Source organism: Anarhichas minor, unplaced genomic scaffold, assembly GCF_050575085.1.
Source record: "Anarhichas minor isolate MPS153535 unplaced genomic scaffold, ASM5057508v1 ptg000045l, whole genome shotgun sequence".
Classification (NCBI taxonomy): domain Eukaryota; kingdom Metazoa; phylum Chordata; class Actinopteri; order Perciformes; family Anarhichadidae; genus Anarhichas; species Anarhichas minor.
In genome coordinates this window covers 6,914,928-6,983,558 of record NW_027466491.1, presented here as the reverse complement: position 1 = coordinate 6,983,558, position 68,631 = coordinate 6,914,928, and the positions used below count along the sequence as shown (strand labels likewise).

Below are 68,631 nucleotides of genomic sequence, written 5' to 3'. Positions count from 1 at the left end.
GTCCTCTCTCCACACACACACACACACACACACACACACACACACACACACACACACACACACACACACACACACACACACACACACACACACACACACACACACACACACACACACACACACACAAAAAGAGTCCGTGATTTCTGATCCGTGACCTTAGAAAAACGGAGAGAGTCTCCTCTCTCAGGTCTCTATTGTTCCTCCAGCGTAATAATAAGTGAGTCCGCTGGGATGTAAACACTCACACTTCTTCACTCCCCCTGCTAAGTTTATCAAATAACAAACCTCTGCTGTGGCGCTACACGAGCTCTGGAGCCTTTTGATGTCGTCTCCAGCTCAAACCTCATTTGTATTCTACGTCTGTCCCCAGTTTTCACGAAGCTTTCTTTGATTCAATCCCCCCGCCAATATGTTTCCCAATGTATAACATTGTTAGTCATGTTTTCCACACAGCAGGGTGCAACTCCTCATTTGCAGCTCAATACCGCCGTTGTGATCGTCGTAATTAGGCGTCTACCTCGGAGGGAAACCAGCGGGACGAGACGCCTCGTTACTGTGATCCATGAACGGATTTCGGTTCAGTTCGTCCCATTCAGAAGGTATTTCAGCAGATAAACATCAGATTTGAGTCATTACTCAATAACAGCTGTCATGTTTCCCCATCAGTCAACCCACTGCAGCCCTTAACTCTTCTGAGGCCACAGAGAGTAATACATTCTGGATGTCACGTCTGCATTATGCTACAACGCTGCAGTCACCAAACGGCTTCCTCGTTCACTAGGAGGGTATTGATTGAGGAGAGGGCGGGATGTCGGAAATGAAACGTCCTGCTGAGAAGTAGATTTAATGGATCCGAGTTTTGTTTTGGCTCTTTGGAGAGGAAATGTGGTTGCACTTTAGACCTGCAGAGATGACCAGAAAAAGGGGATTTGTGGGCTGTAAAGTGGATATTTTGGAGACGGGGGGGAAGCGCAGAGAGAATATAATATATAAAGATTACTGTGCTGAATAAACAGTTAAGGAAGTAGGCAAGATCCATCTTAAGTGCAATGTTTTACTGTCTTTAGTTTCGTCAAACTACAGACTATACATGTGTTTATGGACCTATTCATATTGTATTCTAAACAAATTCAGTACTCATTCATATCTTACTAAACAGTCTGAAGCAGCTTTCTTAAAGTTAATTCCTCTAACCGTCATCCGAGAAGAGAGTTCATCGCCGTTTTTTTAGGAGTTTAAAATTTGGGCTGTGTGTTGCAACCTTCACCGAAGTGTCTTTTCTATAAATCAAGGAGCACCAGAGCATCGTTCACCCTCAAACAATGAGAGCCAGGTGTCATAACAGAATCTGATATATGATGAAGACCTGAGCCCGCGCGTCAGTCTGCTCGACACTCGGCATCACTGATTAACTCAAACACGTTGAAACGAACATCACTCAAATGCACAGCCTCGTCCGAGGCAGATAGTTTAAAATGGGTCACCGTGTCCTTGTCCCGCTGCCTAACTCAGGAGGAGGAGGATAAATCAACCGGCTGTCTTCTCTGCCCCGGCCCAGTGATCAAGAAGATAAACCCCCGATGGGAAATCTATAAAGCCGGCCCTTCCTCTGGGAAACGTGTGAAAGCGAGCGGGCGGTGGAAGAGAAGTATTGACGACAGTTAGAGCGAGCTGTGGAGGACACAGCTGCAGAGGCTGATGGATCAAACAGATGTTTGATATAGCTGCTACCTGCTGGTCACTCATTTGTGTACAAAAAGAAAAGAGAAAGCTGCCAGGTCATGTTTTACCCCTTTATTGCCCTTCTTGCTTCACAACGGAAAAAACGACCTGCTAATGTACAAAAAGCGTAATAACTGGCAGCTCCTTGTTGTTTTTTTTTACCAAAGTATCACTTATTATTCAAACAGCATTTAAACTGTGTCCTCATATTTCATGTTCCCTGAGGCGGTGACAGACTAAAAGCTTCCATCTTGGAAACACCAATCAAACCAGGGAGTTTTGCAAAGTACTGCCAGCATGGAAATAGCTGAATCCAGCCCACAGACAAGCTGCAGAATGAAAGATCCTGAGATCATCAGTAGCAAGGAAGAGCTTCTCAACAGCACAGCAAACATGTGAATGCAAACATGACGTCTTGTTGTTAATACACCACATTTGTTTCTGCTTAAACACGGCACCATCTCGTAGCCCTTGGGTTGGTATTAATTGTGTGAAGAGTTTTCTCTGTATCTTTGCCCTCAGGTCCTAATTAAGAGGAAAAAGCTACAGGTTCATTTGCATTCTTGAGCCGCTGAGAATCAGAGTAGTTACAGCTGCTATCGGCAGATTCAATTCTGAAAAACTGCATACGCACAACAGAGAGTCCAGACACTCGGAGGCTTTCATTCACGTCTAAGAGTGTCATGATTTATTCACAAGCAAGCAGTTGTGTTTGCATTTATAATTCAGATCGAAGTGACCCACTGCAGAGAGACGATGACAACAACAGGAGCATTTCAATCTGAGCAACTGTGAGCTCAGATTGAAAAGGCCCGAGGGACCAAGAAGCCACAAAGTCATCCGCCGGTCGATTTGGCACACTGTTGGTTCGGGGGTCTCGTTTCTCGCATTCAGCCCGTCACATCCCATCACAGCAAGGCGAGCCTCAACGCTCGATCTGGCGCTTAGCTCTGCTGGGAAACTTTTGCATAGGTTTCCGGTTGTCTGAGGTTTTGAGGAGTCGTCAGTGAGAAGGTGGCAATCGACGACTCCTCATAGGGGGAAAAGGTCAGGGCAGCAGGGACGGGCTACTATCAGAATTTCTGCTCCACCTCCAAGAGCTAATAAGACAACGGCTGATATTCATAACTCTGAAGAACTAGAAGAACACTCAGAGCTCAAATCAGGCCAGTAGTTTTCCTGTTATAATGCTGAAAAACAAACAAACAAACCGAAAACATAACCTCCTTGGCGAAGAAGTTAGTTAGTGTTATTCTGGAGCTTCCCATAAGACTTAAAAGGCAGCAGGAAAAACAGAGAGTATGTTGTTCTCCTGTGGGACGAGCTTATGCTCCTTCAGATTATCACTTTCCCCTGCTGGGGGATTTGTCACTTATTCCTTGTGCAGCGGACAAGCTGTTTAGTGACGCTTCCTCAGGGACACATAATACAACAGCAGACTGGGGACATTTTATTTATCGCAGAGAAGGAAAATAACAACATCGACGGCTGCTGGTCGCATCAGTGATACTCTCTAGTGTCTCTCTCTCTCACACACACACACACACACACACACACACCGTCAAACTCTAAGCTGCCACTAACTCATCTTCCTCGCCATCGTGCCATTCAGCACTCTCATTTCCGTCCTAAATCCCCTGCTGTTAGCTCTCCTGCTGCTCCATAACTAGCACCTGATTAGGTGTGTTATTAAACCCTAAAACTTCAGCACATCCACATCCTGCAGAGACTCCTGGAAAGACCTCGTTATCTCCCCATCAGCTTCACCACCGGCTCCCTCTGTCTGGCAACTGGACACTATCCCATCATCGTCCCACCAATTTAAAAAGGGCAACGCAGCTCTGGAAAATGCCAACAGAACTTTAAAGTGGCACAGTTTCTTCCTCCGGCCTCAGCTAAACATAAGAGAACCAGGCAGGTCTTGTGAAACATGGAACCATACTAAGACTATCGGCTGCCTCCGACAGGCACACTCTTTAGACTTTTGTGTTGCTTCCCGCAAGCAAATTAAGGGTGTAATTAGGAGGTTCAACTCCGAGTTCTTATTAACAGCGATGCTGAGAAATGTCCCTCAGCAATTTCGTAAGAACATGAACATTAAACAAGCTTCCTCACAAATGGTTTAATGAAGAGGTAATAGAGCCTGTGAGGTCTCTGGTGCTCGTCCCCACAAAGCAATTGTCCAGAACAGTGCCAACAATATGACCTCCTCAGCCAAAGCAATAAGGTAGCTATGATCCACAAAATCAATCAAACACAAATCTATGGCCTTGTGGCTTTTACATAACATGTTGTCGTTTGTGCATCCACATTAAACACCCCTATCACTGCTGCTCATTTATTCGCAGTTAAACCTGGTGGAGCATAATTACAGTCCCTGAGTGTTTTGAAAAACGAAGGACTCTGGATGTAATTTCCATCTGTCAGCCTTGACGGTTTCTTCTTCCTCTTTTCCTCATCGTCTCACATAATCTCCGTCTCTCTGCTCATTCCACTTCCTAACTAGCCTGCAATCAAAACCGTCAGTCACACTTAAGGCTCTAAATACCTCGCGATTCCCTAATCAAGAGACACCACTCTCGCTTTACCTCGAGCGGGCTCCAGATGCCCCTGCGGCTTCACCTGTCGATCACGCCACGGCTAATAAAAGACTAATTCTAGGACCAACACAGTCCCACAGTTCGTGAGACTGTCACGAAATGCAATCAATTGGTTTCGTTTGCAGGGGCCATCAATTTAACAGTGAAACACAATTTGACGAGGAACCGACTTTGACGTAACACCTGCATGCAACACATGCTCGCTTCCACTTGTCAACTCGTTGCAACACTTCATTCAAACTCGACAAAAATAAAATTAAACTCACCAAACAAACGTCTTGGTTAGTGTTCCCAATGTGCCAACAGTCGCCCACTCTGGTTTTGTCACAATAAACCCTGAAGTTAGTTGTTAAAATAAGCCCTCGAGCGTTACACGCTGTTTGTGAGTTTTCTTCTTCTTCTTCTTTTTTGTTTGTGTGTTTTCGCCGCTGTCTCTTCTTCGTTTGTTGACCATTTCAGCCCCCTACCGGCCGGAGTGGGGAACTACCAGTCAATTACGGTATAAAACTCCGTCAATAAAATGTATTTTGAGATCCACACTAAAAGTATTGATTATTTTCTCAAACTCAATGTGAAATATATATCAGCAGAGACCTTGAAATCAATGTTATACAAAGCACAATGTTGCTGCAACTTGTAGCACTAACTACGCTGTTACCCATGAAATATTTAGCGCACATTAATGTCAAATTGGTCCACCTGCTGGAGAAGATTTGTGAGCAGCTGACACAGATATGAGGACCTGGAGTCCGGCTGTGCAGCACCTTGGACACAATGTTCCATCTCACCTCTCAGACCAGACCACACACCCCATAAAACACCTCACCTTCTGGGACAGCTCTAAATCGCCTCGCCCACTGCGTGTTTAGGGTTATTCTCTCTGGGTGACAGCTCTATTAAGTAGCTCACTGATCATCCGGCTGCTGGACTTTAAAGGACACATTTCATCCTTTTTAAGCTCTTCTTTTTGTGTCTATGTTTAAAGGGGTATTTTTTTCATATCCCATAACACAGAACAACCATCTGGGTCAGACACCACTCAGAAAATATTGTAACGTACGTAACTTGGGAGTAATATGTGACTTCAGTGTCTTGCTCAAGGACACTTTAACTTTTTGAGAGGAGGTGCATCAAGAGAGATCAAACCTCCAGCTGTATAATTGTTAGATGTTTAAGCGTTACCAACTGAAATGTAAACAAATTCTAGTTATCAGCTTTTGAAATTGAAAGTTACATTTTGGACCACACTGTAAAAACTGTGATTGGCGTTAATTAATACCTCCTAAATAAATAATAGTAACCTTTGCATAATTAAAAAAGACTATGTAAAGTTTGGAATTACATTGAGCTGAATCCAACAAATTTCAATTATTTATTAATTACATTTTACTTAATTTAGTTTGAATAAAATCATATATTCAGTAAATGTAAATCAATTTCACCCAGATATTCAGTATGCAGAATATGTCGAAAGACTAAAGAGCTTAATTTTCAAGCAGCCAAAGAAGCACAATGATGAAGTGGCTTCATTATTTTCTCTGGGTCATTACTTTCCTAAATGTTTCTGTAGTCAAAGGGACGGTGAGGCTATAAGAGTGTAGGCTGATAGAGGTCACAGAGCCGTTACTGTCCCTTTAAAATCCCCAGCAGCTAAAGAAGGTGATCCACTTTCTTAATCCTCGGAATTAGTCTTTGAGATCTGTGAGCTTTGGTCAACTTGGCTGGCTATTCATTTAGCTGATTCACTCTGCATGCGTCAACATCTCTCTTTTTTGTTTATTCTTCTGTATTGTTTAAATGTAATTACCATCCATGCACTGTGACCTCTCTGAGCTTTAAAAAATAAAGAGATTTTTTCTATCGGGCAGACATAGCGAGCACTTAACTGATTGGTGGAGAGAGGAAATAAAAGATGGCAGATCTAAAAACCTTTAGGTGGACACTCTGAATCCCTTTTTTGCTCTTCTGCTATAGCTTCTTTGTGTGTGTGTGTGTGTGTGTGTGTGTGTGTGTGTGTGTGTGTGTGTGTGTGTGTGTGCGTGTGCGTGCGTGTGTGTTCGTTTATCTCTTAGTCTCATGTGTGGTCATGTTACATCACTGTAAAGCCTCTCAGACTCTTCAGGTCCTTCATTATACGTGTGAGAGGATAAAGACCGGTCTGATGTCATTAGCTCTCTGCCTGACCATCTCAACTAAAGGTTGATCACTTAGGAAACAATATTTTACATATGAAAAGTTTGTGGATAATCACAGATTTCATAAGTGCTAAATGTACGTGGTATAGGCACATGTGATTATCAGATGTTTAACATATGAAATGTAAGAAATAACATAAAAAAACAACTATGTAATAAGGTGATAAATATATTCTAGACCTTGAATGTGTTCTTTCTGAATCTCAATACAAGTCAAACGGACAAATAAAGGAATTAATGAATACATATTTTTCATTCTTATGTATCTCTTGTCAGGAATGAATACAGAATATAATGTGTCATTTCATAACGTGTATTTCAGATTAGATAAAATGACTATGAAGGAGTAAACATGTATACTTATTGGATTATTAGATGGACGGAAATAACTCGAGCAGTATTTCAACCTGAAGATTTTCCCCTTTCAGACATTCCCTGGATCAGTTTTCATGATCTATCCGTCTCCTCTGCAGACGTGATAGCGTCTCGGTGTTACTTTCCCTCTTCTCTCCAACAAACAATGTGACGGCGATAAGCAGAACGTCCCGGTTCCACTTGACATCTTTCTGAAGAGGTGTAAAATTGAATACCGCACGATGCGCCAACAGTTAATACTATCAGTCAGTCAGACGCTTTTATTATCAAACTGTGTTATCATAGCAGCGTAACAACGACACACCACTGAACTACTGCACAAGCAGCTGTCCCCTGTTGGAGCGCTTCTTCCTGATATTCTGGAAATCAACGTTTGGATCAATGAACCTCCAGCAACCAAATGGACTTTCTAGTTTTGGCTCCGAATGCGAGACCACTTAGAGACCCGTGAGGAACTTCACTTACTGCCCACAGGAAGCTGCCGGTCAGGCAGCCGGGAATTGGACCCACCTCTGACTCCCCGGATTTACACCCACAGAAAATGTGCAGCTGTTCCTTCCACACTGGTAATGTTTGTGTTTGAGAGATCCAGATGGCCATCACGGCTCTGGAGGCCATCCAGGTTATTGAGCACCAACATGCCTCCTGTTTTCATTATCACTGGCACTTAGTGAGCTTTTAAAAAGGGTTTATAAGTCATAAATGAGTAATTTATTAGTGGCAAATAAATCACATATCTATTACTATATATATATACATATATAAATAACGAGTCATTAATAACCTAAATGTCATTAGGGTGTGGAGAATACAGTTGGCGTTCTCCAGATTGCTTTTTTGTTTTAATAGCTCTCTAATTCACACATTAAGTGTGAAAGAAATGAAATGAAAAATCGACATTAAATGTCTTAGTGGTGCTAACACAAGCTTAAAACAGTTTCAATTCTCCTTGGCATAGATTCCACTTGTCTCTGAGGGGATGAAACAGTTTTTCAAAAGATATTCCCTCATTTGATGAATAAATCTCCCGTAGTTGTTCAATTAGGTTGAGGTTTATTTGACTGCAAACGCCGCAACTTATGACTCACATCATTTTCATGTATGTTGTTTAACATTGTAGATGATACCACAGGTCTGATTTCAGCTTTCAAAAAATAGGTTTCATCCCTGGTGGACTGGTGTGCAGTAACCAACATGGAGGTCCAAAACAAAAGGAAGTACTTCCATAAGAGCCACAGTGGACTGGCTATCTGGTTTTGGTCATGAATGGTTTGGAAATTCAGCTGGCGGTGTTAATGCAGAAAAGTATAGAAGAGAAACAGAAGAGAGAGACGTAAAAGTTGTATCTCTGCTTATGCCGGATGCCAGTGCGCCTGCCAACGACTGTTCAAAGTTATGTAAAAGATTTGTGCAAACTAAAAAACAGAGCATCAAGACAGACTGTGTTTTTTTCCCACATCTGCAAAGAGGCAAAGAAACGGCTACATCATTACAGCGATGATCATTATTCTTATCTATATTTCTAAAACTCATCAAATATTCAGGACAGCCCATCGTTGGAGAAGAGGGCTGCCTCTGAGCTGTGTGTGCTGCCTTTGATAGCAGAGCACAGCATCTTCATACCACCTGAAATGACATCTGACAGGGAGGATTTTTTTACAATCACGTCGGGATTTCAGACGTCTTAGAGAGAAGAAGCACCTCGATATTGGCTATTTAAGCTGTCTAAAAGACCTTTAAATGGCAGATTTCACAGCAGATTTCACAGCCAATGAGAGACGAGATGAGACAGGCAGAGTGATACTGAATGGGGCTTTAGAGATTATCAAAAATGATTATTCTTTCTTGGTAAAAGTCCAGAAGTATTAGCTGCAAAATGTACTTAAAGTATCATTAAAGTATCAAATACTTGTTTTTCACACAAAAAAGGCCCCAGTGGCTAATATCATTAGATTATTAATACTGATATTAAGCCAAATATGTTTGTGTTTTGGACCGTTGGTCAGACAATACAGCAATTTGAATATGTCATCTTTGGGCTTTTGGAATTTGTGACATTTTTATCGTTTTAAGGCAACTTATGGACCAAATGATTTATTGTTTAAGTAAGAAAATAATCAACAGATAGTCAATAATGAAAATGATCATTACTTGCACCCCTCGTCATATGTTTTTAAATCTTTTCTGAAAGGTAACCACCACCAACAGCTGCTGTGGAGTAAAGAGTTCAATATTTCCCTCTGAAGAGTACTTGAGCGCAGTACTTGAGCAAATGCACTCTCCACCACTGCAAACCACATTCACAGAAGCCACCAGAGATGAAAATCTGATTTAGTTCTCTAACCTGAATGTGTTACGGTCACGTCTGCTCCTCTGACTTGGTGAGAAAAAAACCTAGAGAAAGCCAGCATGTGACTCAAGAGGAATAAGAAGCAGCTTTGATCTGTGATTAAAAAAAAAAAAAACTGCAAAAACTCAAACTGCCAGGATGTGCCACTCATTAGGATTCTGATGGAGCTCATCACAGTGCAGTCGCTCCAAGATAATCCAACTCACAGCTGCTAGAGTTATATATTTTATATATATATTAGCAAGAGAGGGGCTTTATTTGCTAAGAAATAGCCTCACATCTGGCCAATGGCCCTACTAACCTCCATATCTAATCAATGGCTTGTGCAGCGAGCAATTAGATTGCGGTCTGTGGTTGCTGTTTATTGCTAAAACTGGTGATGAGCGGACTTTGGGACACATGTTCACCCTAAATCAGAAAGGATATTTAGCCCGCTGTGTGTTTCTGAAGGCAAAAATAGAAGCGCGCTCTCTATGAATGTGATTATTATGGGCTGTGACATTAAATTCCCATTTGAGAACAAGCTGTGTTTTACAAGCAGGCATCTGTGACGATGCACAGTGTGATGATGGGATATTAGCTATACACACAAATTAGATTTATATGAGAATTATGAACCTTAAATTATGCTCAAAAAGTCATTATATGTTTCTCTGGGTGTAAATTGGTGTGATGGCACTCATCAGAGGAATAACATCAAATCTGTTGTTTTTGGCTTGAATTACAGTTGCTTCATTTACACACTTGATCTGTTGTGTCTATTAAAAATGCTTATTTTTCACAGCATATTAAAAAGTCCACCATCTCCCCAGCAAGTGTTGAGTCAAGGTAGTTTGAATGACACAACAATCGCAACAACAGCAGATTTAAAACTTCAGGCGCATGAATATCAAAAGACTTTTAAAATGTTTTGCCTCCACATCTCTGCTTGGGGCTAACAGCCAAATCTCTGATAGAACTGTCTGTGGTGGAGTTGCATTGTGGGTAATGAAGGCGCCAGGTTTTGAAGAGCACGACGAATGAGTGGAAAATAAAAGGCCATATCTCTGCTTCTGCTGCATCATTTTTTGACAATGTCATAGGAGTGTAACCCGAACACTAAATTGGTGGAGAACTCTTTAAAAGTGATGATTAAACGGGCAGAAAAGGGCAAATTGGTGTTAAATGCAAACATCATCAAAAGCCTGCTGAATATGCACAATAAGAAAGAGGAGAAATGTCAAGTTGAAGAGGTCACGTTTTCAACATGTATACAGTAATTGATGCATTGTAGAGTATTATCGTAGTTGTAGTATCGTTAGGTTTTGAGTGTGTTCGCCTATAAGAAGTTTGTATGTGCAGATATATGTGATGATTATGTAACTGAGTTTGTGTTCATGTGTGGTATATTAAATAGGATGATGATATTATATGAAATCTTGGTAGATTATATGCGAAAAAATTGATTTACTTTTTCATCAAAATGTTCTTTGTGTGTGTTTATTATTCTTTATTATTACATTCAATATTTCTAAAATCCTAAAATAAACCTCTGGTTCTGTTGCTCTGTAGATCCAATCTATCAAAAGTAAAGATTTAGGAGGAAAGTTGTTAAAGTTGATAATTACTTGTCCTTCTCCCGTGTGTACTGAAACTCTTGGCTGAGATATAAAGCTCAGTCATTTGAAAATATCATTTTTGGAAGGAAATCAAGATCTTCTCTGTCTGCTTCAGAGAGGATGCTGGAAATTTGACTAAAAATAATTAAATGTATAAAGAAGCAGTTTAGTCAGTCACTTACATGTCCCTGCTCCTTTGAACTTCTTTTCTCATTTACTCTTACATGTGTTTTTCATTTTCATTTAATGTGCACGGTGGGTTTGAAGATGTTAGAGAGACCCTTTCTCATTAAGAGAAAAAACAATTCGCATATTTCCAATTTAAGCTGCAGTTGAAAGGCACGCACAATGTAAACCCTAAAAAAATAACTGAGGACTTACCTGTTAGGTGAGAGTTTATTAAGCTTTTATACTGACAGCCAAGTTGTTTACCACACAAATATGACAAAAATATGGATGTACTTTGGAATATTTTGCATTTAAGGGATTTAATCGTCTCTGAATATTCAAGCTTTGGGATGAAAAACATTCTGAAAATACATTTTTGTTCATTTAAGGAAATCAAACATTTACATCACTGTCTGTGTATTATGGGTAACCTCAAAGTCCACTTCTGACCTGCAGGTATCATTTTTAAAAGATTGTAAAAGATGCTTGTATCTTTTCATTATTTAACTCAACACACTGTTTTTCACCATTTCAATCTGAGGTTTTACGTTCCCCCAAGACTGCACTCCACCTACACTTAAGACAGTTACATAATGCTTTATAGGGCTTTGATAACCACATCAATGCTATAAAATTGACAAAATAATGAAATGGGGCTGTGGACAATCTATTGGAGTCCTCAACCTGAAAAAGCAGGAAAACGTGTAACCCTTAAAGCTGTGTGCATTTTGATCATTTTACAATCTGTTGATGGTAAAACATGTGATTGTGAACAATTTCCAGTAAATTAAACTATACTCATGTGAGCTGCAAGTGATGTTTACAGATCCCGATGACCTGCGTATGACCTGAACAAAAACAGGAGAACATCTGGATTTTTATGAGCAGTCTGTGTGAATGTTGAACTGTTTTTATACCAAACTTTATGAGGAGATGGGGGCAAACTCTCTGATTGTGGACCAGCATTTCTTGTGGATTGAATCTCATTGGAGCGCCCCACACACTCTGACACACTGAAGTGTCTCATGAAACTACACAGCCTGTAGTCAGAGCAGAGTCTCCTACCTGCAGCCAGCTGCATCCAGCCGCAGATCTTATACACGGTGCCGGTGCTGCAGAAGAAGAAGAGCCCGAAGCAGCCGATGCAGGAGATGACCAGCACCATGGACATGCCGATGAAGAAGGAGGCGGCCTTGAACGCACCGGACGGGATGGTGCTGAACTCGGTGAAGCTGCCCTGACAGGTCAAGTCCCGGGACAGCCCGTTCCCGATGCAGTAGTGGAACAGACCGAAGTAGCCCGCCTGCGGGGTGTCCATGCCGTCTCCGATCCAGTACGGCTGGATGAAGCACACCACATTGACGATGGCGAAGAGGATGGTGAAGATGGCCCACAGGACGCCGATGGCGCGGGAGTTGCGCACGTAGTTGGTCTGGTAGATTTTGGCAGCCTCGGAGGCGGGGAGCATGGTGGTGGTCGTGCCGGGGGCCCCGGGGATCATCCTCCGGTCTGTGTGAAGGGGGGTCCGGTCGGTCCTCAGGATCAATGAACCTGTGCTCAGCAAACTAACATCTGCCGCATCTGATCCGTAAAAAGGCAACAAAGCACAGTGTTCTGCAGAACTTGTCGCTGTTTTCGGATTTTATTAGATTTTTTTTCACGACTTTATTCAGTCACAGCTGTTCCCACAGCATCACTGCACTCTCGTATCCATGTTCATTCATCACTCTCGCAATAACGAAACGTGAAGCTCCGGGCGAGAAAAAAAAAAGCGAGCTTTAGAAATCCATCTTCCATTCAGAAGCCCGTAGATTTTTACATTTGTCCTCATATGTATCTAAAAATGTCGCTGCCTGACTCGAGTCCAAAAACAGAGACTGTTATTCCGACGAACGGGTTCAGCTCTGTGATTCACTGAGTGAGATCTCGCTGAAATGGTGCGTCTGTGCTCGACGCCGGCAGACCAACAACCGCAGCTGAGACCCTGTAGTGAATTAGAGGAGGAGGAGGATAGCCTTGGATATCGCAGGGCCAGCCCACATCCCTTAATCCCAGTCTGACGCATTATTCCAGGAGCACGCGCGAAATCTTAAACAGACACAATAGAGAACAACCACAGTGTAGGCGACTGCAGCTAATAGTCCTACATGTAATGCTCCTATAATCACACTACGGCTGCATCACATTTAAACCCCAATTGTATGAGCGAGGTATGGACAAAAGCACAAATTTAAAAAACAACAATACAACAGAATAATACGAATAAGAATACAACAAACATACAATGTCTGTAGCACTAAATGGATTGGCGTTGGCTTCCAATGAGAAGACTATGAATATTATTTCCAGATGTTGCGTATACATTTATGCAGTTTTAAGTTTAGCCTACCCTGCAAAATATAGGTTAAAATATATTTTATCATGTGAGAACTGTATTAATATTCTCTCCAGTTTTATGCACGCTAAATTAAATAAAGCAAAGCATTAACTTGCTTAATTATAACGTTGTAAATGTCCTATTAGAGCTATTCTGAAGCTGTATCATCATATCACACTATCTATCAAGCTGTCATGGAATTATAAAATAATATGACACTTTACTAAGTTAAAGACTTAAAGTATATAAAAGCATCTTCTGTCCCTTTATTTCGCAACTACCGAGTTTTAGAGCCATAAACTCCATTACCCATGATTCTTTGCGTGGTTTGTGATTGGCTAGTAAACGGAAGCCGTCATTTGACGTAATCTGAAGGCGCGCGCGAAACTCCTGTGAGTGTGCTCGACTGTTTATTTGCGTTTTCAACATTTTAACTTTTAGCTTTTCACCGCGTTTTAAGTTTGATCCACATTCGATTATTATGCATATGTATTTCCACAGTGTCCTGTCGTGTTCACAGTGAATAACTTCTTACAATATTCCTTGTTTTTGCGAAGATCGGGATGTCAGCGCTGTTGCAACATCCAGGATATGAGGAGGAGAGGCTGCAGAGGCTCTCGGAGCAGCTGCCCTGCAGAGAGCTCCAGGCGGGCATGCTGCTGTCGCTCATGGGACAGGTACGGAACCGTATTGATCAGAATGAAATGTCACAATTCTATTGGGTACAAATGTATCTGCATCTTGTTCTTTCAGCCACACCAGTACAGCTACCCGTCAGTCTTCATCTACGGTCATCGGTCTTCAGGGAAGAGTCACGTGATGCATGTTCTGCTGAAGGAACTTGAGGTGAGAGAGATATTAAAGTTCAGGGAACTCTGGGGCTGAATGGTGTTTGTTTGTGCGGTTTAGGGGGTCCGAGACACTTGTTAGGGGACAAAGTGTTAATCAGGTTTGAGCTGATGCTGTGTAAACCTTAAACAAACGCTGCAACAACACAAGCCTCCTTCAGACTGCTGAAGGAAATTGGAAATATTACATTTTATTGAAAGTGCCGAAAAATTAATTTCCCTCAACGCATTTTATTGTATTTCAGAAAAATCTCATTTCTCAGTGCACACAAATCTTTGTGTGCGTAGGCGTGTGTTTCCCTTCTTGATTCAAAATGTCTGTGCAGAATCACGAGGTGTTTGATTTAGATTCCTTCCCACCCTTTGCACCCACACTTTGAGCTTTTACCCCTCAGGGAGCCGCTATATAGACAAGAACCAGCCACCGATAATGAGTGCAGCGACGTCTTTCCTGCCGACTGCAGTTAGAATGCTGAATGCGTCGCCTCTTTATATCTTCTCAAACACGCTGTTTGTCCTCATCAAACAGTTTTCACAATGTGGACAACAAAGTAACCAATCAAGGCTGCAAATAACTGTTTCATTGTCGATTAATCTGCAGATTATTTTCTTTAAAATGTAAATAATAGCAGCTCGGAGGTCTTCAAAGTGCTTCTTTTGACCAATCAACAGTCCAAAGCGTTGAGACGTTTTTTCATTTGAGAAGCTGGAATCAGCAAAGATTTTGGCATTTTTGGTTTAAAAAATGACTGAAATGATGAATTGATTACCAAAATAGGTGCCAATTAAGTTGTTTTTCAATAGATTAAGTGGCCTAATTGCCGCTGCTCTTCTGAAACACCAAATTACAGCAGAGAAGAGATGTGGCAATTACAGCATTTCATTGATGACAGGTTGTAATTGCTCAGTTTGCAGCAAAACCAAAGGAGAGAACCAACACAATGTGAAGATATGAAACTGATTGTCCTTCCTCCTTCCTCCTCCTCCTCCTCTCTGCAGCTGCCTCACGCCACAGTCAGCTGTGTCGAATGCGTTTCTGTTGCGCTGCTGTTTGAACAAGTCCTGCTGTCCTTCTTTGGCGGCGACGCTGCCTCGCTGCTCCCCCGCAGTCCCTCCCTGTCCGACTTCGTACGCGTCTACAGACAGCAGTGCTCCCAGTCTCCCGCCAAGCAGACGCGATACATCGTGAGTGTCGTGCACTTTACGCCCAAGCAGGAAAAATCGAATCCGTGACACGTCAAACTATTTATTCTTTGGATGTGTCACTTAAATGTTTGCGCGATAATATGGTTAGTAGTGATGTAGAACGTATGATCCAGATGCGTTAGCTTTGAGAGAACTAGTGTGATGTTTTTGTCTTTTGGCTTCATCATTTTATGATATTTTAAAAGTGAGCTCACATCATATGAAACAGTAATGTGCCGTGATTAAAAACCGCCATTCACAACCTCTAGTTTATTGAATATGGATGTTGCAAAATAAGCTCAAATGTAGACGTATATATTCTTCAGGTGATGGAAAAAGCCGAGCTTCTGAGAGACGCCGATGCCAATCTCCTCCCTGCGCTGCTGCGTCTTCAGGAGCTGGTGAGAACGAGCAGCAAGCGATTTGTGTTTTTTAATTTAAGGTAACATGAGGAATATCAGTCGCACTAAAACGAGTCGAAATGATACGTGTATATACTATATTACCTTTTCAGTTATTGTCTGTACTTTGTAGCTTGTTCATACATTTTCATTCGTGAGAAAGTTTGGTATAAACATCTCTGGCTGCACCTTTTTGGATCTTTGCTATAAAAAGATAAAAGTTTGTGATATTTAGTCGCTGTTACATGTTTCTATATATGTGTTTCTACTACATGTTTATATATATATATATGTTTCTACTACATGTTTTTATATATATATATATGTGTGTTTCTACTAATGTGTCCTTCTCAGGTTGAGGACAACGTTACCGTCATCCTTCTCACTGAAATCGTCTGGGACAAGTTCAGACCAAACACCGGCTGTTTCGAGCCCCTTCTGCTCCATTTCCCAGACTACAGTAAAGGTATAATCGTTCACACACACACACACACACACACACACACACACACATGCTACATCAGCCAGTGTCATGAATACACTGCCACCACACTGCATAATGATGACACACGCTTGGCGGATGCAGTGTGAGATGTGAGATTTGTACCTGCGAGTTTGTTCCAACACTTAAGGCAGCGACTGTGGCGGAATATTGCATTATAGAAACACCACTGAATGAATTCAGCACTTTAGAGGGAGTGAGTGATTGTACTTGATATGTGAGAAGACATATTTCTTTCTATAATAATCTCTGTTTTCGTGCGAGTATGGTGACGGAGGTTTGTTTTGTGTGCGTGTCTCTGTCCGTTCACGTCTTTGAAGGTGAGCTGCAGCAGATTTTGTCCCGGGACAAACATCCTTCCTATTCTGCTGAGTTTTACTCGTCCTACATCAACATCCTGCTGGGAGTCTTTTACTCTGTCTGTCGGGACCTCAGAGAGCTGCGCCACCTGGTCAGACACACACACACACACACACAGATTTTTAATTGTTTTGATTTTCTTTCAGTCTCGCATCATTGATGTCTTCATCTTCTCTTTTCAACTAGGCTGCCCTCAACTTTTCAAAGTTCTGCGAGCCGTTAGCAGAAGGAAAAGGTAAAGCATAAAGAGTTGTAGTCATTCATCTGACAGCTGATCAATATTTAAAGATACCTTATTTTTACCCTTTTGTTTGTGTTCATTTGAGGGATCTTTCTATCACGTTGATGCCACTTAAGCTATTGACCTTTTCCATATTAATTTCTTCAAAGCTGCACCAACCTGGGGGGGGAAGCAGAACAAGCTGTAAACATATTATCACCATAGAAAGTTGCTGTGCACACACACGCATATAGCGAAACATATATGGTTCTTGTGTTTCCGTCGCCACTGTGTTAGGGCTGTACCGAATAGTTCGAAGCTTCGTTCATGATGCTGACACTCAAATTCTAAGTCAACGTTCAAACGCCTCGCATCTCTTTTTGTCTGTCTATTTGTTGTTTTTAAAGCCGGTACTTCTGCACAGTTGCAGAGACACTATTTGTAGAATTGAGATTCCAGTGGTGACTGCGTAGGATTGTCTGGTCCAGACATTTCCAATAACTCCAGACAGCGTTGTCAAGTACAAAAGTCAAAATGTATTGAAAAGAAGATGGAGGTAATTATTTCCACAACATGTTTTTTATCGAGCAAAATATTTTTGCTTCAATCCATATTTGTTGATGCTTCGTCTTTCAAAAACAACAGTTTGCTGTCCTGCTGTCGGCGCACAAAAGGAGACGCGTACGCTTATTAATCGGTGCAATTTAGCAGCAATCTAACGGCACCATAAATTACATTTATGTAACCACAAAAACAATCTATTCTTTTCGGAGGGTGATGATGTAATGAAATAGGACGAATTGCTTTCAAAGCTTCATTGGAAAACCTCAATAGAAGCTTTAGGTGTAGGAAAAGAAAGTTGGTGCAGCACTATGTTGTAGTTGCATGTTTTAGGAGGTGCATGTCGGGTATAATCGAAGCTCAAGGTGAAGAATCGCTCCTCTTGTAGCTCTGTTTTGTTCCCCCTCTGGCTCTTGTGTGACAGAAATATCTAGATCTTTCGCCGCTATGACATCCTCCTCTACACCTTAGACTTTTCCTCGCCTTCCTGATTACATCCCTTTCTCTTTCCAAGCAAACCTGAACTGATCGCATGCAGTATAAATGTGGCTTTTACACCAATGCTGCTCTGTTTTGTGTCTTCAGTGAAAGAGACCGACACACACAAGCTGTGGAGAAGCATGGAGCCTCATTTGAAGAAAGCCATGCAGACTGTTTACCTGCGAGAGGTGTCCAGGTCTGTGAACCACGTCACTGTTGACGCAACGACTCGTCTTAGCGATTCCGCTTGTTTGCCGCCTTCCGGTGAACCGATGCTGTGGTTCATTTTTCGTCATTATGTCGTCTTCTCTGTGTTCAGCCTTCAGTGGGAGCAGATGCAGCGAATGGAGGAGAAGGAGAACGGCGCCATGAGAGGTACCAACACACACTGAGCACTGTTGCACTTAATGACGTCACGCGACTGCAGAGCAGATGTTAAACTGGAAAAGCGTTGATGGGGTGCAGTGACACCCTGGATTCATGCGAAAAAAATGTATTTTCTTAACAGCACATCAATGCATCACGCTGAAAACAATCCAGATCTTAGGTTGCACTGAACATCTGATGTACCGTGTGAAAGTATGTTTAGTTTTCCAGACTCATTGCATTTATTTCCCCTCAGGTTTATCTGCTCACACTCATGTTGAGCTGCCTTATTACTCCAAGTTCCTGTTGATTGCTGCCTACCTGGCATCCTACAACCCGGCCCGCACGGATAAGCGCTTCTTTCTAAAGGTACAATAATTTTATCTCATAAGATATTACACCACATCTGAATCTAAGGATGGAGAATGTTGCATGTTGTACAGATTGTGAAGCCCTTTTAAGCAATTTGGTATTTTGTGATTCATACAAATAAGTGTTTTTGTTTGTGTCCCTCTGTTTCCTCCCAACAGCACCACGGTAAAATAAAAAAAACTAATTTCTTAAAGAAAAATGAAAAGGTAATCATCTTAACTGGTCACATTTAATCTCAGGTCTCAGATTCAGCCTGTTAATATAATACCAACATATTCTCTCAATGTATTTCCTAGACAAGTAACCATCTTCTGGGGCCAAAGCCGTTCCCTCTGGACCGCCTGCTCGCCATTTTCTACAGCGTGGTGGACAGCAGAGTCGCCCCCACTGCCAGCATCTTCTCCCAGGTCAGTTGTTTCGGTTGGCTGCTTCGGTCACATTCAGTCCCTTCGCATTTACATAATGTTGTTCCCTATTTCACTAAACATTCAGATAACGGTGCACAGATACAGTTAACTCGCAAACAAAACGACCTAGAAGAGGCTCTTCAGATTCCTTTGACGGAACTTTTTCGTCAAATAAAGATGTGTCTGTCAGCAGAACACTAAAAGTACCCATAAAAAAAATATAGTAGTTAAATGAACCTCCTTAACTGTCTGTAGACATGCTTCTTGTTAAACTGAGCTCTATAGTGGTGTAATTTAGCCCTTTATTTAGTCCTGCAGTGCTTGTAATCTTTCTCCATGATTGTGACTCCCGAGGTTAGCTGTAGGAAGTCTCATGGGTCTATAAAGAAAGTTATTTAATTTCACGCTTTTTCCCCCGTTTGCATGAACACTGTAATAATCAGAGGATTTTAAATAATTTTTTTCTCATTTCTAGGTGCAAATAACACATTCTTTCATGTTAAATCAAGCCTAATGACCACGGCGTCTCAGATGAGAGTTTTCTACCCATATGGTCATGAGTTTCGGGATCCGCGGCCAAATGCCGGTCTATTTATGGGCCATGAGCATGAAATGGTTTTAGGAAATTAGGCTCGACCCGTATCTCGATCATTTAGTGAGGAGAAGCCGTGCTGAAAGAAGTGGAGCAGAGAGTCATTTCATGTTTCCCCTCCATTCTCCATTTAGATCTCCTCTCTGGTGACCTTACAGCTGTTGACTCAGGTCAGTCACGACGACCAGCTCGATGCCCCAAAGTACAAATGTGCCGTTTCCATGGACTTCATCTGCGCCATCTCCAGGTGTGTGTGTGTGTGTGTGTGTGTGTGTGTGTGTGTGTGTGTGTGTGTGTGTGTGTGTGTGTGTGTGTGTGTGTGTGTGTGTGTGTGTGTGTGTGTGTGTGTGTGTGTGTGTGTGTGTGTGTGTGTGTGTGTTAATACACGAGACTGAGAGCAGAATAATTCAAGTAAATTAAGCTTTTTACTAGTTTTCAGAGGACGTGTTTTGTGTGTTTTATCTTCCAGGACGGTGAATTTTGAAATTGTCAATTACCTTTATGACTTCCTGTGAACCTGCTGAGAATACAGGAGAGAAGACACCCAGTGACGTCAAGACAAAAGAGGGATTTATACATTTATAGACGTGCAAAATGAAGAGCTCAGACTATTGTTGGGAAATAGCTACAGGAATGTTAATCCAATTATGTCGCTGCCCCCTTGTGGCTGATAAATGAGCTTCTTTGTTCTTGTCTCTTATCACTGTCCATGTTAGATATTTGCATTTGTATAAAATAAATGCCATATTGGCAATTTCGCTTTATATTTGTTTTTTGTTGTTAAACGCCTTTGTTAAGTTCGTTTCCCTTTTAACACATAACATGAACGAACATAACAAAAGTAATCTAAATCTGTATTTAGAGCAGCAAAACATTCAGTCACTCAAACGCACAAAACCACAAGCCTTCTCTTTGAACTTTATTTAAAACTTAAAAAAAGGTTAAAAACATTTTATTTTAACGGTAAACATTTGAGAATCTGCGCACTAGTGAAACACTTTTACATGTTCCTGTATTTTACAGCCTTTGACTTAATCAAATTAGCATAAAGATGTTAAGCACACTTCAGAGTCAGACAAGAACGGGTAAAAAGAGATTTAAGTATTTTTGATGCAGAGGGGCTCAGACGCTGAAAAAAAAGAAAAGATTTGGAAAGCATTGAGTGCATATAATATCCACTCAGCTCCATTATCTCCCTCTTTTATCCCTCGTGGACTGATGAGGGATCATCGCTCGCGCCATGGTGGCCTGGGAAGAGCTCAGCATCGATTAACAAGACCAGTTTGCAAAGGTAGGCTGCATTTAAAGTGCACACGTGTCCCTGTATTAGAGATGAGACATAGGACATGTCGGTGTCTGCAGCACACTGGAATTATAGTCGATCTTAATAGAAATCTCAGTCTATAAATGACCTCTTCACCAGAGGCCACGATGCACTGAGGCCTTCGTGTTAATCCAAGAAGGAGGATGAGGTAGTGACTAAACGCTGCGCCTCCTGTTGTGGATCATCGTCACGATGTGGGTGAGGTCCAGACTCTTTATCATCACCTCCATGAAGTCTTCATCACTGCGCGCACCGGCCACAAACTCATCCAAGGAGAGCTCGCCTGTCGGATGGGGAAGATTGTATTTAAATATATGTCGCACATACATGTGCAAAAGTTGAATTTTGTAAGAAAGGTTCAAGGATGGTTATTGCTACTCATCTGTGTTTCCTGACTCAAGACTGCACTGGAGCTGATAAATATCTAAACAATGTCCACCCATGATTGATTACTTCCTGAATCTAACTAGTGCCAGAACACACTCACCGTCTCCATTTATGTCAATCCTGTCAAAAACGTGGTTAGTGAAATCCTCAGCGGATGTTTCCTGACTTTCATTCCCATTGATCGCACGGATGGCCTGCAGGGAACAGAGTGGGAGGGGGAAAAAAAATCAATTTGCCATGTTGAGGCTGCAAGACAAAAGAAATCCAGTGTCACTGCACCTTTATGATGTTGAGGAGCTCGTGTCGGTCGATGCAGCCGTTGCCGTCTACATCATAAAGTTTGAAATACCAGCGCAGCTTGTGCTCCATCTTTCCCCGCATCACCAGGCTGAGAGCCGCCACATACTCCAAGAAGTCGATGTAGCCGTCCTGCAGAAAACAAGCGGCCAGATGAGGCCTGATGTGCACCCCGCAGTTCCTTGTCAAAACGGTGTCAAACATCAACAAACTATCACGCATGACCGTCTGCTTATTATTAATAACAAGCAGTTGAAAGAGACCCCCCCCCCCCCCCCATCCATAAAAAGATATCTGTGTGACATAAAGCGTTCCATGATGGAGGATTATCTCCAGGGTCTGTTTGAACAATCTTGGCATCAAAGCAGTTGTCTCACAGATAATCTCTCAGTTTAAATCGTGCAGAAAGATTGCCACTGCCCTTTGTGAGCTGAAGGGGGAAGGACTAAATATAGCTTCTCAGAGACACTTATTTAAACTGATCTGAAGGCCTTGTTGCTGGGAGGTCACTGCTTTGTGTGGACATGAATGATGCTGATGTTTTTTAAAATTTGGGCAGCATCTTTAAAGTTTTAGGAACTTTGACCTAACTTTAGGTCTAGCCTTAACAAACTGTTCAAAAGTCAAGGGGCAGATCTTGAGTGTTTTTGTCTTCGAGCAAAAACAATTGGTTGATCAACGGATTAGTTGATAAATAATTTGCCACATTGTGATTATAAAGTAATCATTTAAAGTGGACATGTCATGCTCATTTTCAGGTTTATTTTTGTGTTTTAGGTTACTTGTAAAACATGTTTAGATGCTTTATTGCTTTATTAAAATAAAACCTTTATTTTTCTCATAATGTCTGTCTGAATATACCTGTATTCACATTGACTTTCTCTCTTTACGGTTGAATAAGAACCACTACACCAGCTTTAAATAAAGTTCTTCTCTCTGCAGTCAAAGTATAAAAACCGTCCTGAATTCAACTTTGTAGGTTTAAAAAAAAAAAAAATCCCAGCATCTTACCTTGTTCATGTCAAAGGTGCGGAACATTTGCTCTATGTAGGCGTTGGCCTCCGGGTCCAGCCCTCGCAGCCCGAAGAACTGCTTGAACTCGTGCAGGGTGAGCTGACCCGAGGGGCACTCGGTCATGAACTTCTTGTACCAGAGGTGCATCTCCACCGCCTGCAGGTCGTCCACGGTGCTTCCTGTTGAGTTACCCATTTCTTCCTGACACCTGAGTGAAATAGCTGGATGTATTTTTTTTTGCAGCTGGTGCAGAGACCGCTCAGCCCAAGTGGTCTACTGTGAAGCGGAGGTTATCCCTTTTCACAGTCACACAACAACGGGTCTTAGGGTGAGAGTAGCAGCTGGCGGAGGCCTTTTGTAGCCGTCTGTGTTTTAGGGGGATGAGGCGGTGCCCTCCCCTCTGTGTCCACCTTGGGTTTAATCACTGTCTCGTAATCCAGGCGAACATGCAGATCATCAGCATAATCGCCTCTTTTAAAAGGGCAGGTTGACTATTTCATCTCCGTCCACGTTTACCGTGAGAACTGCTGACAAACACAACGCAGCTCTCATCCCTCACGTGGAGACACAGGACATCCATCACAGTCATCTGAACCGATGACTCACCTCTGAGCGGTGCAGCTGTAACGCTATGCACACCACAAAGACACCTCAGCAGAATAATCATTAATAAATAATAACGTTTAGTTGCTGCTCTACTTGTGTTTCATTCTGTAAATAAAAAGAGAGATTGCAAAACTATTTCGTAGAGACTTTTATTTGGACACCACAGTTTAAAACCAAGACGATGAGCCGTGGCTGATTGGTACAGTAACTTAAAAAACATGATTGACTAAGTGAAATTAATATTAAAAACATGCATAAAGCCTTTCAATCTCAGTGTTGATACAAGAAACAAGGGAAATACTAAATACATCTTGTATTAGTGGTATTCAGCAGCCACAAGTTCATGTTTCTAACAGTGCGTTTTTACGACTTGCAACTTGTGTTATAAGTCACATATAAACAACATATTTATATGTTAGTGCTAAATTAGTGCATGTTAGTCTAAATATGCTAAAAATTAAAATATGTGTATTAATACAAAAGTAAAAATAAAAACGTCATTAGTAAATGCAGCTGTGGGACATTTTAAAGCAACATTTCACTTTTCTTTTTTTTTCATTTCTCATTCCAGGAACGGTGAAACTCACATCAGTTGCCTCTTGAATACATTCACAGGACGAGCGTTAGGGTTTCATTCTGGCAATAAAACTTGCAAAGCAGAAGTATATACGTTTCAGGTAATCACAGGGAAAACCCACGTTGAAGCAACATCTCCACAGGTGCAGCCAGAGTGGCTCATTTCATTTATCGATACCACAAAAGGATTGGCCAAAATTGAAATGTGGTGTATGCTTCAGACAGGCACAGATGTAAAAAAACAACCAAAAAAACCATTTGAATAGAATAATCTTCCTCTGCTGTAGTGCAATGTAGTGATATGGAAAAGACACCATATGTATGCTCAACATATTTTACTCTAGTTTGCAGTACCCTGTAACATATTTGCATTAACAGTCATATCAAATATTATTATCAGAGATAAGAGTGATGGATGGCAGCAACAGGGTTTGTTCTCACAAACAGCCTTAAATATAGTTTCCAACATTTTGGAAGAGCATGGAATACACATATTACGTAATCACATGTAATAATAAAGCACAAGTTAGACGATGTAACAAATGGCTTAAAAAAGTAAAAAGCTTGGATTTTTTAACTGTTAAGGCCTCATTTTCCTTCTTTCAGTTTCCAAAAGTTCACCCCTTCCGTTTCAGTTGCAGTCTTTGTTGTCGTCTTCATGTCTAGACAAACACAGTCAGACAAAGTTACAACAAACAAGGAGTCACTGTGGCTTCATGTCAGAGCACGGGCAGATCTCTCTGGCACCACCAGGTGCACCACTTTTCCTCTTCCCCCAGTGCAGGTGTCTGTAGATGGAGTCAAACACTGACACCGTGTAGCGTGCAAACAGGGTGGTCCACCTCACTGCGTCCACCATCCACTGCACGGAGCGCCCTGCAAAGGCCACAAACACCGCGGTGTAGTGAACCAGCAGCATCAGACTCCTCCCTAGCTGCCTGCCTTGGTTGATGATCCGGTTGACTCCTTGGTCATGTCCTGCCATCCTCATTTCTGTCTTCTGAATTCTTCCAGATGTAGAAAAAAAATATTTTTCGTTTTTTTAAATGTATATTTATACGCAGATACTCCCTAGAAAGGAGTAGACGCCTGCGAATTTGCAGACGGTCCCTTAAATACACGAATCCCGGTTGTCCAATCAGAGCAAAGGAAGTTTTGTTTCCGGGAATGTTTTGGTGATGTGGCTATGCTCTGCCTTCCATCCGAGGATATATATCACATAAAAAGCAGACACATTCACCTGGGAAGCAATAGCACAGGTGAGTCAAAGGTCCTTAAAAAACACACCACTTACTGAGCTGTATTAAAGAGCTGTCACTCACGAAGAACAACTCATCGAAGCCGGTTTTAAAGAGTCCTTCTAGGTTAGTGACCAGCGTTAGCTCGCCTAAGTAGCATTAGCTAATTTACTGTATCGTGGAAAGTAAACACCGGATGTTTCCCCGGATTATCCTGCTCACGCTGCCGTTTCTTGATCTTTAAATGTGCCTACATCTTTTTGGAGGCGTCGCTGTCCAGCCGCTCGGAAAGTTTGCCGTCCATTTTTTTCGAGTTAGCTAGCTTATAATCTTTGCTGTTCACAAAAAGGGTGACGCAGCCGCAGTGAGTGTGTCCGAGCAGGTTCGGGTAAAGTCGGCTCTTTCCGGTCCGGTTCGGAGGAAAAATAGGCTAGGGAGTGTCTGCCAATGTGTTGCTTTTTTTGTTGTTGTTGTAAAAAAGTAATAAAATTGAGAAAGATATTTGTCAGTGTAAATCCAGGTTGTATAGTTTATTTATATAAATGGTTCCGAAAAATCTATTTACATAATATTGCATACATTTTTAGGTTAATCTTCAGTTTATTTTCTCAATTATTGAAAATCATTTGGCCTATGATATTCTGATTTAAAAGTTTCCTAGAGCCCAAACATGATTATGTAATTCCCTTAATTTTGTCATCTACTTGTATGTAATTTTTATTCCTATCTTTGTAACATTAATATCAACTTAAAACCACCAGAGTCAAAGTCCTTGTAAACCATAAAACTGATTCTGATATCAAATTGCTTATTTTTTTCCAAACACCTCAAACTTAAATATATCTTTTACCACATAAGACAAAATATAAACAGCAAAGCCTCACAGTTGAGCTGCTAAAACTAAGAAATCTTGACTTGAAAATCAGTTATTTCTACATCCTTTTGAGCAATTGACTAATAGTGTCCGCTCTAGTGTAACGTAACATGCCGTGGCATGGAGACACTGTGTATACAAAGGTAAAATACAGTGAATATGCTTGGGACTATGTGTATAATCACACCTTGAGAGGACGCGTCATTCGGCGTCGGGCAGCACCTCAAGCTGTTCTTGGCAAAGACAGTAAATGTGCACATATCCTACATTATATACTGTGTATTACAAACATACGGCTGCTCTGTGAGTAATGTATTATGCTCATTGATGGAGGACATTGCAGAAAGTCAATAGTTAAACATTTCCACAGTTGTATCTACGGGGAACAGAAGAGGGCAAAGAAATTGAATTGTATGCCAGATATTAATAATGTTACTTTGATATGTTTCCCCCTCACAGAGCCATCTTTATGTTCAGCCGTCTGGCCACAGTCCTCCAGGAGCTCTCTGGAGAGGAGGGCCCAGATGGAGATCCGCAGGTGAGAGAGCAACACATCAATTATGACAAATTTAAGAGAGTATTTGCCAAGGCAGCTTCAAAGGGTATTCCCTCCATTTCTCCTAATGCTACTCAGTAGCTTATTTTATTTGATCACAGAGCTAGAGAGGACATTATATTATATAGCTGTTAAACTGGTTGAACAGGTCAAACTGACCATATCTGTTTCCTCTAACAGGGCGTGCTGGTGCCTCAGCTCCCTGCCGGTGAGGGCCCGGCTCCTGTGGAGTCTGAGGCCCCTGAGGAGGCCATGGAGAGGCTGGCTCACCTGGAGCAACTGGTGGTCCAGCTGAAGGAGTTCATCCGAGACAAAGACTCTCAGCTGTTCAACAAAGATGCACAGCTCAAGGTGAATAACGTGTGTGTGTGTGTGTTTTCTATCAAGACCCCAAAAGTCAGTTATATTCTTGGTGTCAACTAATGCTTTTTGTGCTTCATATCTACAGAACGAGAAGGAGGAAGCTGACGCTCGCTTCACCAAACTCAAAATGCAGGCCAAAGCCAAGATGGTGGCACTCAACAAACAGATAACAGATTTGAGAGGACAAGGAGAAGCAACAGTACGTTCAAATGAGCCCAAATAGCCTCAGCCTCAACGATCTGATACACATTTTTATCTGACTCGAACATCTGTTTTGTCTACAGCAGAGTCCAGACAGCTCTTTTACAGGAGCTGCAGTCGAGGAGGAGCTCCAGGAGCTGAAGAACAAGCTGAGTGAGGAGGAAGCCAAAAGCAGAGAGCTCTGGGAGCAACTCCAGACCACAGAGCAGATCCTTCAAGAGAAGCAGTCTGCCCACGCTGAACAGGTGACATATCTGGGTCTCTCATTACATGTAGTCGCACTCTGTTAACGAACGATGGCTTTCAATGATTTGTTGTGTTTTTTTTGTTTTCAGTTGGGGAAACTGCAGGCTGTGGTCTGTGAGAAGGATGTGCGATTCCAGGAACAGATCCAGAAACACGAGGAAGAGCTGCTGAGGGTCACGACACAGTCTCAGCGTGACGGCGAGCTTCAGCAGGTAAAAGACCCGTCAGATCTTTAAAAAACTGTAACTGTAACACTTTATTCTGAAAATAGTTTGAGCTGAAGCCCATTATGTAATTACAGTTTGATAACTGGCACATAACTCAAATTTGCCTCAGTTCCTCTCCTCTCGAGGGGATAAACACAAAACAGGTTTCAGGTTTTCCACTCGTGAAAGAGCAGATGATGGCCACACTTCACAGATTTGGTCTCTTTGTGTTTGTTTGTCCCAGGCCCTGCATGCAGCGCAGAGGCGTTGTGAAGAACTCGAGGAGGCCTTAAACTCTCGGTCCCAAGTGCTGGAAATGCTGCAGGAGGAAGTGAGCAGTGCTGATCAACAAAAACAGGTACAGAACTGGATGCCATTTGTGCAGATATTTCTAGTGTGTTGGTTTAGAGAATGTTGTGCATGTTGGCACATATTTACATATGCTTCAGTTGTAATGAATAGTGCTCCTGCATGATGAAAAGAAAACTGCTCAAACAGTCACACCCTTATCGTATGCATTGTTTGGCTGAGCCACACACAACACACCCACTCATGTCCTCTTTCTCCTTCTCTCCGTCTAATTTCTGCTCAGATCTTGACTGCCCAGTTCCGTCAGATGGAGCAGGAGCTGGCCGAGGCCGTCAAGCGGAGGGAGGAGGAGAGGCGGCAGTGGGCCAAACAGGCCGGCAGGGCCGATGCAGAAGTCGCAGCCCTCCGAACCAGCCTGGAGGACTTGGAGAGAGAGAGGACGGAGGTGGCGGAGCAAGAGGGCGAGCTGGCCTCCCTGAGAGAGGCAGAGCATGTTGGTCGGGAGGCTCTGGAGAAGGAAAAGACGGAAGTTGCCAGATTGGAGAGAGAACTGGCTCTGATGAATGAGGCTGAGCACGCAGCCGTCCAAGCGAGCCGCGACGCTTCAGAGAGCGACAGGGCGGAAATAGTTCGGCTGGAAAGTGAACTTGCATCCACGAGAGAGGCAGTCGTCCATGCCAGCCAGGACGCCTCAGAGAGGGAGGGGGCAGAAGTCGATAAGCTAGAGCGAGAGCTGGCCTCACTGAAGGAGGAACGTCAAGATGCCCAGAGGAAGGCTGAGATCTTGGCTGAAATTTGGGGACCTCTGCGGTCTCTGGCTCTCGAAGAAGCAGCCGAAGAAGAAGTCCCCCTCCCTACTGACCTTTCCCTGTTCCTGCACACTGTGCAGTCTGTTGAGACTCAACTGACGAGGCTGAAAGATGAACGCAGTGAGAGAGAGGAACATTGTGTCGAGCTCGCCCACACCATGGAAACCCTTCAGGGTATGAAACTGTTTGTTTATGAAGTTCAGGCATGTGAAACCTTTTAGTTTCATCGAGATGTTTAAATATGAATCTCTGATTTTCAGAACAACTTGACAGAAAAACCACAGAACAGGAGGAAACCATTGCCAAGATACAACAGCTGCAGCATCAAATCATAACGGTCAGTGCTCAGAACCCATGAACACCTGGTATTGTTACATGATCTGTATCTGGATGCATATATGTTGTTGACAATGTGAGCCCTCCAAATGTGGTCTTAAAAAACACAGAAGCAAGTTTCTGCTCAACACCAGAATTGAGCAACTTTTCTTACTTGATGTAAATTCAAAAGGGAATCTTAAATAAGCTCCTTGATACTCTGCACGTCTTATCATCTCGGCAAAGATTTAACTTCAAAGTTTATCATTGCCTTCGTAATGACTTTCTGTTTTTCTGTCTCTGTGTTTATACGATCAAAAAAGGTGTTGGAAGCGTAAGATGTGGGACTGGAAGCTTAGTATAAGCTGAGGTATAAGAAGTTAAAGTAGTTCTCAGTAGTCTGTCTACAAAGTCAGACAGACGTGTCTTTTTATTGTACCTCTTCTTTAAAATACAGTTTGAGGAACTTTTATTTTGAGAGTCAGGCTGGTCCTCTACACCTGGTCCAGGGTCACAACATGTGTCTGTCTCAGACGGGACAGATGCAGGGTCATAGACAGACTGTGGCTACTGCGCCTAATCCCCTCTGCACTGATCCACTGTTAGGACTCACTGTCTTATCTCACCTTCACCTCACGCTACAGCCGTGTGTGCTGCTGATATAGATTTAGGATCAATCATAGAAGCCATACAGAGCTTTAAAAACAACTTTTTGTACAGGAAAGTATCTCCAGTAAATGTTTAATCATGAGATCAAAAAGCTTTAATCTTCCTTAATATCTTTTTTTTTTTGTTTCAGGCGTCTGAAAGGGAGGATGAGACTGAACCATCAGCAGAGGATTCATCTGAAGCTAATAAAGGTACAAAAACTGGATTCGTACTCCCAAAATACAATTCATACATAACATGGAACATGATGGTTAAGATCAGTATGCTCACACACACACTAAAAGGGGATTCTGCTCTGCCTGTCAGAGGTGTTTGTTTACCTTTTATGCAGCTCTTATTTACAAGGATACTCTGTATAGGGACAAAATTACATAACTTGACATTACTGAGTGTGAGGCAGTGATGAAAAATATATATGGATATTTACTTAAGTACTGTATTTAAATACAAATTTGAAGTTTTTGTATTTCTATTTTCCTTCGTACTCTACTCTACATTTATTGTACAGCTATAGTTACCAGCTACTGTGTAGATTTAGATTATTAATACTAAATATAATCAACAAATAAATCATGATGCTTCAGCGCTGAAATGATAAGTCAATTGACAGAAAATGAATAATAACTTACTCGTTTTGTTGACTTCCGCAGCACACTTGCTGGACCTGGAGCAGCAGCTTTTAGAAAAAGACAATGAGCTGGTTGCCTTGCGGGAATCCCTCAGACTGGCTGACGAGCACAGCTCCAGTGGGGCTGCATCATGTGAAACCTACGATCAGATTCCAGATCAGGGTCAGGATGCCAGTGCGGGCCCCCGTGACAGTTCTGCGGCCCTTCCTGACTTCATGGAGGATACACAGGAAGAGGAGACCACCTTAGTTGCTGAGGACACCTCGGTCCTCTGCATTTCTGCTGATAATGAGAGCAGCCCAGAGCTTATTGGACACCAGTCTGAGTCCCCAGAAGAATCCAAAGGGACCTCCTCGGATGAGATGGTCGCCAGTAGTGATTCAGAGGTGGCCCACAGCAGCTGGACGCTCCTAGAAGCTCTGAATCAAGATGGAGGCCAGGAGTGGCCGTCCATCATGCAGGACTTTGGCCAGCTGCAGCTGCAGTCATGGGAGGCAACGAGCATGGAGCAGGAAACCTCCACGGTTCAAGTCGAGTCCTCCTCTGTCATCATCCGAGAGTCGGTGCAAGTTCATGTAACTCAGCACGGTTCTTCCACCGCAGATGGTGACGTGGCCTCTGGTCAGGTCTTCGCTCAGGCCTTAGCTGAGGAGCTTCAGAGGAGGTACAGTGAGCTCTTGGCTGAGCTGCAGAGGCTCAGAGAGGCAGCTGCAGAGTCACAGGAGAAAATCGAGAGTCTGGAAGATGAAACACAGTTCCTTACTGCTGCCAAAGAAGAAGCCGAGTCCCAGGGCAATAGTTTTATAGAGGAGCTTAAGTCAGCCAGAGAGGAGTTGGACAAGCTCTCTCAGCAACTCAGCTCCGTGGTGGAGAAACACGGTGTTGAAATGCAGCTTCTGGAAGATCAGATAGACATTTTAAGCACTGAAAGAACAATTAAGGAAGAGAAGATCCAGGCCCTGCAGACTGATCTGGAAATGGCCCGCCAAGCTTTCTCCGAGCAGGAGGGCCAGGCCAGGATGCTGAGTGCTCAGCTGGAGGACAGAGAGCTCCTCTCCTCCGAGCTGGAAAGGAGGCTTCAAGATATGGAAAGCAGCATGCTGGAATACTCTCAAACATCAGATATTAACAATGACACTCTGTCAAAGAAGGACACGGAGATCAGCGAGCTGCAGGACCGTCTCAGCCAAAAAGAGCAAGAGGTGATGGAGCTCAATGACAGCATGTCTGCTAAACTCCTCCAAGCAGAAGAAGAGAAGTTCCAGACAGACGGGGAAGTCGGTAAGCTGAAGGAGCAGATAGTGGACCTTGAGAAAGTCAGGGACGAGAAACAGAAAGTGAGTTCTGAAGACTCAGCCGCTCATGTGGATGATGAACTTGTCAGTGTGCGAAATGAGAAAGGAGTGCTGGAAACCCAGCTGACGACCACAAAGAAGAAGCTGCAGGCTGCACTTGTGCAGCGCAAAGAGCTCATGAGGAAGGTTGCCGATTTTGAGGTAGAAGCAAAGAAAGGAACAGAGCGAGATGAAACTCCTACAGATGTTCCTGAGGTAGAACAATCGAGAGGACATGACATTCAGGAAATGGAGGCTAAAGTCATCGAACTCGAGCAAGCTTTAAGGTCCAAAGAAGAGGCAGTTGAGACCCTTGAGCTGAAAATCAGCCAGCAGGATCAAGTTCTCACCGAGACGCTCACTCTGAATAGAAAGCTAAGTGAAGAAGCTGCAAACTCTCAGCAGGCGGACGGTTCTTCTGAAACGAATGTGTTGCAATCCCAAGTGGCCTCTCTGGAAGCAGAGTGCGAAACCCTTCAGAAGAAAGTTCAAGATGCCCAAGAATCTCGCAAGGAAACCATCCGCAAGGCAAAAGAGAAAGACAGGCACCACCGGGAACAGCTGAAGCAGCAGAAAGAAGAACACGGCGAGCTCGTGGAACGTTTTGAGGTGCAGAGCGGCGAGCGAGAAGAGCTTCTGACCAAAGTGAGAGAATTAGAAGAGAAAGTGAGTGCTGAAAGAGAACCTCGTCAGGAGACCAAGCGACTGGCTGAAAATGTGGCAAAGCAAGCAGCGGGTGATTGGGTCCAGGAGGACTGGGTGGATTTTTCCACGTCTGAGACGGATTCGTCGCGGCCACATTCCAGCGACCCAGTTCAGCATTTTGCGGAGCAGTCTGACGTCCTCTCTGCACAAACGGAGGAATCTGTGAAAGCACTCAGAGACGAGATCCAGACTGTGCGGCTGGCTAACACCGAGCTAGAGAAGCAGCTGCAGGAAACCCACACCGGTTTGTGTCTGAAAGAGGCTGAATTATTGGAATTGGGCAAAGAGCTACTCGCTCTAAGAGAAAAGGAAAGACAGATCGATGCACTCTCGGAGGAAATTCGTGATCTTAGCGAGAAGTATCAGCAGGCTGAGTCTTACGCTGAATCCCTGAAAGCAGAGATGGAGGCTGAAGCAGCAACTGCAGATTCTACTTCCTCCATCACAACTCTTCAGAACGAAGTGCAGGACTTCAAGCAGTTCCTCGACAATAAAAACCATGAAATCATGGAGCTGAGTCAGCAGCTCAGCGAGCAGAACTCTCTCATACGCTCAATGCAGGACACGGTGTCTCAGAAGGATCAGCTAATAGCTTCCTTACAAGAAGAACTGCAGGCCGAGCAAGAAAAGGCCCAAAGGTTAGAGGTTGAGGTTCCACTGAAGCAGGAGGAAGGAAGAGACAGCGAGGCAAAGATCCAGAAGCTGCAGCGAAAGCTTCAGGCTGCTCTGATCTCTCGCAAAGATGCTTTGAAAGAAAACAAAACCCAGAAGGAGCAACTAGTTTCAACTGAGAAGCTTGTTGCTGAGCTGCAGCAGAAAATTGAGTCGGCAGAAGATGAGCTGGAGAAGCTCAGAGCGGAAAGAGTGAAGCTGATTGATGAGGTCGACCGGACATTGGTGGAAAACCAAAGCCTAGGGTCGTCCTGTGAGAGCCTCAAACTGGCCATGGAGGGCATACTGACGGAGAAAGATGGCTGTAAGAGAGAAGTGGAGCTGGCGAAAGAAGAGGCGGCCAGAGCCTGCGGAGAATGGGAGGAAAAGGTTCAAGGCTTGAAGGACGAGTACGAGATCCTGCTCAAGTCGTATGAAAACGTGAGCGACGAGGCAGAGCGAGTGAGACGAGTGCTGGAGGCCGCCAGGCAGGAGAGGCAAGAGCTCGCGACTAGGGTGAGGACGCACGAGGCTGGGAGGCAGGAAGCCGAAAGACAGGCGGAAGAGGCACAGAAAGAGGTGACTTCAGTGAAAGACAAAATGAGAAAGTTTGCCAAAACGAAGCAGCAGAAAATCCTGGAGTTGGAGGAGGAGAATGAGAGACTTAGCGAGATGCAGGACAAGACTGTAATAAAACGAGAGGGCAAGGCTCTCAAAGTTGAGGTCGAAAGACTTCAAGCTGAGCTGGATGCTACTGTGGCAGAAAAAGACTCTTTAGGGCAGCAGATTGAAGAGTTGAGGGAACAACTTGCCCGGACAAGAGAGAAAGAAGACGGCGTAATTCAAGCTCCTTTGCTTAGCTCTGCAGCTGGTGTAGAAGAGGTCGTCACTGCCCAGCAATCAGACATAATCATGACCAAAGCAGAGCCTGTTGAGAGTCAATATGAAGACAGAGATAGACCCTCAACTCCAGAAGAGACACCAGCTGACCAAATAGCTGCAGTGCATGCACCAGAAACACATTCTCAACCTACTGAGGAAAAGGAAAAGGCAGAAATGACGGAAAGTTTTAAAGTTTCATTAGAGAATAAAATGAGGGAGATGGAGGCAGCTGTCAGTGCAGAACGGGAACTGTGGCAGGAACAGGAGGCTGGACTCAAAGCCGAGCTGGCTTCTCTCAAGCGAGATCTTCAGGAGAGTAACGAGAAGGAGAGCCTTGTGGCGTCGCTAGAGAAGTGCCTTCAAGAGGGCAAAGAGAGAGAAAAGAGTCTGGTTGAAGAGGGATCAAAGAGGGAGGCCCAGTTCAAGGAGCTGCTCCGAAGCCTCGAAGCTGAGAAAGACAACCTGGAGGAGCGTCTGATGAACCAGCTGGCTCAGCTCAACGGGAGCATCGCTGGCTACCAGCAAGAGGCAGCAGACAACCGCGAGCACCTCGCTGAGCTGCAGCGGGAGGTGGAGAGGCTGGAGAGGGAGCGAGCCGAGCTGGAAGCCGAGGCTCAGAGTGAGAGTGACCGGGCTGCCAGGCTGGAGGAGGACATGAGGCAAGCCCAGAGAGAAAGGGCTGAAGCCGAAGCAGAGTCGGGTAAGCAGAGGGAGCTGGAGCAACAGCTGCGGTCTGCCCAGAGGGTCCGAGAAGGCAGCCAGAGCCGAGCGCGTCAGCTGGAGGAACTGTTGAGGGAGAAGCAGCTGGAGGTCCGTCAGCTGCAGAGGGACTGCATCAAGTACCAGGAGAGGATCAGCGAACTGGGTCGAGAAGCTAAGTCGCTGCAGCTAGGCCACGATGAGCTCCACAGCAAGCTAGAGCAATCCCAACTGGAGACTTCCAAAACCACGGAAGACCTGAAAAGGTGTGAAGCAGAGTTGGCCAGCTGCAAATCCCAGCTGGACGAGGCCCAGACGCAGGCACGCGAGGCTTTAGCTGCGAAAACCACCCTTGAACAGAATGCACAAAAGAGAGAGGCCTCGTTGAAAGCGGAGGCAGAGCAAACCCTCGACTCTGTGAGATTCAGGCTCGGAGCCGAACTGAAGGAGATGGAGCTGAGACTGGAAGAGGTGGACAGAGAAAGGGACCGGGAAGAGGAAGCCACTCTGGAGGCCAGAGAGGTGGCAGAAGGAGCCGAGAGACGCGCCCAGGAGATGCAAGCCCGTCTGGACGAGTCTCTGGCCAGGTTAGCCGCCTTCTCGCGCTGCATGTCCTCACTGCAGGACGACCGGGACAGAGTTTTGGACGAGACCCGACAATGGGAGACTCGCTTTAATGATGTGCTGCAGAGCAAGGAGGCTGAAGTTCGGGAGGCTGAAACAAGGGCCAAGGAACTGGCAGAACAGCTTCAGAGAGAATCGGCACTGAAAGATGAACTTCAGCTGTCAGTGGACAGGTAAAGATCGTCTCTCTGCATTTGTCTTATTTCCCCGAATCCTTTGATTATGTTCAGCTTTTTAGCTCAAAACTCACAAGAATTTTTTTTTTTCTTTCAGACTTGAGAAAGCAGACAAAGACTGGAAGCTGAAACTGGAAGAGGAGGTTAAGAAAGTCGCTGAGAGCCAAGCTGCCCTAGAGGAGGCGAGCAGCAAGCTTCAACAAACTACAACTGAGCTGCAGTCTGCACAACATGAAGCCCACGCCCTGAAAAATGAGGTGGAGAGTCTAAAGCTGAGGGCCAGAGCTCTGGATGAGGCTGTGGGTCGGCTGCAGGGGGAAGTCGACCAGGCCAGGACTGAGCTGAGGGAGAGGGAGGCAGAAGAGAGGCGGCTGTGTCTGAACGTGGAGCAGCTAGAGACAGACCTGAGGTCCTCTAAGGCCTTGACAGAGAGCCTGCAGACTGAGTTAAACGAGAAGGAACGGAGAGAGATGGAAATGCTGGTGGAGAAGGAGCAGGCTGTTGCTCAGGTATTAACATGTTTTTATCTACAGTGCATTTTGTATATTGTTCATGGATGACACATCTCCCACCATTCATGTGTGTTTTGCTTCCCAGGCTGCAGAGGAAGCGAGGAAGGAGGCCGACAGCCGGGCACAAGAAGCCGAGGGGGAGCTGGAGCAGAGAAGAGGGGAACTGCGAGATCTGGAAGAAAAACTGCGAAAAGCAGAGGAAGAGAGCAACAACAGAAAAGCCAGACTGGACTCTTTCATGAAAGCCATGGGCTCCCTGCAGGATGACCGAGACAGAGTCCTCAACATGTACAAACAGCTGGAGGAGAAGCACCTGCAGGTAACGCAGACAAAACGAAAGCTTATAAGATATGTCGAGCTTTATTTAGTAGCCGATGTAATGTCTTGTATTGTGTCACAGGTGATGTTGGAGAAAGACGGCCTGATCCAAGAGGCGGCGGGGGAGAACAACAGCCTGAAAGAGGAGCTGCGCTCTCTGCTTGTCCAGAGAGACGACCTGTATGCTGAAAAGGCCCAGCTATCGGCTCAGCTTCACGGCTACCGCGAGGAACTTAACCAAGTCCTGAGCATGAAGGACTCCCAACACAAACAGCTTCTGGCAGCTCAGCGAGAGCGCATTGCCTCCCTGGAAAAAGAACACAAGGAATTGGAAAGTCAGGTAAAGAGCGTGAGCAGAGCCAGAGAGATGGAGGTAGAAGCAGTCAGAGTGGAGAGGGAGACCCTCAGTCAGGCTGTTGACTTTAAGACAGCATCACAGGTGATAGATGCTCCCGGCGCAGAAGTTGAGAAGCTGAGGGAGCAGCTGCAAGCGGCGAGAGATCAAGCGGTGACACTGGAGGAGACCCAACAGAAGGAGAGACAAGCGCAGGAGAGCAGGAGCAAAGAGCTGGCGGAGCTGCGATGGGAGGGAGGCGTGATGCGGACGGAGTCGGAGACCGCCCAGGAGAGGGTGGCCGAGCTGGCCAGGGACTTGCTGGCTGTCGAACAGAGTCTGCTGGTGGAGAGGGAGGCGACGACGCAGCTGAGAGCAGAGAACCAGTCATTCTCAAAAGCCATGGCCTCCCTCCAGGACAGCAGGGACCAGGCGGTAAACAAGGTCCAGGAGCTGAGCCTGAGGCTGGAAGAGATGAGTAAGGCAGGCGGCCACGTGGCACAGAGCAGCCCTGGAGGCTCCGCTGGAGAAGTGTGGGGGCTGAAGAACGCACTACAAGCCCTGCAGAACGACAGGGAGAGACTGGTGAGTTACATGTCGGACCACAACTCTCCTGGCAAAGAATGTAAATGATGTAAAACAGTTTGATAATGTGGATTTTCCGCTGATGTATCTTTTATTTTGTGCAGCTGGAGCAGCTTCAGGCACAGTCGTCTGAGCTCAAGATGCTGAAGTCAGAGCTGGCTCGCCTGGGAGCAGGAGAGCTGATAAAAGTCAGCCAGGAGCTGTTTGAGGAGAAGAGGAGGAACGAAGACATGCTGGCTGACATAATGCAGCTGGGGAATATGGTGCAAATGGGCAAGCAGGAGATAGAAACTCTCAGGTGAGCCACAGAGCCGGCGCTCTGTCGCTGTTTTTTATCAAGCAAAGTGGCACAAAAGGCCTTTCGTCGTGCGTGAATATGTCTGCCTTGTGCTTTGTTAGACTGGAGCGTATGGACTGGATGGCTCAAGCAGAGCAGCTGAAGCAGCAGACCCTCGCCACTCTCTCGGAGAGGGACCAACAACTGCGGCAACTCAGCGCCATGCTGGAGGAAGCCCGCGCTCATAAACCCAAACTTCAGCAGGAACACTATCAGAGAGAGGTATACATTTTGTTGTACTTGGACTTTTTGGCACAAATGCCCCCCAGGTTGTGTGTTTGTTCCTCGTCTTTTAGTTCCACATCTCACACCACATTGTGTGTCAGTAATCTCTATTGGCCCTCCAGAAATGTGGCGTGATATAAACTATAAAATCAGTAAAACGTAGGACAGTGATGTTGCATATAATGTGAATTTTCTACAACGTCATTATCTTCCCCACAGGGCACAGAGGAAGTGGACAGTGCTCCGGGAGCCCCACAGGAGCGAAGCAGCCTTGTAGACAGCCACGCCTACGTCGCTGAGGTCAAAGAGCTCCAGAGAAGGTAGAGTACAGGTCAAACCTTACAGGAAGTGCTGTTGTAAAAGTGTTTGGATAAAACATGTCGATGATAATCAATGTTTGATTCTTTTACATCAGGCTGGGCGAAGAGATGCAGCAGAGGGTGGCTGCGGAGGAGCAGCTAATGGCCACACAGGATCGATTCAAACGGTATGAAATATGATACACGTTAACAGAGAAGGCATATTAAAGCTTTAAGAAATATTTGTATATTTTCACCGGATTAAAATGACTGAAAGGTGTTTCCTCTAGTGACTGAATCACCTGGATCTAAAGAGCTTTTTAGCATCTTTCAGCTCATTGTTTTGGTTTTTCGGCCCGTTTTTCTTTACTCTCATCTCATCAAAGCCGTTTCCTATTTTTATCGATTAGTTGTTTGACTTTATGTCACTTTGTCAATTGTTCCAAAACCAAGCTAAAATCAAATCATGCTTTGTCTTAACAAAACCCAATGAAGACAGAGAAACATTGCTCATAAGTTTGCTCTCGATTAAATGTTGAGACTAACGATCACATTCTGTAATAACTGTTGCCTAACGGGGCTTTAATATGCTTTCTGTCGTTTCTCTGCATTTACATCATTCATCTTTTTGCTCTGACAGATTTGTTCAATCCACAAAATATGACCGCTAACATCAGTGTTTTTTTTAATATGACAAATCACAGCCAGGCTAAATGGCCCTCCGCACAAGAAGAGGATCACTCAGAGACCGCTCTGTTGATCGAGCCGGAAGGAGTTGTCACCCGAGTAAGGCTCCGCTAATGTCCTGTACCACCTCATTTGTCATCTTAATAGCTCTAGTAATAAAAGACTTAATGCGCCGAATGTTTCCCGTAACCTTGTCCTCCCTCTCCTGCAGACTCGGAGAGGTGGTCCGGGTTTGACGCGGATGCTCCGAGTGGCTTTCTGCTCCCGTCAGCGCACCCCTCTGCTGTTCAGCCTCTATCTGATCACCATGCACGTCCTGCTGCTGCTGTGTCTGGGCGGATACCTCTGAAAGCAGCTCCCCTTTTAAAAAGAAAAACTTGACAGATAAGAGATGGAGAGACACAGACCTAACCCAAGCCATCAATATGCTTTATATTGTTACACGGAATACATTATAGAAGGGTGTGAAGGATGTTCTTCACACAAACGTTGCACTTTACAGGACTTCTGCATTTAGCCAAACTATGTAGATGTATGTAGGAAGCTGTTGCTCTTTTATGACTTTGAGGGAAACCCCAGAGAGGACATGAACAGACTTCTTCCTAAAACTCTACGGTATATATGGTGGAAAGGTCGATTCTTATTAATCATGTATGCTGGCAGATTGTGTTTTTCACGTGCCTTTAGATTTGGGATAGAAAAACGTTACGTTAAAACAAAAAACTGACGTGTTGGGGACTAGTTTAACGTTAAGCTATAATGTCTGTTAATAATGACGCCACATGTCGGCAGTTAGCTTAGCATCAAGACAAACGGCTAGCCTCCAAAGGCCACCATTACATACTTTATATTGTGTGTGTTTAGTTCATACAGAAACCAAAGTAACTATTTTCCAGAGGTTAATTTCCGGAGGTGTTTATACAATAGTGTAGTGACCGAGGTATATTTAGCATCTGAGCGTAGAACGTTGAATTGTGGTTTAAACACTTAACAAACGAGAGATAATGTGTCAATTAGTGAGCTTTAGAGGTTCTTTTAGAGGCTAGCTGTTTCCACTATATGCTAAGCTAACCATCTGCTCATATCTGCCTAACGGACAGATATGAGAGTGATATCATTCTTGTCATCTAATATGCGTATACTTCCCAAAATGTCCATTATACTGTTATTTTAAGATGGCTTGAGGTTCAGGGCGTGCTGTTATAGTCCAGTCTCTTCCTCTTCTACTCATTTCATGCCCAAAAACGGAGCACAGTGCAAGTTAAGTTACACATTCCTATGGTGGGTTTCCTTTTCTTCTTCTATAAATCACATTTAAACAAAAGGGAGCATATTGATATCTGTACATATGTAAGTGTATTATGTCTGTCGGCTGGATGTGGGTTTTCCCCCCTCTTGCATATCCCATAAGATTCCCGGTCCTCTTGCATAGACTTAGTTTTTACGGCGGATTGAAGTTGCCATTCTGGTGCAATGTTACCACCGTGTGGCTTCATTCCATAGGAGAAAGACTGCAGTTTGCTAATGATAGCCGTCCCATTATAGACTACTCTGATGTAGCGTAATTTATTGCCATACCAGTTAAAATGATCCTCGTGTATATTGACATCATCCACTCGATTCTTGTTTATTTAATCGCTCACTGTCGGTGAAATGATCCCTCTGTACTCCTCTTCCTAAACATTCATGATCTTATTCACATCTTACACTGAAACTTACTTTTAACTGTAAATAATTGTTTAAAAGGGCTGTGTAGAAAACTAACATATAATAAAGGTGTTGGTGGTGTAGATCAGGGACAGGCATTCATTATTTACTCATTTGTGTGTCTGTAGAAAAATCTGACGTTGGGACTTTTTTTTTTTGACTTCTTTACTGTTTATTTTGGGCTCAGTTCGTTTTAATTCTAATTCTGCAAATAAAAACACGATTTGTTTGGTTTGTGAAGTAATGAGGAAATGTTTTTCATTAATCAATGATTTAGCCGTTTCAGAAAACATTTATAATTGTGGGAGTGACTTCATGTGACAATTTTTGTAATTCACACAATAACGCGCTGCGTCTTAAAAGCTCTTAATGCTTCACTATATTGGAAGAAGCATGATGTAAACACACTGTCTTTGCTTGCACATTCACTTTTTGCAGAAGTGCGTATAGCACAGAATAAAGATTAAACAAATAAACTGTTTGTCTGTACTGAGGTCAGCAAGTGAAATGAAACGTGGAAGTTAAAATAGTACAGATATAGTTTAATATATGAACAACTGAGCCAGAGGAAATATTAATATTGGGTATATTAATCTTTTTATCATGGAGGATGCAAACTTTCCTGAATGTGCCTGAATCTAATCGAGGTTTTCGAGTTATTGTTTTAGACACTTTTTCATCCAAAATTCTTTGATGGCTTAGAATATTGACATCTGAAGCCAAATTTAAAATGCTTTGCTTACAAATCATCAAAAACGTAACAAAGAAAAAACATAGTGCTTAACTCTGAGTAGTAAATCTTTCCCAGGTTTCTCCTATCGCTGTGGTTCATTGTGTATAAGCTGTGTGAGTCTGCCCCCAAGTGTTGTAACTACACTACAGCCGGCTAAATCACAGTTGTAGCGGACCCTGCATTCAAGTTCTGCTCATAAAATAGTTTTAAATGGAAACAATTATAACTATAAGTGATAGCGATGATTGCCAGTGTCCGTGTGTTTAAGTGTTTGTGGTCTGAAGTAGTTGTAGTAGCTCTTAAATCCTAAAACTCCCCATTTACTCTTATCAGCACTTTGTCTGGTCCTTCATCCTCGGAGTTCCGAGCGCATTTGAATGCAGCATTTCTTTCTCTTCTTTATTTTTCTTTCTTTAAACATAATAAAATACAATCATACTACATATACACATGTTATACTGCAATAACAAAGCCGTGTGAGTGTTTTTAATTAAAGTACGATAAAAATAGAATTTGTATTATTATTTACATCAACGCGCGTTCACGTACGCGAGATCCGCGTTCACGTGTCGCCCATCAAACTGTCTCAACTTGAGTGAAGAACTTCGAGATCACTTTGTCGGTGTAATATCCGCCTAAACACGGATACATTAACCTGACAACTCGAAGGTAATGTTGTTTTTCTTTCTTCAAACAAAGTCAGACAAGCCTAAATGTATTTACACTTATTTTATTCACCTTTAACGTTTATTAAGGAAGTAGATTTAGTCGGACGTATACTTAGTTTCTGTAAACTTCAAAAGTGGACTAACATTAGGTTGCATATATATCTTATTTGTTACCTGTATGCCATAACATTATGTCCAATATTACTTCTTCTGCAATTACGTAACAACTTCCAATTATAACAGTAAAATATGATACAAAAAAACAAAACATCAATTAGATGTGTGTAGAGAATCTTTAGTGTGTTAAAGTATTTAAGACTCTACAGGAAGTATTTCTCTTTAAAAGTATGTTGTCGTAATACTGTTTCATAAGGATTTTAGTGTATTTGTACGACATGAAGTACTGCTGTGTGTTTCATTATGGGGAAATGAAGCTTCGTGTTGAAAATAACTTCCTTTTTGAGACTTCAGCAAATGGAAGTCAGAGCTTGTTGTTGCACATTAGTTTGTGCAGTGATAAATAGAGATTTTTCTGTCAGTGCATATATAACAGTTGTGAATACATGATCATTAATAAGAGTTATATACTGTCTTCATTGTGGCTCATTGTGTTTTACTTCCCCAGATGTGGAAGTCAGCCGTGGGCCACGATGTGACCATGAAGGTGGCTGCAGAGGGGGACGACTGGGAGACGGACCCTGACTTTGAGGTACTGTATACTTCCTGGAGATGTGTATCACGGTGAGGGAAAAGATGTCTGCGTCAGTCAAAGCATCTCTAAATGTGTGTTTCAGAATGACATATCGGAGCAGGAGCAGAGGTGGGGAGCAAAGACCATCGAGGGTTCAGGGCGAGCAGAGCACATCAGGTAAGAGATGCATTATTTCTGTTTCTGAAAACAAACGATTCTTTAGATGATGCAGAGAAATGCAGACTGGGTGCCGTGTAGCAACAGGAAGAGGAAGTGAGAGCAGAGAGCACAAGCTGTCAGACAGCAAGTCTCTCCTAATATGGGTAATATGATGACACTTTGACATCGTTCCAGGCAGTGGTGCTGAATGTAAGAATAGGACTTAGAGATTGATCACAGATTTAGGTAAAACTTCCTGGAAAGTCAACAAACACTTATAAATGTGTGAGTAAAGTCATGACTGTGACACTTTGAAATGCTTCTCTGTCTGAGAGAAAGCGTGATGTAAACACACTGTTTACTTACGAGTCTATAAGTTGCTACCTGCTAGGTTGTGAAGAATCCCTTCAGCTGGTGTTTATCCTCCTCCAGCAGGACACTTCATTTGTAACTAATTTATAGTTATTAAGTTCTTCAGGAAGACACTTTGGACCACTAACCATCTGGGACAACCTGAAGGGGAACAACTTATTAACTTTTACAACTCTTGGCTTGGTGCATTATTTGGTAGCGTAAAACCTTCAATCATCTATTAATATATTTCCAACATTTACAATTGCACGACTAACAAATAGAAAGGATAAACACCACTGGAGGGATTCCTCACAGCACGTCTATAAATCATAAGTAAATTATTTATTTTTCGCCTTTAAAAAACGTCCTATTTTCTTTGTGCAAATGGCACATATTACTATCATTGTGTGTACTGTTGTGCATCTCTGTGTCAGTGTGTTTGACCCTTGCGTGACCTGCCAGTATTGCAGAGCTCAGAAACAAAGTCACGATGGAGCACGAGCAGGGCAAGCAGCAGGATCAGACTCCCAAAGCGTCATACGGATATGGAGGGAAGTTTGGAGTCGAAAAAGACCGAATGGACAAGGTACAAGATACTCAAAACATGGTTAAAAGCTCCTCTTATTTACTGCCCTCGCTCACATAAACCGTCTGCTGTGGGCTGGATCTCTTCATGAATGTAACTCTTCTCTCCAGGTAGCGTTGGGGAACGACTATGTGGCGCAAGTCGAGCAGCACTCCTCCCAGAAAGACGCAGCACGAGGGTTCGGAGGGAAATTTGGTGTTCAGAAAGACCGCGTAGACAAGGTGAGAAGACGAGTAGAGCCCCCCCTCTTCTCAAAGAGAGTTATTATTTCACCTTCACTAAATGATGTACGTGCAGAGTTTGACACTAGAAGACGTTTCTCTGTGCTCACCTTAAATCGCAGTTAAAAAACGGGTAACTACCAGCATGATTTTGTGACATTACAACTAGTTTTAGAGCCCATGATAGTCCAGAATGAAACTAAGTGGAAAATGAGACACAAATAATTATTCAAAGCAAAGTCTTTTAAAAAAAAACTTTTGCAAGCGATCCTTAAAGCAATGTATGAACCTTAAATACCATCTCTGTGCTGTCTGTGCAGTCAGCCATGGGCTATGAATACAAAGGAGAGGTGCAGCAACATGCATCTCAGAAAGGTAAGCCGTCTGTCCACCTTCTCAATTACTGTACAACACTTTCCTTTTTAGAAGGTGCTACGCAACATAATTTCTCTTCCCATCCGCGTGTGTTTAGATTACTCAAAGGGATTTGGAGGAAAGTACGGTGTGGAGAAAGAAAAAGTGGACAAGGCTGCGTTGGGATACGACTATAAAGGCCAGACAGAGAAGCACCAGTCACAAAAAGGTGAGCTTAAGTTGTAGCAATTGTCTGTTTTCACACTGTTTGCTTGACATTCGCTTTATTTAGCGTCTTATTTTCACCAGACTACGCCAAGGGATTTGGAGGAAAGTACGGGGTGGAGACGGAGAAGGTGGACAAATCAGCTTTGGGTTACGACTATAAAGGAGAAACAGAGAAGCACCAGTCACAAAAAGGTACGTTTAAGTTGTAGCATTGACAGTTTTGACACGTTTTGGCCTGACATTGGATTAATCTTTGTTCGTTTCACGTTCAGATTATTCAAAGGGATTTGGAGGGAAATTTGGTGTTGAGAAGGAGAAAGTGGATAAAGCTGCTTTGGGCTATGATTATAAGAGCAAGACGGAGAAACACCAGTCACAGACAGGTGAGGAGACACACGTGTATATCTTAAAATATACTGACAGTATTATATAGTTATCGTACATCAGACTGATCAGATTGATCTCTGTTTAGATTATTCTGCAGGTTTTGGAGGTCGGTATGGAGTCCAGGCAGACCGCATGGACAAGGTCAGAATTACAGCTGCAATTATTCATTATTTTTTATTCATCTGGAGGTTTTGTAGGTAAACTCCGTAGGCCTTTTTAAAATTTGAATGGGTTTCATATCAAATCAGATATGGAGCCTTTTGGCATGAATGTTGATGATAATTGCCTATCTTGACCTTTTGAAACAAGCACATGCTCCTCTCTGTTGCTCTCTTTCAGAGTGCAGCTGGCTTCTCTGACATGGACTCCCCTACCTCTGCGTATGAAAAGACAAAACCAGTAGAGGCCTGTAAGTTCTGTTTTTGTTTCGCTCACCACAATCAACTGCGCCATCTGTCTTGTAAAGCCACCGGTGCTGACGTGTTCCCATGTTCAAATGATCGGAAGCGGGGGCCGAGGTCATCGCTAATGCACCGTATTCATAACCATCTCTCTGTGTCGTGCAGCAAGTGCAGGTGCAGGAAAGATGAAGGCACGTTTCGAGAACATGGCCAAAGCTTCAGGTGAAGAGAACAAGAAGAAAGTGGAAGAAGAGAGAGCGAGGAGACAAGCCAGAGAGAGCAGAGAGCGAGAGGTGGCCAAACGCAGACAAGAGGTAACACATGCTGAAAACACGTAAAGAGGTCATAATATTAAGTGACGGTCAATATGCATGTTAATGATCCTGTGTTTCCTGTAGGAGGAGAGCAGGAGAGAGGAGGAAATGTGCCCACCACCTGTTCCAGATGAGGCTGCAGATGAGGCTGCAGATGAGGCCCCAGATGAGGATGCAGATGAGGCCCCAGATGTGGACTATGACATGCCGCCACCTGAAATCCACCACCACATGCCAGAGATACAAGAAATACCTGAACCAGAACCAGAACCAGAACCAGAGGTAAGACACACATTCATTTGTCCATTTAAACGTCAATAAGGCTGGCAATATTCTATATTTTTGTTTTTGTCAACAAATTCGATGACAGTCAACCAATATCTGAAAACATAGAAATAGAAATAAGAACAAAACAAACAGAGGTTACAAGAGAGAGAAATAAGACAGAGTAGATAATCTCTCCCCATCACACTGTCAGTTCCCTGTTTATCTTCATCATCGTCATCCAGCCAGATTTTAATATCTGGGTCAGTTTTCTTCCAGTATTAGTGAGACTTTCTCTTAAAATTAGTTTATTTGTTATGGACTATTTTCAGCTGCGTAGTGAGTATTTATAGTGTGTATTAATGTTATTTGTTTTGTATAAAAATAGAAAATACTGGAAAGATGGCTACCATCTTTCTTAAGAAAACAAGGTGCATTTAGGGAAACAGGTTATTCTTTTACTGTGCAGTAGACAGAATCAGTTTTCACCCAGATGGTTAGAAGAGCCTTTGAAGGTTCTGGAAAAAACAGCCACTCGAACGTAATGGATGAACATGAAACTGGGGCTACGTCTTATGCTGAAGATGTTCTGTGATGTTTCCAGGAGGAACCAATTTACGACGAGCCCCCGGATCTGCCTCCGCGTTCCGACGATTTCCTCGACCTGGGTGCTCCTCCGCTGCACAGCGGGTCAGCAGCTGAAGAGGAGGATGAAGGAGAGTACGAGGAAGTTGCTGACCCGCCTCTTCCTCCGCCGACAGGTCTGCGTCAGCTGTCAGTTACACGTCGAACCTTTTGCATACGAAACACTCGCTCATTTCAATGTTGTATTTTACAGCTGACGACAACGACTATGAAGACCTGTGCAATGGCACCCAGGCAATAGCAATTTATGACTATGAAGGAGGTAAGACACCTTTAGAGTTCTTCATTTTTTGACATTTAATAATCATCCCTCAACATTTGTGATGACAAATCCCCCCCCCCCCCCCCCTTTCCCCACCCAGAGGCTGAAGATGAGATCTCCTTCAACCCGGATGACGTCATCACCAACATAGAGATGATTGACGAGGGCTGGTGGAAGGGACAGTGTCACGGATGCTTTGGCCTTTTCCCGTCTGCTTATGTTCAGCTGATGGAGTGAGCGACGGGCTCAGGGAGGTTGTGCACAAGCTTCACTTAGGCCATCGTGTTTCTCAGGTTGTCCAGCAGAGGAAATTAATTTTAGCACTGTATTTATAGAATAAATCACAGAAAATAGCTTCTGATCAGCCGACTTCTAGTTTTATTGTGTAATATCTCACGTAGGGTCTGTGGCAATGAGCATCTGACGGTATGACCGTATTAGTGACAAGGAGTTACATTTTTTATCTGCAATGAACTGATTGGATTGAATAAAATGTTCTAATGGAAAGCTTCTTCATCTTATCAAGCCCCTTTAATTGATAAACTTCTCATTAGTGACAATTTACAGTAACTTCAGGGCTATTCACACATTAATTCATAATTTTGAATACATCTTCTATATGATTATACTCGCAGAGAAATGGGAAAAATATTCCAATTAATCCAAAGAATCTTAGTTACAACAAAGTGAGGGGAGAAAATAATGCAATGATGCAACAAACCATTTGCAGTCTCAACCTCTACGCCTCAAGGCTGCACCAGTAATATTGATTTTAAACTTGTCACTCAGTCTTTATACAATAGTAAACAAAACCAGCCATAGATCTGTAGATGATTCTTTATCAGAGTATTAAAAAAAACAACTTACATTGTAATAGAGAATATGACAATCACCTGCATTGCTATGATGAATTAAGACGAGCTAAAGGATATTTTGCACAAGTCTTAGTGTCTTAAAACTTGTCCGAACACGAAAATAAACCTGCTGTTCCATAAGAACAAACATTTTCCTGCAGTGAATTATTTTATAATATCAGACTCAATGCACAACCATGAATCTGAGCAGAATGAGATTCAACAGCAGAAATTCCACAGTTGTCATGTACAAAAGAATACATGAAATTATTTGCTTTTCCTGCGTCAAAAGTCTTTAAGGCGAAGCAAAGGTCTTTGGTTTTCCTCTGGTTCACCAGGCGATACCCTTCTTCTTCTTGCCCTGGGTACCTTTCTTTGCCATCCGTTTGCCCTTCAGTTTCTTGGCCTGCCGTTGATTCATCCACCCAGGGTACTGACCATTTTCATCCAACAGAGTTTTCTTGTTGCGCTTGCTGTCCATGTCCATCTTCCCATCTGTGACACGAAAGACGATAAACAAACAGGTTTCCCAAAAGCAAACGCACCAACAGAAGAAAGAAAGTGAAGTCTGTCTAATGCTGTGTGTATGATGTAAACCCAGGTTAATACCAAACATTATCACAATCTGTGGCTAAAACACAAATCTACAGAAACCAGTTAAAAATGACCTTTTAGTACGAACACTTTGAAACACAACTGGAACAATACACAACGATATCAGCTGTCTCTCACTCACCGTCCCCCATTGCCTTCTCCTTGATCTCCTCAGCTGACACCACAGTGGCGATCTCCTGCATGTCAGTCATGACAACTTCTCCTTTCTTATCCAGACTCAGAGCTTGTTTCAGACGGGCCAGCTCCTTTGGAGCATATTTCTTCCTCTTCTCGGCACGCATCTTCCTCTTCCATTTGCTCCGGAGGCTTTTTGCCATTTTAGGGAGGATCTGAAGAAAACAACAACACACCAATCTGGTTTAAACATTCTTATCCAATTCTTTCCCTAGACAGGAAGCAGCTCTCTGAGGGCCAACACGTCACAAGTATGAATACATTATGTTTCAGCTTCAGGAAAGTTTTCTATAAACCATGTTTATGAACTATTTATTAAGACACTATCAAAATAATACTCCTAAAAAGAGCAATTTTAGAGGAATGGTATGAGAAAATACAGCTCACAGGACATTTATAGTAAGATAATTATGAAGGATGGTATTAAACGTGAGAAGTGACACAGTTATCTGTTCACAGTCAAGATAGCAGTACAAGTTATTGCTTGATAGAAGTAGGTATTAACATAAAATAGGCTTCTAAAAGAGCTGGCTTTGGCCTTTAACACTATTCACATGACGTAAGATCACAGTTATAACATACGTGTCCACATATCAACCAGAATAATAACGCTAACACTATACATTGTCGCTAATTCGTGATAGTGACTAATTATTAGTTAATAGCTACGGCTATACACGTTACGGATACAAACCGTTTGCTAGCTTGTTAGCTATCAAAAGCTAAAGCAGCTCAAGTACGCACTTCAAAGCTAGCTAATACCGCATAATAAATCAATAAAGTGTATTAGCATTGTTCCATATGTTAACAGTAAACGGTAACTTACAGAAAAACTAGTTTAGCTGCTTAAATGTCCTCCGTAGACAGGCTAACACACACTCCGCTGCGTGCACGTGTTTACAAGTAAGAGAAGAAAAAAACCGATGACGCGTGTTTAAAGAAACAGCAACGTGATTGGCTGCTTCAGTCAATCTGAAGATCCTAACGTCTGATTGGCTGGTGATCTCGAACCCGGAAGGTCGAAGGATTATGGAATGTAAACAGGTTTATTTGACACCCAGGTATAAACTAAGCTGCTCAAAGTAAAGCAGTGTCTTTTAGCGCTGTAAAATATTTTATTTTTTATTTTTTTTATTGGTCTCTAATTTGACAGATAGTCATGAGCAACTGTTCAACCAGCATGGCTCCTGCTCGCAGCTTCGGAACAGTTTGCAGCCCGCAGCTCACTTCTTCTTTAACACAGATGTGCAGCATGTTGGACACCGCTGCAGAGCAAATGATGGTCCACAAAGACTTCCAGGCAGCTTTTGAAACATGCGACAGAGGCCTGGAGAGTCTCGCCAACATGGAGCAAGAGGACAGCAGGTGAAAGTCTAAAATGCACCTTGAATCGGTTGAATGTGCCTCCCTCCCTGGCTTCCTGGTAATGTCACTGTGTGTGTGTGTGTGTGTGTGTGTGTGTGTGTGTTTCTGTGTTTTGTCTCCCCAGATGTGGAGATTTTAAGGCTGGTTTCTGCATCTTAGGGATTCAAGCACTGGCTGAGCTGAATCAGTGGCACGGTGTCTTCTCCTGGGTCCTTCAGCAGTACGAGCACCAGGAGACAATACCGGCTAAAATAATGCAGATGTGGTGAGTAGAGATGAAGCTTTTAGATCAACAGAAAATTATTCTTTGATTCCATCTTCTTAAATGTGAGATGTGGCAAATTTTCTCTGTTTTATATAATTTTTTATAACAAAAACAAGCGGATATTCTCATTTTTTAATTAATTTGATGATTGACTAATGAATTTACGACTGATCTTTTCAGCTCAATACAATATAATTTCTCTCTCGTGGCAGCATACTTCTTTACTCCAAGGTGGGAGAGCCAGCCTCGATGCAGGAGGCCACCAGAGTTTGGTTGCACTGCCCATCCAACAGCAGAGTAACGGGGTTCAGGACGGTGGCAGAGCTGTACCTCCTGCATGTCCTCGTGCCTCTTGGACACAGAGATGAGGCTGTGGAGCTGATCGTAGGCGAGGTTGGAAGCGCTGCGTTCACAGAAGAACAGAGGCAGACGGCACTGGATGTTGTGGAAGAAAAAGAGCAACAGAATCAAGAACCGCCTCTAAATCCCGGCATCAGTCCAAACTCTGAGATCACTGCACATCCTGTCTCAAATCGAGGTCTTCAGCTCAGTCCTTATGACATGCATTATGCTAATTCATATAAGTGCAAACAATTAATGCCGATTTTCTGATTGTGTTTGCGTTGTACAGGATCTGTAACCCGTAAACTTGAAGCCATGCTGAGGTTTTTGTACAGAAACGTGTTGGTGGCCGGCTCTGGCTCATTCTCTCTCCGGAGAGTCTTCCTAGCAGCCCTCCTTCTCTACATGCTTTTTTTCCGCTTGGATCCAGGTTTGATTAAATCTTTCTTTGCAGCTCAGTTTCATCACAAGGCTTTGTTGAAGTATGAAACATTTTACTGGAAATATATCAGTGTTTAAATAAATAAATCATTTCTTCCTGTTCTTCCCCTGCAGCTCTTCCATCTTCATTCATGTGGATTTCCAAACTTCTCCAACTGCTCAGACAGATGTGGACGGCCATGTTTGCACCGTACTATCAGGCTCTCATCCAGAGGCTGTGAAGGACTAGAAATCACAATATGCTTCGTTCATCATTTTGATTAATATGGTTTAGTCTCTTTTTCAAATTTCATCAAACCTGTGTAAACACCAGTTTAATTACTTATTTTGAATCCAAATAAAGATATTTCTATTAGTGTTTACTGTTTTCTGAGTCAGAAACCACTGACTTTTCATTTTGCCAGAATGCCTTTAAGCCAGGCCCTTGTGAGTAAATTGTACTTATAAATGCGGACGTCTGCTCAATTTGTGTGTGTATATTTAATTTAACAGTACATTGCAACATATTATCAGCTGATAATTACTATAATTATGCGGATTTGAACGGTTGAGATGACAAACTTTTTTATTATAAAACATTAAATAGCCTTTAGACACAAGTGTTATTGGCGACACAACGTGAGATAAAGGAAATATCACGAAATAATGTCGCCGAATTAAATGGTGCTTAGTTTAGATTTGTTTTGTGTTGTCTGTTCATATTCATATTTCACAGGCTGCGCAGTGCGCATGTCAACTTTTAGGTTTCGATTACGTTAAAGTGACGAGAAACTGTAAAAACGAAAGTGATCCTCAAGCTTCAGGTGTGACGGTGATGTTTACACCGAGGCGACAGACTAATACTGTAAAACGAAACGCTTGACACCTCTTTTACCTGAGTAAACTGCTCCATGCTGTGCAGGACGAGTCTCTCTGCGGTCCGGAGACGTTTGTGTTCGTCTCCAGACCTTCAGGTAAAATTAACTTACTGTGTGAAGTGAAGTCTGCCTGGATGTCTGGAAGGATCTGCCGTTTATTCTCATATCTTAGTGTGAGGGACCACTTCTTTGGTAAGTGGACCACTGATTGAAAAATGTTTTTTGTTGATAAATGTGATTTAAATGTTACCAAAAGTACCCTGTAATACAATAGCCCTACAATGTACAGTATATTACTACCACTGTTTCTAAAGGCTGTAGTTGTGTTGGACTGCATTGTGTTGGTGGCTGTAATATATTTGCTTCTGTACAGTATGTAAATAAGGTGAAAAATGAATTAACGTAAAACCTTAACCGAGTAACACAGAAAACAAAAGAAGTAGTTGAGTGTTTTATATTGCTCTGGTGCCACATTATAAAGTAACTTCTACCCCTCCAGTAGAGAAAACGTAATGCAGTGCCATACAGGCTGCCCTAAATGCTGGAAAACTTAATGTGCAGCTGGTGCCCTTTTTATTTTTTCGCCCCTGCCCCTCAGACAACCTGAGTCGGCCACTGCAGGCTGGTTTTAAAGGGAGGAAAAGTTCAAATATTCCACTGTTTTTCGCAAATGTTCAGGGTGTAAAAAAATAAAAGTGTTTACTCTTTGAAGCTCCTTTGGGAATCCCTGAGGGTCTCTAGGCCCCGTCAGGTTTTTGCACTGTAGGTCTAGCGACCCCACACAGTCATCTGTTAAAACATTATGGCTAAATTAAGATCTCCATGGGCCCCACCGCAACCTGTAACAATGCAGATACATACACACAGTGTGTGGTTTCTTCAGTGAATGTCCTACTATTACTGCATTTCATACAATTATTTTTCTCTTCACAACCAATAAATCCCTCACGTGTGCAGCGATGGCATAGAAAACAAAATACTGACCTTGGATCTGTGTAAAATAAACATCTCCTGTACATTGGGCCTTAAATCAACAAACCAAATACGTCTTTCTCGCTCTGTCTTCTATCAAATGATTGATTTGTTTATTTGAATTCAATATAGAGAGGTAGGTGTTCTGTGCGGCTATATTTACCTTCAGCATCAGGACGTTACTGTTACATTTTATTTTCACACATGTGAATGCCCGCTGGCACTCTGGGCCTCTACGGTAGGTGGGCCGCGGATAACGTGCTTGGTTCAAGTTTTCACAAACAGGATTATTTTAACATTTCTGATGGTTTGTCACAGGAATGAGAGGCCTCTCCAACTACAATCTGTCCTGCTGCGTGAACACTTTACTCCAGACTTTCTCTGCTACCTGGGAAATAGGAGACCTACTAGACAAGTAAGAAAATCAAGCTGAAATTGGGCTATGAACACACTGAGATGACAAAAAGGGGACAAGCTTATTTACTAACACATAACACAAATGAAATTAGGACTTACATTTTGAGCTCCCCCATGAATTCTGTAGTTGGTTCAGACCAATTACCACACCTGTTGTATAAAGGTAAGTTAAAACTATACACTCTTTGTCTTGTTGGAGGATTGCCACATCAGGACACAGCTTAGTAACATGACAGAACCTAAAGCAGGAAGAACTTTTTACTAATAACACATTAAGTCTGGTTAATGTTTATATAACAGTGTGTCATGGATTAACTTGTAAATTATTACCATGAACATCAGTAACAGGGCAATACTACTATTTTTTCATCGGAGGGATAGATAACTGGTTGTTCTGTGTTCTCAACTGTATATCAACAGTACAATAAAGAATGTACTGTAATACTTCACGATATATATACAGACTTATAAAATGACAGCAGCCTTGAGAAGTAAAGAGGGGAGTGCACATGTGTCAATCTGAATCCAAGGCTGCTTTTCTCAGGTGCTAAAATTAATTAAGGTTTATGAATTGCACAAGGTGGGAAGCAGCTGGTGTGAGAGCGGGCGGTCGTAACGTCCCCCTGCAGCTAAAGAGAGTTCTCACGGCCATGAAGAGCGACCGTCCTCACCCGGCTCCTCATCGGGACTTCCTCCACTCTCTGGATAGCAACTGCGTTCGACGTAAGGACAAAACAAGCTTGCAAAATGTTTAATACCGTTGTGTATCTTATAAATTTTGACAATGTTTTGCAGTTTATACGCAGCATGATGCTGATGAGGTGTTCCTCGCTATCTTGAACTTGATGCAACTGCAGATGGATGACAAACCTCTGGTTGGTCTTTAATCGTGAATATTCGTTATTTTTCCACCTGTATGTGCATCATCCATAATGTGATTGCATTTGTTTTCTCTGCCAGGCTCTTCAAATCCAGAATCTGTTCAAGATTTCTGTGGAGACGTACGTGGAGTGTTTAGACTGTACCGCCGTCCAGACTCTGACCAGCTACATGCTCAGCCTGCCTCTGCACGTAAAGGAAGATCACGATTCTCTGGTGCCGTTTCTTTTTTCTTTAGATGTGGATTGTTTTTATGAAATATTTAAACTTTTTGGGAAATATATCATTATATAATTGTCTGTTTAACCAAAATTAGATGAGAAGATCAACACCACTCTAGTGTCTGTACGTAAACTTTGAAGCTACAGCTTTCAGCCGCTTAGCTTAGCATAAGTACTGGAAACAGAGGGAAACACATTTTGCAAAATCCACTTTTCAGCACCTCTTATGCAGACTAATCAAATGTCTTATTTAATTCATACAAACACGGAAGAGAAAAACTAACAATTTGTGGTTTTACAGGAACGACAAGACTACACGAAGAAATTGTCCTGCACATAACTGCACACAATGTTTGACTGTTTTTGTACAGATCAAACACAAGATACAACACGTTAAATTGTGAGATTTTGAGGTGCTTGTAGGTGATTTTTAAAATTTGTTCCCAGTACTTGTATGCAAAGCATATAGGGGGGTTATGCACTAGATTATTTGTCGGCCAGGGGCAGTTTCTAAGAAATAGCCCAGAATATAACCCATAACCTAATGATCTGTCAATTATTGAGCATCAGGGGTGCGTGAGAGTGGTCTCAATCTTTAACTCTCGTCAAGAAAGCAAATAGACTAATTTCTCAATATGTCAAACTATTACTGTTTCCCTTCCTGAAGTCAAACTAAAACGTATTATTTACATGAACTTTTTCAGGAAGGCTGCATGAGCTCCTTCTTTCAGCATCAGGAGCTAAGGGGCATAAATTGCTGCTTTTGTGCAACATGTGAGAAGAAGACTTCATCTAAACAGGTGAGGTTCGAGTTAAATGCTTCCCAGAAAGTATGAACCACCACAGTGGAAACATCTTTTTTTCTTTCTCAGGCTGTCAAACTGCTCTCCCTGCCTCCTATCTTGTGCGTGCACCTGAAACGGTTTCGGAATGACGGTGGTTACACCCGAAAACTTGATTGCAGGGTTACCTTTCCCGAAACCTTTGACTTCGCTGAAACCCTCAAAGAAGCGTTCTCGTCAGACTTTGCTGAGGTACTTGAAATGAAAATGATTATAATAATATCTACACATTATATCTTTTGTCATCCACAACTTTATTTGTTCTTCCAGAATGACTGCAGGTACACATTGCATGCAGTGGTAGTGCACTCTGGATCTGCAACGTGTGGTCACTATACTGCCTACGTTCGTGACAGGGTGAACCAGCGCTGGTACTATGCCGACGACAGCCACGTAGGACAGGTACGTCCAATCTGACAAAATCTGTCTCACTTGAATGCAATTGATTTCTGGCTTGTACTTGTTAAATATTATAAAAAATATATATTTGTCAACACTTTATATTAAAACCTCAATGTATAGTTAGACATGAAAGCTCTCATGTAGATTTTAAATAAATACAGTATATCTTTAAGGTTCAGTGTGTAGGATCTGGCGGCATCTAGTGGCGAGGTTGTGATTGCTCCCTAAAACCATTAAGGAAAAATTGTTTTAAATCTCCACTTGTTCAAGAGGGATTTTTGTATAACTATAATACAGCTTTCTGCAAATGTGTGATTCATTTGGTCTCTGATTTCCAACACATAGGTCTCCTGGGCAGATGTGAAGAGCACATATGGAGGACATAGAAGGTAATTGCTCAACATAAGTTTTTCATGTCTTGCTCTTCTTATGGGAAGAGTCTTAGCTATAGATGAGAAGATTAATACCGCTCTTATATTTGAATGGTAAACATGACGCTGCAAACAGATAGTCTGGCTCTGTCTTTATGCTAAGCTATGTTAGCTAAATTCGATGAGTTCTTCCTGCTCCCTGGCTTAGCGTGACCGTGGAGTGCCTCAGGGTTCTGTCCTGGTTCACCTGTTGTTACACAACTATACTCTTATTTAGTCACACCTTTTGAGAGTGATCCTCTCATCAATCTTGGCAAGAAGGAAGATATGTAAAAGCATGCTCTGAACTATATTTCTGAGCATATTACAGAGAGGACCTTTTCTTCTCACATTAACAATTCGAGTTCTGTGTTCAGCCTCATCTATACAATTGCTTCACTTTCAAAAATTTAGAATACAGCAACGATTGTCTGCAGCAAAAAGTAACAAAAAAACCTGACTTCCATTTTAGCCTGCTTAAACCGGCCTCCAGTTGCTTTCAGAGTTTTTCAAATTTGTATTAATAACATTTAAAGCCTTACATTCTTGACTCCCGCTGCCATCAAGCAGCTTTTATCTTTTTACTTGCGTAAACGGCTTCAGATCTTTAGACAAAGCCTTATTGTTTTTTCCTCATTGAAGATTAAAGACTAAAGGGCTTTTAAACTTTTTAAACTCATAAACAGAGGACATCCGTCTAGTCTGTCAGGTTGTCTTGTCTTTCAGCAGCTTTTAACAAATGTTTGTTTGTTTTTGTTTATTGCACTGAAATGTGTTCCTTTCATACATTTTCTGCCTTAACTCGTAGAAGCATAACTTTGCTTTGTACATTTCAATCTGCAAACCATTTATTGCTGTTATTTCTACAGACACACAGCATACATGTTAATGTACAGAAGAGGTTCGAAAGAGAAAGGACAACAGCCTGAACTCTCTGGCTGAGTGGATGGACGCAGATGATTTATAACCGAGGTTGTGGTGCAATATTATATCTATAGGAATTTATAGGAACATAAACATTTATTTGCTTAATTTACTGTATTTTTAAAATTGTATTGTACATGGTGTGTGGTCGTATATTTAATGATTTTTCCGAGCTCATTCAGATTGTACTTCAGCACAGTAATGTCTGACAAACACCAACAGGTGGCGACAAAGACTCAACACACTGATGGGTTTTCCAACCTCAGACCACACACACACTGAACACACTCAGTGGGGGGGGGGCATGGTTTGAGAAGAATGCTTAGCTTAGATATTCACTGTTTGGGGGGAAATACCTGCTATTGGACGACACTAATTTCTTTTCTCATTTGGGCTGCCAAAAACAACAAAAATAAAAATCTCTTATCTTATGTATTGCTTTTTTTTCACTACCTGCAGACCCTTTAATATGAGGTACAAAACCTGATTTGGAATGACGCACCTTAAAGTTTATTACTCTTATTGATGCATCAACACCAGCACATCTCCACCTGTGTTCAAAATGAATGCGCTCTAACGCGCACAAAATGAAAAGCCTGTTCTGTATGTAAAAAGAGGTTAAATGTCACCGTTAAAACCACAGTGCTCAAATGCTTGGAATAGGCTGTCAGCAGAGCCACTGAAGTTCCCATTCGCTTCGCCAAGAGTCGGGGGACCGTGTGAAACGGTGCCGATGTGCTGCAGAGCTCTGACAGAATGGAACATGTCTGCACGGTGCCACAGGCAGCAGGCCTCATGCTTAGTCATCTCGCTGCCTTGAGGCACAGGCCGAGCTTTCTGTAGATAGGGGGTATCTTCCTCCCGCATTTGCACCAAAGACCAGGCTAGATGCTTATGTGTCTAGATTTGAGTCAGAGTAGCACTGAGATCTCATCTGATCTTTTGACTTATATAAGCAAGAAGCTGACATTAATAAGCCTGTTGACGTATACTGAGAAAAAGCACTTTTACATGATAACAAACACTGAGATTAGTGGGTGCTTGGATGGATTTACATGCAATATAATGCATTATCTTCTAGTTGTGGAATACATGCTCAGATCATTTAAAAGATGCTACAAGCAGATTATGTCAGATTATCATTATTACTGTGTCGGCAGCATTTTAATGCTTTAGCTAGTCAAGCTAATTTTATATACTGTTGAGTAGTTTAGTCTATGTCCTGCATCATGTTTTATTTGTTGACTATCTGAATCTGCAAACTTTTTACTTAAGCTTTCAGGTTTCAGTCTGACATGTTGTATAAAGTGAATTAGTTACCTTCCACGACCTAATACTACTCAGTGATTGTATAAAAGGCACATTTGCGATATGCATCCCCAAGTAGGCCGACTGAAATGTTTGAAGAAACATCAAAGAACTGATTCTTGTCTTTGTAGGGTTTTGATTAATAATTAATGTTGTATGACCATGTGTCAAGTTAGACGAATACCTGTCCTACACCGCCCTGACTTTGATCACAACACAGACACGAACAACATCATGATATGGGCAGCACGTCCCGAGGCCACACGAATAAAGTCCGACTGAACGTCTTCGCTTCTTTCCCACCACGTGTCTCTATTGTTTGCAGGTGAGCTCTGGCCCCTGGATGCTGTTACTCAGACACTGTATGGCAGATCATAATCTCTGTAATTTAGTTTTTAGCTCTTTATCTCGATCAGGTGTTAGCCAGTCAGCCAAGGACACCTAGTGCTCTATTGGTTTGGCACATCATTTTGCCAGCAGTGATAGTGATTGGCACAATAAATCAGTATACTGAGGCAGATATATGGTGTGAATGTAGTCCCAGTGGGCAAGTATGCTTTAATGATATTTCTCAGGCTTTGCAGTGTGGCAACACATAAACGGTTTTTTTTGGATTAATGCTTCTTCGCCATTGTTGATGTGTGTTTACCAGTTACTAGGTGAGCACACCAGTGATGCATCGAGAAGAAAATGGAATTTGGCTATTTGAGAACTCTAAAAATGTTCCCTTTCTTGTGTGGAGGATTTCCCTGGCTTAGATAAGTGCTTGTGCCTGACTTGAATTTTTTCACAAGTGACAGCCAGACAGCAAGTATTCCAGCCCTCCTCTTTTCTATTTGATGTTATTAACCACCAATATGTCATTTCATGTCATTTGTCAAAGAACAGCCCTCATAATGTTCTACCACACAGTAATTCAAATGCAAAGAACATGGCTGTCGATTAGTTTTAACATTGAGGTATTTAAGGTTAATTCAGGAGCCCAAAATATACCTAATAATGCACATACTTTACTTTATATGTGGGTAACCTACATGACATGCAAGGGGAGGATATCTACCAACAAAATGTCCTTTTTCAGCAAGCTTGTCCATTTTAACTAGACCATAAGGTATAAGAAACGGCACTAGGTTTGTGTCTGTCCATCTACTATATCTATATTAAAGCCAACACACTATACCTTATACTTGTAGTACACAACTCTGTTTTTTGCTGTAATTTTACATGCTACTTTCATGGTATTCATTCAAGTGTATATGTGCTGTTTATCTTGTGATAACGTTTCATGACATGTCTCAACCCATGCATGAAAAATCAAACCATGTAAATGAGCCACATTCCTCAATTTATCTGTTCTCTGTTCACAGCTATTCAAACATGAGCTTCATGTTAGGTCAATTATAGGCTAGTTTATCGCATCATACGTTTCCATGTCGTAATAAAGTGAAAAACATCACTTTATAACAATGAACTTTTCACGTTGTAACGTGATGCAGATCTGTTTTGGTTTTCATGGCCTTGCAGCAGTATAGTTCCATACATGAAAATTCTTTGTATGATAAAACAAAAAGGTGAACTCAAAAGAGTGCAGATGCCCGCTAGGTGCGTCTGCAGCAGTACTGGTAGTCCCGTTAGCTGTTAGCCAAACAAACTGCAAGCTGTTATCCTTCACTGTGGGCGCAGAGTAGTGGATGGGGGGTCTGAGATGCACTCAGCTGTGTTATCACTAGTGGCCCCTGAGAGGAGTAGGTTGGCAGTCAATGACAGTATAAAACAGGCAATAAAAGGTGTTTTAAGAAAGTGTCGGTCAGAGCAACCATGAGAGGTCCTTGAGCATGCAGCCATAACTGGGCAACCAAAATATTATGCAGTTTGCTGCAGCAGAATGCGAGATTAGCCGTGGACACTCACTCAGTCACGGACGCACGCAACCGATGGCATGATTCTTCTGGTTGCTTTTTGGCTTTGTAGGGAAGTGCAGCTACCACTTTTATTCAGAATTTACTGTATTCATCTTCTGGTTTTGTTTTTACAGCCTTAAAAAGGAAGTCAACTCATTCATGCAATGTCTGTACACAGTTCCCCTTTTCTGCTCATGACAGAGATTGTAATGGTGACTGGTCTTGTTGGCGTATTTGCAGGAATGCTCCCCTATGAGATGACTGTGTAAGGGAAGATGTTTTCCCCCATATTTTCCAAACCGAGACCCTTTCTTACTGCCCCCCATCTGCTCTTATCCTATACAACCTAATCTCACAGCATATCTCTACATCCCTCAGGGGTGGCAAAGCAGCTGAGCACACACAGCCATCCTTTGGTTACATACAGACGTTTCAAATAGGAAATGATTCTCTTTCGCTCTTTCTGTGTCCAAAGTCCAGGCCAAGTGATCATGGTGAAATCTGCTTTTTGTAAATAGCGAATGTCTGCTGCATGATTTAAATATGTCCTCTTATATATCAAAACAAAGGTAAATCAGATAAAGGAGCAAAGAGCTGAAAATGTATCTGCATATTTCTTGATAAAAATAAAATCCTGCATAATTCAAATGACCCAAATCCTAATTATTGTCATTTTAGAACGTTTGCTTGTGATGTGCTTTGATTTGTGACCTGTGACACTCACCTCTAATTTCAAAAAGGCTACCGTTGGCTTATATTTATGTCGTAGCGGTGTTTCTTAGCTTTAGGTGTTAACACACACATCGGTCTGTGATATACTGTGGCGATTTCACTGGAATTTGTAGTATGAGCGGCCGTGTTGAGGAAAGAAGCCTTATCTTTCCCCAGTGAGTTCAAATAATCTCCTCTCTGGTGGGAGAAGGGGAGGCTGGTGAACACAACGTTTGCCTCTCTTTACGTGTTCAGTTGTCCTCCCCGAGATTCTTGGCAGTCTGAGCGTAATAAATTCAACATCTGCTGAGTTTTCGAGGAAAAAAGGGATGTCGAACAGGCAAACTGCTATAACTGAACTGAAAAGAAAAAGTGCGGTTGAAATCTGTTTTGGTTTGGACCAAATGATTCACTTTCATTTTGGTCGGCTCAAAAGTGACAGTAGCATTTAGTAGCTAATGATACGTATTCGATATCAGTTATATTTCAGGTTATTTATATTTGTTCTGAAGTGGACTTCCAACCGAGCGGATTGGCGGCATGTTACAGATGTTGGTTCTCACAGGAGGTGAGCGGAGGCCCCCCTCGGTAATTGTGGTCATGACATGCGGGGATATATGACCTGACGCCCCACCCTTGTCTTCATAGCTCTGTCGTTACCCTTCAGTTAGCGCCTTATCTCAGCTCCTTATCATCAGACTCAGGATCCACAGAAGATCAGCCGTCGTCTCGGAAGCCCGGCTGCTCGGGTTACAGGTGAAATGGCTTTACTGACGGGGCCCGGGTAACCGTCTCTCAAAGCTCCTGCTCTGACATGTACGCCACCATGTTTCTGCACCTCCACAACATTTACGATGCGATATGCTGTTATTCTGCACATGCTGTGCTGCAGAATCGCAATTGAAAGTCACTCAAATTAACTCTTGTTGGGATCAAACGTCATCAGATAGTATCATAATGAATCCTCATCTTCACACGGCTTCCCTCAAATTAAAATCCTCCTCCTCTGGTCTCTCACTATACAAGAATGAATGGAATTGCACCTTGAGGCAAACCGCTGCCTCACCGTTCCAGCTCTCAGCCAGTGATAAGCTCATAACAACCTGTTAACTGTTGCAGACACCCATTTCTGCTGTGCTTGTGCATGCATGCCAATCAGTTGTTACATCAGCGCTCCAGTTAATTATTTGAACAGTAGGAGGAAATCCTGACAGGAGAAGAGCTCATAACGAAACTGGCCTGGTTGCAAATGATGCCGTTTTTTTCCCCTTCTCCTTGTTGCACCGTGTCATGTTTTGGAGACTTGACCCGGGTTCTGCTGTTCACTCGCTCTGCAGTATGGGCTGGGCACCTTGAGAAGTGAGCTATCCATTGTCAAACCTCTTTGACCTGCTCTCTCCTTCGGCCTCTCCTATTTCCGCACAAAGACTCTCTAATGCCAGGTAGCTGGCTCTGGCATTCCTGTTGCATTCCACCATGGGGAAGTTGCTGGGATCAGGATGAAAAATGCCTGAAACAAAGGCCTACTCTCATTCACAGGGTTTAGGGTTCTGTGGGAAAGTCCAGGCAGGACAGAGGTTGGATGGCAGAGGAATGCGATGCGGGGCATAGCTCACACAGTCTCTATGGCGTGGACCCAAAGACGAATTGACAAGGTAGAGGTCTTCTTACAGAGAGGAGTCCGCCCTCATGAGAGAGGATGATAGGCCACTGGATGACTGCAGTCATTTATCATGTTTACAGACAGTCAGGTCGTCCATTGCTGCTGGCATGATTGGTACGACTCTGATTGGATGTCTGGGTGGAAGCTCCATTCGTATCGTCTCAAACCTGACCATCTCCAACTGCACATTTTTCTGCATTATTTCCATTTATTCAATAGCGACAGAAAGAGATGGACCCTTAATGCAAAAAAAGCAAACAGTTTGGTATCATCATCATCATCTGGGGAGCCCTTTAAATGTGTTAGCAGGCCCTTTGGGAAGTCCCGTTTTGACACATTGCCATAAAGATCCCCAGCTGTGGACATTGCGATTACATGGTCGTTGCCACTCAGCTGATAATAAACAGCCTCTCTTATCATTCATTAATTGTAAATTATTACACTGATAGCTTTTTCATTTGTAAAAGGTATGAAGTAAATTCTTTCACCGCCTCATGCTGAGGTGAAGCGCCTGACCTCGCTGCTACCCCACCCTCCCCTGAGTCGTATCTGAACCTCGGCTTGTGAAGATTTAGTGTGGAATTTAATGTCAAAGCCTTTTTCACTCTCCCACAACAAATAACCAACAGATACTCCTGATAATGCATCTTCAGCTACGGGGGAGAGAAGGGGCTTGGAGATGAGGGAAATGTAGGAACTTTAAGCTGTTTGTTGACACTTTTGCAGGCCAAACTCTTTTCTATATTAGTGGGATTTAATGATCAAAGACGACAGGTAATTATTAATAAGAATGGCAAGGTTGGTCGGTCAATCCATCGCTTTGGTTCAGACTGAAATATCTAAACAACTATTTGATGGACTGCCATGACATTTGGTACAGACATTCATGTCCCCGTCAGGATGAATTGTAATCACTTTGATGACCCATTTTCATCATCAGGTTAAAATTGCCATTGCTCCAGTTCTTTGGTTTATGTCTGAATACCTGCACAACTAAATCAGTCTCTAAATAAGATGCTTAACATGGGAAACATTATACCTGCTCAACATCGACATGTTATTGTGAGCATGTTAGCATGTTGATGTTAGCTCACAGTAACTTTGTGCCTAAGTACAGCCTCGGCTGTAGCCTCCAATCAAAACTGATGTATTGAATTTGGAAATAAAACTCTTCCTCCGCTCTCATCGTCGTATAACCCACACAGACTAAAACTGGCCTTTCTGAATGTATACACAGCTAAAACAATGCTAACAGCAGTGGTTTGTATTTCCCTAACTACGTAACCACAGATCACAACAGCATGCAGGAAGACTTCCTGCGTATTGTCAGTATGAATAGCATCAGTAAATAATCCTGCAATATCCACATTTCACACATAACTCGCAGCTTTCTTTACCTGTAAACAACGTCTGTCTCCACACATGAATGACTTTGGGCAGTTGTCGATAAACCTTTTTCCTTAACGGTATTGTTTGACTTGATTATTTTTCTCATGTAGATAAAATCACAGCGGAGCACACGTAAACAGTTAAAGCTGCCATTTGTTTATACTCTGAGCTGTGGCCTGCTATCGGCTCCGGCTCTCCAGAGTCTACACGTAGCGTGTGGTTGTAGGGTGTTGGAGATGGAGTATGTGGGGAAATGAGAGGAGATCTGTTGCAGCCCACAGGCCCCTTCAGATTCTCTGATGTGGCTTCAAGACTTCCTAGGAAATGCAAGGCCTTCTGGGATAGCACTTAAGTAGTCTCCAGAGTTTTGCGAGCGTGTGTTTTCGAGTGAATGAGTGCCTGGGCTTGTATCTTAGTGTATCGAAGTGTCTTTTCTGCCTGCGTACTTGTCAAACTCTCTCCTTTGATTTGTGAGGACACAGTTGGCTGATTGCGGCTTTTCCAAAGAACGAGGGAGTGCCGCTTCAAATGAAAAAGGGCACAGCAGACTATATCACGCAGGTGATTTTTCTGACAGGTAGGGCGTGTTGATAACAAATAGAAGGTTCTGTCTCTGAAACCTCACTTCCGCCTCACCTCTGTGAAATGCACAGGCTTCAAAGCACAATGGCAATACCACTGCTTTCACATGGGCTGTTATCAGTGTTATTCAAACAAGGTGCTCTTATCTTCTTTATCTCCAGTCTGTTGCGCTCCTAACAGGCTGTGATGCATTATGGGCTACTTTAATGGATAATAAGTGAGTTGAGATGAAGAAAAATGTTAATGTTGAGGGACATTCAATACCATTTTCATATTTTTCTTTTTTCTTTTATGCTTTCCTGCTTTTCGTTAAGTGAATAAGGCTGCTGAGAGGCCCGGCCCCTCTCATCTGCAGCCTGTTATGGCGGAGCGGGAGGATGACATCATATTGGTCTCGGAGCGGCAGCTGGTAATTGGCCCGCTCTCCTCCTCCTGCGGCACGGGCCAAACAGAACACACAAGTGGAGCCAGGCAATGCAAGTCAGATGCACCGGGTTTTTCCAAGAGTGGCTGGTGGGGCCTCAGTGCAGACCGAGAGCCAAGAGGCCTCGAAAAAGGGGCACACCGATCCAACTGTAAATGTCAGAAATGAATGAAGGGCCTCAACTCGAAATGAAATCGGATATAATGCGCCCCAGGCCTGCCTCTTTGATCTGCTGCACAGTCCACTGCTGTAGTCGTCTGGATAACTGCGCCTGTTCTCCGAGATGTGACATTGCAAAAGCATTTTCATGTGGACGTTTTGTGGGAGCCAACGTCGATGAGCTCTCATCCCACACAAAGTTCCATTACAGTGAGGCTTAACTGCTGCACCTCTGTGCTGCAGAGGAGCCAGTGATTGTTTGTAATATTGAAATCAGGGTGCAATCTCAAACATCTGGAAGTAAGGTTTAACCTCTGCAGGTTTAGATGTGTGTCATGTAGACAAAAATCCCAACAGCAGGACATGCAATCATTAGTGTTTTTATGCAGCTATTTGATGTGGCAGCGTGAGTGAAGCCTAATTGTTTGCAGTGGATGTGTGAATGAGACCTGGTTCTACCCTGTGGCCGGTCTCACACAGCATGGGCCGGGCAGCGATGTTGGATACCTCTGTTCTTATAAAACAGTCTTTATCTTTTATAGAGGCTGCTCGGTCATGCCACCATGTTTCCTGCGATGTGGTGGTTGTACACCAACAACAGAAAGAGGTGCGCTGATCTCTGTTATCATCTCAAAGAACAGTTGTGAGAACATGTTTGGTGTCTAAAGCCTGTGTGGGAAAACACGCGTTCCTGTTGAGTCAAAAGAGGGTGCAGTGCTCAACGTGTTTGCACGTGCCCGTCCGCCTGTCAGTTGCCCATTGTTGCTTCCCCACATCGGTGACATATAAATGCGTGTCAGTTGTGAACAGAAGGTCACATTAAGCTTGTAGGCGGTGAGAACATCGGAGTTCCTGTTACGGCTGAGATGCAACTCAGCGTCTGTGGGCAAAAGAAAAGACTGACTGAGCAAAAAAAAACAGCTCTCGCTGAAATGACTCTTTGAATGCTTTCACTCTCAGTGCTCTGTCACTGAGCTGTGAAGTTGTGCACTGCAATCGCTTGGCGTAGGTGTTGTTACCATGATGACATCAATACCAATATTTATTGTATGGTTAACGGACTTCCTGCAGAGTCGTGTTTTCTTGTGGCCTGAAAGCGGGAAGGCTGTTTCAGGCCGAGAGGCTCCTTAAGGCCCCTTTTTTCTAAGAATTGGAGAAAATCAAGTTGTGATTTGAAATAAAAACACACACACACAGACACAATATTAGGACTTTATTTTTGTTGTCACATACATGCATACATGAAATTTGGCCTCTGCATTTAACCCGTCATAAGCCTTTAAGAGCAGTTTGTAGATAAACCTTTCGGCTCTTCATATAAGTGTTTTTGAAGCATTTACACAATAACTCTGTTTTTTTTATGTGAAACATTTTAGTACAATATTAATGACTTAGCCTTTTCACTTCCTATCACAAGTCATCTCTGGACAGAACGTTTTGAATGGGCAGGTGGATTTGTAAACTCAAAGAGCGGATCAACGCTTGACTTTAAATGTGAACTTAAGCGGAAAAACTTCCCATATCTTTAATTTTTTGCTGCTGCTGGTGCACTTTTCCCAGCACATCCTCTCTGCGTCTCAGCTGGTGAGCTGGCTGTCAAGGCTGAAACTGCACCGGAGGGAGGAAATGATTATAGCATAAGGGAATGTGTTATCACTTTGTCCCTCGTGTGCACACTCTCCCAACCAGTTTAATGTCATATATTTGAGCTTCTTATCTGTATGATGACAAAGAAGCACATTTCACAACTTGGACAAGAATGACTCGTGTCCTCTGCATTGTTTTTTTTTTAGATTTGAACGCTTCTGTGTGTCATGTCAAGACGATTAGTACGGACTGGACATGTGCAGTGAAATATCAAATGGCATGTAGGCTGTTTTGTGGCTGCACAGAGGAAAAGTCTATATCATGTTCCCCATCCATCTAACGCTGCTCTCTGGAGGAAGCACCTCCAGCTGTTGCTGGCCTTTGATACCTTTTGTTGTTCCTCTCTGTTGAGCCACAATAGTCTGCGACTCTCAGCTGCTATTTAAGCTCCTCACCAGCCTGTTGGTTTACTTCATTTTTTAATCTGTCTGCCTCGTTCTTTTTCTCACAGCAATGTTACACTTGATCTCCAGCTTATGTGCTCATCTCTGAAATTTCAGTTACCTTCAGAAACAGTACATTTATGAAAAAGGGTGTAAAGACTCAACGCCCAAACTGTGAAACATGTATTTAAGTGCAGTTTCATGCATCAATCATTGTCACAGGCTTTAAATAATGCCTATAAAACATTTTGATATGTTTGGTTAACCCAAAGGTTGTGTATGACACTGACACACAGGGCGCCCTTCACCTGTATGAGACAGTAACCACAATGTACACATGTAAACCCATTCGCTCATTACTAGTTTACATAGTTATTCTAAGGCCAACCACAATGTTTGTCCTAAACCTAACTACGTGGTTGAATTCACAACGTCACTGCAGTTTGATTTTTATGCCATTATTCTTATTTCCCCCCCTAAATTACACATTTCCATGGCACATAACTTAAATCTAAAAGTAAGATTCTGGTCTCAGTTTTGATGCAATGTGTAGTTATTGCAGTTTGACTTTGTAGGGCTGCATAGATGATGTTGCAGCAGAGTGTGATCTTAATTACTCTTACTTACCTCCACCATCACCTGTACTGGTATTGACACAGACTGAACTCAGGAAACTTACAGAATGCAAACATATAGGCCAACAGGCACATAACGTATCACATAACACATATCAATTTGACAGCCGGGACAGCAAAGGGTTGAGAGAGGAGCCGCACCTTGAAAGTCCTGGCAACTTTTCATGCCTTGCAACCAGCCACATATGTCAAACTTTCTCCTCCCACGCTGCACATTTCACACATTCCTCAAGAATGTTTGCTTTTTTACCAGGTCAGGAGAATGAATCCAATGCTGCATTGCGTCTCTCGCCGGCTTTGTGCAGCTCTTGGAGATCATTCTGTAAGACTATTTCATCTTGTGCAATTCCTTCTTTGCTGCAGTCATCAGTTTTTCTGCAGTCCGATTGAAAATCTTGCTTCTCCAAGTGGGTATTTATGTCTTCTAACCATAAAGAGAGCCTCCATGTGCTTTCATTTCCTCAGTGACAGTGGGAATCCTGACCAAGGGCTTGAGCTCTGGCCCGGGCTCTAACCATAACATATTCCTCACTACTTCCTGTTATCAATGAATACATGCGTTTTGGAAACAATATTTTGATCTTATTACTGTATTGATATTGCAACAATATGATAGAGTTGACTATTGGTGCTTTCACAAAATATTTACACAATTCATTTTTAAAACACTTATGCCAGATTACAATATTACGATCCAAAATCTAAGACGCTATCTAGTCAAATCACAATATGGATATGGATTTGCCCAGCACTACTAGATTGAGAATGCAATAATAAAAAGGGGAGTTTTTGCACAATATCACCGTCTATTGTAGGCTGTTATTGTAGGATATTTCTTCACAGAACGTCAAACTGTATGCGTCCTTGTTTAAAAACAAGGCTGAACCTACAGCCATGCTAGTGACGAAATGTCAGCATGCTAATGGCAATGCTAACATGTTGATGTTTAGCAGGTATAATAGCAGCAATCTCAGTTTGTGTCTGTTAGCATGCTAATGTTTGTTGATTAGCACTGAACACAAAGTATAGCTGAGGCTGATTGGATCATCCCTGCAGCACTCTAATATAATCTATCCTGTAGGGATCTTGAATATATGACAATGCATCCAACAATTGTCAAGTTATATAGGATTCATCCTCTATCTGTACCAAATCTCATAGTGATCCATCTCATGCATCCATCCACGCTGCCAGCATGGCTAAGAAAAG

General features: G+C 42.8%; 8 protein-coding genes across 9 annotated transcripts in view; 5 read left to right on the top strand and 3 right to left on the bottom strand.

Moving 5' to 3' along the window:
- lhfpl3 (LHFPL tetraspan subfamily member 3) overlaps positions 1–12,509 on the bottom strand; it is a 23,151-nt gene extending 10,642 nt beyond the window's left edge. Inside the window, exon 1 of the mRNA XM_076111898.1 lies at positions 12,074–12,509. Coding sequence (XP_075968013.1) covers positions 12,074–12,509 — 436 coding nt within the window. The remainder of the gene's footprint in view (positions 1–12,073) is intronic.
- A 1,262-nt stretch (positions 12,510–13,771) lies between these two features.
- orc5 (origin recognition complex, subunit 5) lies at positions 13,772–20,443 on the top strand. Its single transcript, XM_076111748.1, has 15 exons — positions 13,772–13,777; positions 13,943–14,062; positions 14,139–14,231; positions 15,233–15,418; positions 15,745–15,819; positions 16,174–16,285; positions 16,642–16,772; positions 16,868–16,916; positions 18,048–18,138; positions 18,262–18,317; positions 18,565–18,677; positions 18,839–18,886; positions 18,977–19,087; positions 19,814–19,926; positions 20,149–20,443. Exons 2-15 carry the CDS (start codon positions 13,949–13,951, stop codon positions 20,192–20,194), a joined length of 1,338 nt encoding a protein of 445 aa, XP_075967863.1. The 5' UTR covers positions 13,772–13,777; positions 13,943–13,948; the 3' UTR covers positions 20,195–20,443.
- A 498-nt stretch (positions 20,444–20,941) lies between these two features.
- On the bottom strand, positions 20,942–22,896 carry guca1aa (guanylate cyclase activator 1Aa). Its single transcript, XM_076111784.1, has 4 exons — positions 22,699–22,896; positions 21,670–21,819; positions 21,491–21,584; positions 20,942–21,286 (listed from the first exon to the last, which is right to left on the bottom strand). Exons 1-4 carry the CDS (start codon positions 22,894–22,896, stop codon positions 21,159–21,161), a joined length of 570 nt encoding a protein of 189 aa, XP_075967899.1. The 3' UTR covers positions 20,942–21,158.
- A 2,145-nt stretch (positions 22,897–25,041) lies between these two features.
- golgb1 (golgin B1) lies at positions 25,042–40,613 on the top strand. Its single transcript, XM_076111452.1, has 20 exons — positions 25,042–25,142; positions 26,455–26,533; positions 26,732–26,902; positions 27,000–27,113; positions 27,199–27,360; positions 27,451–27,573; positions 27,812–27,925; positions 28,160–28,859; positions 28,946–29,022; positions 29,800–29,860; positions 30,320–35,366; positions 35,467–35,878; positions 35,967–36,200; positions 36,282–37,118; positions 37,223–37,416; positions 37,518–37,677; positions 37,900–38,000; positions 38,096–38,167; positions 38,684–38,765; positions 38,878–40,613. The coding sequence occupies exons 2-20, from the start codon at positions 26,465–26,467 to the stop codon at positions 39,013–39,015; spliced, it is 8,868 nt and encodes a 2,955-aa protein (XP_075967567.1). The 5' UTR covers positions 25,042–25,142; positions 26,455–26,464; the 3' UTR covers positions 39,016–40,613.
- Positions 40,614–41,651: 1,038 nt separating this feature from the next.
- On the top strand, positions 41,652–47,151 carry hcls1 (hematopoietic cell-specific Lyn substrate 1). The gene is made up of 16 exons (XM_076111561.1): positions 41,652–41,775; positions 42,400–42,483; positions 42,569–42,642; positions 43,441–43,564; positions 43,675–43,785; positions 44,106–44,160; positions 44,258–44,368; positions 44,449–44,559; positions 44,640–44,750; positions 44,840–44,895; positions 45,094–45,163; positions 45,321–45,469; positions 45,554–45,751; positions 46,338–46,494; positions 46,572–46,640; positions 46,741–47,151. Exons 2-16 carry the CDS (start codon positions 42,400–42,402, stop codon positions 46,875–46,877), a joined length of 1,617 nt encoding a protein of 538 aa, XP_075967676.1. The 5' UTR covers positions 41,652–41,775; the 3' UTR covers positions 46,878–47,151.
- A 312-nt stretch (positions 47,152–47,463) lies between these two features.
- llph (LLP homolog, long-term synaptic facilitation factor) lies at positions 47,464–49,238 on the bottom strand. Its single transcript, XM_076111564.1, has 3 exons — positions 49,110–49,238; positions 48,231–48,438; positions 47,464–47,989 (listed from the first exon to the last, which is right to left on the bottom strand). The coding sequence occupies exons 2-3, from the start codon at positions 48,424–48,426 to the stop codon at positions 47,826–47,828; spliced, it is 360 nt and encodes a 119-aa protein (XP_075967679.1). The 5' UTR covers positions 48,427–48,438; positions 49,110–49,238; the 3' UTR covers positions 47,464–47,825.
- Positions 49,239–49,295: 57 nt separating this feature from the next.
- pex26 (peroxisomal biogenesis factor 26) lies at positions 49,296–51,063 on the top strand. Its single transcript, XM_076111563.1, has 6 exons — positions 49,296–49,344; positions 49,437–49,648; positions 49,773–49,913; positions 50,126–50,451; positions 50,545–50,685; positions 50,811–51,063. Exons 2-6 carry the CDS (start codon positions 49,443–49,445, stop codon positions 50,915–50,917), a joined length of 921 nt encoding a protein of 306 aa, XP_075967678.1. The 5' UTR covers positions 49,296–49,344; positions 49,437–49,442; the 3' UTR covers positions 50,918–51,063.
- Positions 51,064–51,465: 402 nt separating this feature from the next.
- On the top strand, positions 51,466–57,051 carry usp18 (ubiquitin specific peptidase 18). Of its 2 annotated transcripts, none has more exons than XM_076111571.1 (10): positions 51,466–51,649; positions 52,844–52,940; positions 53,523–53,665; positions 53,738–53,817; positions 53,903–54,037; positions 54,747–54,842; positions 54,915–55,076; positions 55,155–55,286; positions 55,632–55,675; positions 56,566–57,051. In XM_076111571.1, exons 2-10 carry the CDS (start codon positions 52,846–52,848, stop codon positions 56,636–56,638), a joined length of 960 nt encoding a protein of 319 aa, XP_075967686.1. In that variant the 5' UTR covers positions 51,466–51,649; positions 52,844–52,845; the 3' UTR covers positions 56,639–57,051. The 2 variants fall into 2 exon arrangements, with proteins under 2 accessions (XP_075967686.1, XP_075967684.1); XM_076111569.1 differs by having other exon boundaries at positions 51,466–51,745.
- The last annotated feature ends 11,580 nt before the right edge of the window (positions 57,052–68,631 follow it).

Bases quoted from the DNA above. Each gene is read 5' to 3' on its own strand.
- orc5 (XM_076111748.1), top strand. From the start codon at position 13,949: ATGTCAGCGCTGTTGCAACATCCAGGATATGAGGAGGAGAGGCTGCAG. The intron at 14,232-15,232 runs GTGAGAGAGATA...TCCTCTCTGCAG, and splicing joins TTCTGCTGAAGGAACTTGAG to CTGCCTCACGCCACAGTCAG. The intron at 19,088-19,813 runs GTCAGTTGTTTC...TTCTCCATTTAG, and splicing joins CTGCCAGCATCTTCTCCCAG to ATCTCCTCTCTGGTGACCTT.
- guca1aa (XM_076111784.1), bottom strand. From the start codon at position 22,896: ATGGGTAACTCAACAGGAAGCACCGTGGACGACCTGCAGGCGGTGGAG. The intron at 21,820-22,698 runs GTAAGATGCTGG...TGTTTTCTGCAG, and splicing joins GCACCTTTGACATGAACAAG to GACGGCTACATCGACTTCTT. The intron at 21,287-21,490 runs GTGAGTGTGTTC...CCCATCCGACAG, and splicing joins GATTGACATAAATGGAGACG to GCGAGCTCTCCTTGGATGAG.
- golgb1 (XM_076111452.1), top strand. From the start codon at position 26,465: ATGTTCAGCCGTCTGGCCACAGTCCTCCAGGAGCTCTCTGGAGAGGAG. The intron at 29,023-29,799 runs GTCAGTGCTCAG...TTTTTGTTTCAG, and splicing joins TGCAGCATCAAATCATAACG to GCGTCTGAAAGGGAGGATGA. The intron at 35,367-35,466 runs GTAAAGATCGTC...TTTTTCTTTCAG, and splicing joins CTTCAGCTGTCAGTGGACAG to ACTTGAGAAAGCAGACAAAG.
- hcls1 (XM_076111561.1), top strand. From the start codon at position 42,400: ATGTGGAAGTCAGCCGTGGGCCACGATGTGACCATGAAGGTGGCTGCA. The intron at 46,495-46,571 runs GTCTGCGTCAGC...TGTATTTTACAG, and splicing joins GCCTCTTCCTCCGCCGACAG to CTGACGACAACGACTATGAA. The intron at 46,641-46,740 runs GTAAGACACCTT...TTCCCCACCCAG, and splicing joins AATTTATGACTATGAAGGAG to AGGCTGAAGATGAGATCTCC.
- llph (XM_076111564.1), bottom strand. From the start codon at position 48,426: ATGGCAAAAAGCCTCCGGAGCAAATGGAAGAGGAAGATGCGTGCCGAG. The intron at 47,990-48,230 runs GTGAGTGAGAGA...TTCGTGTCACAG, and splicing joins GGAGAAGGCAATGGGGGACG to ATGGGAAGATGGACATGGAC.
- pex26 (XM_076111563.1), top strand. From the start codon at position 49,443: ATGAGCAACTGTTCAACCAGCATGGCTCCTGCTCGCAGCTTCGGAACA. The intron at 49,649-49,772 runs GTGAAAGTCTAA...TTGTCTCCCCAG, and splicing joins ATGGAGCAAGAGGACAGCAG to ATGTGGAGATTTTAAGGCTG. The intron at 50,452-50,544 runs GTCTTCAGCTCA...TGCGTTGTACAG, and splicing joins ACATCCTGTCTCAAATCGAG to GATCTGTAACCCGTAAACTT.
- usp18 (XM_076111569.1), top strand. From the start codon at position 51,688: ATGTCTGGAAGGATCTGCCGTTTATTCTCATATCTTAGTGTGAGGGAC. The intron at 54,038-54,746 runs GTGCCGTTTCTT...GAACTTTTTCAG, and splicing joins AGGAAGATCACGATTCTCTG to GAAGGCTGCATGAGCTCCTT. The intron at 55,287-55,631 runs GTACGTCCAATC...TCCAACACATAG, and splicing joins ACGACAGCCACGTAGGACAG to GTCTCCTGGGCAGATGTGAA.